Source organism: Helianthus annuus, chromosome 16 (genome assembly GCF_002127325.2).
Source record: "Helianthus annuus cultivar XRQ/B chromosome 16, HanXRQr2.0-SUNRISE, whole genome shotgun sequence".
In the NCBI taxonomy this organism is placed as follows: Eukaryota; Viridiplantae; Streptophyta; class Magnoliopsida; order Asterales; family Asteraceae; genus Helianthus; species Helianthus annuus.
In genome coordinates, this window is record NC_035448.2 from 104227164 (window position 1) to 104299252 (window position 72089).

Sequence of the window (72089 nt, forward strand, 5' to 3'; positions counted from 1 at the left end):
TTATGATTTTGAATTCGATTCGAAATTCGAATTCAATTTATATATAATTTTTTGATATATGTATATACACACACAAACATATATACATACATATAACTTCTAAACTTGGCCAAAATATGAACTACCTCCACAAGTGATAAGTTTATTATTCATAACATTACCAAACCTACTGATAAATAGTCCATGCTACTTATTTCTAAATTTTTACGTCACTTAAATCGCTACCGGTAACCAACCTATCTTCTAATTTTTGGTGTTTTGACATATTGATAGTTAATTACTTTTGCAGATTATTATATTTTATGTTGAAAATAATTAGTTTGTAGTATTTTTAAAAAATGAAAGTAAAATAATTTATTGTTTAGGGTGAATTTGAATTAAATCGAATTTATTCAAATTCGGTTCGAATTCGAATTCGAGTTTCAAATATTAATCGAATCGAATTGAATACAAATTTAGGTAAAAATAATAAAAATTCGAAAAATTCGATTCGAATAATTCAAAAATTTATTATTCGATTCGATGAACACCCCTACCTGTGAATATGTGAGCAGAGTTTGAAGTAGACTACGATCCCAGCACAAGTTGAGAGGGAGTCTGTTAGAGAAAGAGAGTCTGAAGATGCAAAAGCTAGGAATTTGATCCTGAAGATGACAGAGATTGATAGAGCATCATCCAAGGGGGAGATTAGCTGAAGACAGAGTAAGAGTGAGTCAAGAACGAGATAGAAAGACTGATAAAGACCGAAGACGTTAAAGACTCGACACTTAAGACTCGTCAACATCCGAGGGGGAGTTTGTTGGTGCATACGTCTGTCGACTTCGTCTTGTATCGAGTCTAGTATTAGAATTGTTTTATCAGGGCGCGTTGTACGAGAAAATATGAAGTTTTAGGTTGTAATCAATCTGATTCCGCTTGAACATGTAATTCCGCCTGAAAGAACTGTCATATGTTCTTTCAAGCGGAATTTGTTCCTTATAAATACCCTTCAAGCGGATTCAGTTGTAATTTTCTGATTTTCCGGTACCGAAGTGCTGCCGAAGTGCCGTTTGACTATAATAAGTGTGAAATCAATATACAAGGCATTTTAAAGTGAAACAAGCTGTTTTTCTAGTCCGTTTCTTAGTTTCCGCCTCTGAAACGGATACGAGCTCTTCTGATTGACTCGTTTGGGTCACAACACGATCCTACAAGAGGGGTGGAGGAGAGATGTCTGTGTTTTGAGATTAGGAAAGAAGAAGAGATTAGAAGGGTGGGAAGACATTGGACCATGTCTGCGTGGGGAAGAGGACGCGCAGAGGTTTGAAAACATTTTTAATGAAATGTTTTCTAAAAAACAAACAGTCTGCAGAGCTAAACGTCTGCGCGTGGTCTGCGCGGCGCAGACATAAGAGGCCAGAAGAGCTTTTTATGAAAAACAAACACACGGGAGAATTTTATATATCCTACCAAACTTGTAAAATTGCGTATTTTTCCATAAATTTTTTCACAAAAACAAGTTTACAATTCATAAAGTAAAATGCTTTGTAAGCATAACTATTTGAGAAAATATGATGTTTTACAAATTTAAAAGGTAATATGTGAAATTGCCGTGAAATACCGCTTTCCCTGACCTTCGATATGTGTTTTATAAAATTTGAGTATCTCATTATCATAGTCATTTTCTAGTGTTTTTCTTTAAACAGCTCGCCGTCTTGTATATGGGGGACCTTTGGGAATTCTTCACGCTCTAGCAGATGATACCTAAGTACTTTTAAAAACGAATCTTAAAGCAATGATGTTAGCGATTCATTGGTTAAACATGTTTGGCTGACAAATAAAATACATATTTCTTATACCTACAAAAGACTTGGAGGGGAATAGTGTCAGACATTTGCTTGGCACTTTTCCGTTGGTCCATCCAAATTACGATTTTGACTCGTTTAAATTTACAGTTTTGTTATTGGTTTTGTTTTTTTTTTTCTCAGCCAAATTACAATTTCACCCTCAGTTCAAATTACAATTTTGCCATTATTTTTGTTTTTTTCCTTGTCAGATTATGATTTTGCCCCTAGTGTAAAACTATAGTCATTCCATCGTTTTAGTTTTTTTAGAAAAAATATGATAGTGTTTTATTTTAATTGGTTGACTCAATTTTTTTTTAGATTATGTTATCAGTAGTATGTACATACAATCGAAACATAAACGTACATATTATAAGAGAGCAATATTCGGTTTAGTGCCCCGCAACGCAGGCGGGACAAAACTAGTGATCAACAAATCTACACATTTGTTCCGGTTCACTCAAAAGTAGTCCGTTTTCTCTCTCCGGTCCATTAGCTAATAACCAAAAGAAACGACACCATTGATTCCCGGTTTAGCTGAACCGGTCCGTTAATTTAAAGCAAAAGTTCGTTGAATTCCGGTTTAGCTGAAGCGGGTCCGTTAATTTAAAGCAAAAGTTGGTTGAATAGTGTTGACGTGGCATTTCGACATCCACCTACAAGAAAAAGAAAAAGAAAAATCCAAATGATGACGACAATCATCATTCAGAAATGACCGTCGCTACTGCCTCCGTGCTACCCACCGTTTCCGTTAATCCCTCCGTCTACCACAGGTCTTCTGGCACAAACCACATCACCCTCACCACCCACCGCCGCCGTCTTTATCCCGTACGAGGTTCATTTTTTTGCATATTCATTAGTTGCTTTTTGTTCTATGTATTATTTTAATTGCTTGAGATTATCAACTGTAAGTTTTGGTTTTAGTATAACTTTATGAATCACTTTTTGATTAAAGTATTTTATGAGTATACGAAATTAATAATTGGATAAGACAGAAAGCTAGGGCTGGCAATAGATATCTGGATAAGACACGAGACATGTTTACTGTGCGCTTTCGAAAGTTTCAACTTTTCGATCTTTCTTCCCTTAGCGCACAAGCACTAAGCAAGTAAACTACCTTTTCTCTACTCTTTCGTCCCTTTTTTTTTCAATAGATTGGTCGTGTGTCGGAGAATTGGCTTCTGCGTGTCCCTGTTCAAGTAGTCGAGTACGCTCGACTCGCTGCCGTCCAGTCCAAGCCTTCCATTTCCATTATGTCTGCTAGTGTTGCAATCCCGGTAGTACACAATGTGATTTTTTTACTTTTTTAAAAATAAATAAAATTATGAGGTTAGGATCCATCATTTCTTTTTCTTGGTATATTAAACATAAAACTGTGTTATAGACATGACATATCAAGTAGTTAAACGAGTTGTATTCATATTTAATACTTGTGTTATATGCGTCGTCAGAGACGTGTTAAACCCGATAAGACACGATTTGCTAGCCCTACAGAAAGCGTTCCTATGCAAGAACGAGATGTTCTTCTATGTGAAAACAAAGTTGTAAATTCACATTGGGATACGGATACACAACCTTAGAGGTATATCTCATTTGGTCTTCAAGTAAATCCCGATTACCCAAAATAGCTCGATGACACTAAAATCACTAACAATTGCTAGATTAACTTGATTGTGTCAGTTTATTTCAAATTTTCAGTCATAACTTCAGATGTCAAGCGCCTTAGGGTTTGAATTCAAATCGATATCCAATTTGTACTTTTTGATTCAAGATCTTATAACAACTAGATTGAACTGTGTAAATGATGCTGGTGGAAAATGAAAGATGGTAGATTGTTAACAAAGTTCATTTCAATTACAGATGAAATGTTGATTGTTATGTTGAAATTAAAGATCAATTTGTTTGATGACATCTACTGCAGTAGCGAATGACTCTAAAACGACACAAGTATCTCCTCCTGATCTTACCATCGAAAAGTCACAAGGTGACAAGATTGTGGATGGCATGGAATTCGGTGAACTATGCAATGAATTCGAATGCATTAGCAGCCCAGCCGTTGAAGCTACTGCAAGACAACTTGTGCGCGATATTTTAGAGCTTCGGGAGGGCAACCGCGCTCTTGGAACGTATGCTGTTTCAGTTAAATACAAGGTATTTTATATGATACAAATCATAATATTCAATATTGATATTTAAGCTTTTTACAAACCTTTGAGCCAAATCTAAATTTTCATTGTTAATACGATATTTAGAGGGTATTTTGGTAATATGATGCAGGACCCGGTCAGAAGTTTTACGGGCCGTGATAAATACAAGAGACAGTTATGGTCAACTGGTGCACTAAATAAACCTAATGTGGTGAGTATCTTATATTGCTTATATTTAATATTTATCTTTTTTGTTTACATTTTGACCATAACTGATTTTTACATGTTTTCGCAGAGTGTGCAGGACATGGTGATGTTGTCTACAAGTTTGTTGAATATAAAATGGACTTTAAAAGGAACTCCTAAAAATCCATTAGCTAGTGTAGGTGGGCCCGTGATTCTCAAAGTCGACTCGCGGTTTACATTAAACCAAATTAGTGGTCAAGTTATCGAGCAAGAAGAAAGTTGGGATTTATCTTCATCATCAACCATTGCTCAGGCATTTTTTTGGGCATCACGTCGTCTATTTTCTACAACTGAATCTGCAAAAGATTTTTCTGATACCTTCAAGAAATTTTCTAGCCGTTTTTCTACAAAAAAGGAAAATGTGGATTACTATCCGGATCCCTCCGGTGATCCCACTAAGGTAATATGGTAAATTTTATGGTAATTATGCATATGTTTGGTTTTATTAATGTTGATTGATTGTTTTTTTTTTTTTTTCGTTTTTTTTTGGTGTTTATTGTAGTTTTTCCAAGCGGAGGATGACTTTCAAAGGGACGCCATCCAACTCGCATTGTTTCTTGCACTTCTGTACTTTTTAGTGCAGTTTCTGAGGACAACCTTGTAAAATCACACTGTATGTATAATTTCAACTGTGTAAATGTATAAATTCTGCTACCTTATATATGATTATATCTTTCTTGATATATGTATGCATGTGTCTGTTACCTGAAACTTCGTGTGCATATTGACGTACATATAACCGCGCATGCATACTGACGTATATAACGGCGCGTGCATACTCACTTATATAACCATAGATGCATACTGACGTATATAACCGCGTGTGCATACTGATGTATTAACCGTGTGTGCATATTGATGTTTTTAATCGCGTGTGCATACTGACGTATATAACTGTGCGTGCATACTGACTTAAATAACCATGTGTGCATACTGACGTATTTAACCGCGTGTGCAAACTGACGTTTTTAACTGCGTATGCATAGTGACGTATTTAACCGCGTGTGCATACTGACATATATAACCACACGTGCATACTGACGTATTTAACCGCACGTGCATACTGACATATCACGTATATAGCCCCGTGTACTTGCTGACGTATATAACCGCGTGTACATACTAACGTATATAACCACGTGTACATGCTAATGTATTATGTACGCGTGGTTCCTTAGGTTTTTAGCTCTTTATGTTGAATTGTATTTTTTTAACTGTCTTTTCTAGTTAATGCAACTAAAAGGAAGTAGTTAAGCTTTTAACAGGACGTTATGATGACGTTTAGGTTCGGAAGATTTTCTTGTCCGGGTGCGAAGGTTTTTGTTTGCGTACACATACGGTTTCTTATATTTTTGGAAAGTTTTTTTCCAAGGTTAACATGTCAAATAATTAAATTTCGGTTTTTTGTTACTGTACAGTAAAAGATATGTTTTATTTAATTGTATTGTATGCAAAATGTTAGGCAATTAGAAACCTACATGGGGTTGATTTGGTCCTCAAGCTGCATATAATGTAACTATAAGGGTCATGTAGTTGGTTATTATTATCTGTGTATCTGAATTAGGGGTGTAAATGTATGGGTTGGCAGGTTGAGACAAACCCGATTCGACTTGTGTAACTCATTCATCTTTACGACTAGACCATGTTGGCGGGATGTAAATTCGTTGTAATCAAGTTTAAGTGGGCTAAAAGGGTTGGCGGCAGTAGCGGATCCAGAAAATTTTTCCAGGGGTTTCCTTTTGGTAGATTCTCACTAATTTTTCCCAAATCATCCAAGGTTTCCACTATTTTTTTCCAAACCGAGGGGGTTCCTGGGAACCCAGGAACCCCCCTGGATCCATCACTGGTTGGCGGGTTATAAATGGGCTAACCAGGAAGCAGGTTGGTGGGTTGTTCTTGTGTAGAAATATATTGGGTTGATGGGTCGATCGGTTTAATTAAATAGGTTCACATTTTATTATTTATATATCTTGTTATTGGAATAGGTTAGACAAGTTAACATGTTATTATTTATATATCTTGTTATTGGAATATGTATAAATATTGATTAACATGTTATTCTTTATATATGTTTTTCTGGTATATGTAATATAATAATAAGCCATCTTAGCATTTTAAAATTGTGTGGTTAAAAATAGTTGGTAAGTTGAGCTTTTAATAAAAGAAGAATGTTCAAGTGCATTTTAGATGATTTTATGTATTACCATTTTAGCTAAACAAGAAATATTATAGTTCTGTAAAAATTAAATATAACCCAAATCAACTTATTTAAATGAAAAATTGAGACCAAAGTAACCAAACAAAAAGAGAGATTTGATCTTCATATCAAACATATTTATTAAACATTGCCACTGTTTACTCATACATTACTAGTTTAGTAGCTATTATAAACACCAGCAACACAAAAACTGACACATTTGAACGACCCGCACCCGAACGGGTCCATGAAATATCATGCGCACCAACCTCGTACACCATCCCAGACTCTTCATCTTTCACTCTAATGCTCGACGAGCCTGAAAAAAACAAACAAACAAACAAACATCCAAATGACAAATGCAACAATATCTTTTTGATTAAACAGACAAAAAAAGTGTTTGATTTGTAACTTACAATCATAGTCTGTCCATCCAATGGTTTGATCTTCCATGTTATATGTAACCAACCTATCTGTTAGTAGAAGATCTGCATAAAAAATAAATATATAAAAAAACCCACAAAAAATTTATAAAAAATAATTAGCTAAGCTTTAAAAAGATTTGTCATAATATCATCGATTTTTCCTTCTAACCTCCCAATAAGACCGCATTTGATTCCCTCGGTTGCATGCCATTGCTCATAAAACCAATGCACCAATACGGATGCTGAAATCACAATGCAATGCAAGTGTTAATCACAAAAAAAAAATTTTAAATAATAACCAAGCATATACCTGAGTTGTAAAGATATACTGATGGGGATAAACTCTCAACTTAAGAGCATTCGCAAAGTGAAATATAACAATCGGGAAAACGTCATCCACGCTGCAGTATCAAATATAAATGCAACTTGTTTAAAATGTTTGTTACTTTTTTTTAATAATAATAATAATAATGGGGGGGGGGGGGGGTAAAAGAACTCTTACTTCCCGTGGGCCGGGTAACACTTGAACTGGTTATCAACTATCTGCATGTCTGCTTCCGATTGTGAAGCCGCAACCTGGGTCCAATATTCAACAGTGAGAGATATTTTATAAGGAAATGTAATGCGCGAAAATATTAATATTCTAGTTACCTTTTTCATCAACTGGTTATAAACTGGGTCAGGAAAATAAGCCAAAGTTGTACCGCTATCAATCACTGTTCCTCGTTTCGCTGCGGTGTTGAACATTTTTGTTGGAAGAGTTACAAACTCATCACCCACTTGAATTGCTTTCAATTCAATATTGAAATGTGTCCTACAATGTAGATAAAAATGTAATCAATATTTATATAGCATAAAGATAAAGATAATAAAGGTAGAAATGTATGATCTTTTTTGTTAAAAAAAGCTTACATATCAGGCAAAATTGGCGTTGAGTTTACTTCCGGGTGCACAACTTCTCCAATAGCGAAGATCCCGCCTTTAGAACCCGACAAGCAATGAGAAAACATCTTTTTCACCTTTTTAGATGCGGCAAGTTGTGAAATTAACGACGCATTAGATTGCCCGAAACCTAATATTCCATCTAGTGCTTGCTGGGATTTACCTAAACCCCCCGATTGTTTCGATCCACACCTATTTTGGGTCACAAATCATGAATATTAAACTTAGAATCCTAGAATCACATTATAGAAAAAAAGATCAAAGCTTACACATTTTCATAGATTATAAAGTTACTTTTAAATAAATCGATTTATTAATGTACGAGTTAACTCACCCGAACATAATTCTTCCTTGCATATCCGACGTTTGACGATCCCCGGATATTCTATTAAGTTGCACATTATCTCTAACGAAATAACCAGTTGTTGAGCTCCCATCACCATATCTAACAACATATGAACATTGCGACCCTAAAACACACTCGTTATTAGTGGGATCCACCATTGTGGTGCAGAAATCTTGATCACAGGTAACAGTTCCAGAACTCAAGGACTGATCTGGATCGTATAGCGAGAGTGGGACCTGAAAGCAGGAAGCCAAAAAAGTAAATTATTTATATCAAATTAACATATATAAAACAGTGGATGAGTAAGGTAAAATCTTGAAGAAACTTACTCCAAGGTCACTTTTTTGGGGACAGTTTTCACATCCTGCACAATTAACCCACAGGATGTCGCTCCCAGTATCCACTTGCACGTAAAACTCCTTCGCCGGGCTACCAAGCTGAATCTTTGTGTAGTAAAGTCTAGATTGAAAAAAAAATAAAAATAAAGCCAAAATACTTGAGAAAATCATAGTAACAAACTGTTAAGATACAAAGACAACCATCTACTTCTAAATTCATTTTTTATTTTCTTTTTTTAATATCACAAACCACTACAAAACTGAAAAGAACTCTTAAGTGATCTTGTAAGAAACCCAAAACACTTCAAAAAAAATCTTAAGAACATTGTTACTCTTGACCCTTGAATCCCCAAAATAATGTTCTTCCACCCCCACCAAAAAAAGGTTTTTTTAAGGATTAAAATATAAAAAATCATCATAGATTACACCAAAAACAGATAATATTCAGCATTAAAAAACCACATTTTAAAGAATCAAATAAAAAAATTGGGTTTTTTAGGGCTGAAGAATACAAAATCATCACATATTCATTAAAACAAGATAATATTCATCAATAAAAAAAACCACATTTTAAATACCCAAATCAATTTCTACCTACAACAAATGCATAATTCAATTTGTGTGTGTGTGTGAGAGAGAAACATAGAGAGAAAGCTCACGCAGCGGATGTAGGACTACTATCACCACCAATAGGCAGATCAACACCGGCGAGTATTCGCCGGTGCCGATACATATCATGTGCAACATAACCACTCAAAGACTCATTACCAACAACACCAAACTTGTGTTGAACTTCAAACACAACATTCCCAGATACCCCAACACCTCCCAACCGAACAAAACTCACAAGCACAAGCAAAACAAAAACCATAAACCCAACAACAAACACACCCATTTCAAAAACAACAACAAAAACTCTCAGAGATTAATAATATTGGCTCAGTAGTTTAACAAACAACAGTGCATGCAATGTGAAATGAAGTTATGGGTGAGTATACATATATAGGAAAGATGAGGAGGGTACAGTACATACCTGAGGTGGATTGTGATGAAGCAAAAGCCAAAAATAGTGCAAAGGGATAGAGGTTAATTCACGTTTCTTGTGTATGCATGATGCATCACCTCCATTGTTTGCTATATTTAGGTTGGATGGTGCATGCAGCAAGGTATGAAAATGAGAATTCATGTGAATTGCAGGAGGTGGAGTTTGCTAAAAATGGATTTGGTGAACCTTAGTTTTTTCTTTTGTGACGTTGTGTAAGACTATAACGTGTCACCGTTGATTACATAATGAAAATAGTAAATACAAATATACATTTTTAATTTTTTTTTGAAGTTTTAGAGCACATGAAATACACATACTTGAATACTGAAGAATACATGTGACAACTTGTTCATAATGACATTGGATGTGTGTAAAGTGCTAGTTAGATGATGTGGATCCTTAGCTGGAGCAGCGTTGTCTCTGAAAATTTCAAAAATTTAAAGGCTAGGCCGGGTAGAAAAATTAGGCCTTCAAGTATAAACTTCTTTTTTCAAATATATATATATATATATATATATATATATATAAGGTAAGGTTCATTTGAGAACCATCTTTATTGTGAGAACCATGAGAACTAATATGAACACACCAAAAAAAAAACCTTAAAAAATATAAAAAATCCTAACCCTCCAAGCTAAAATGCTAAAAACTAAATCCCAAAAAATCTAAAATAATCAAAAATTTTTTTTTAATATCTTTTAGCTAAAAATCGCTACTTTTAGTAGCGCAAAAAAAATTTGATTTAAAAAAAATGGTAACAAAAATTAGCGGTTTTTAGCTAAAAAATATTAAAAGAAAAAAAATTGTGTGTTTTTTAGCTATTTTTAGGTATTTTTGGTTGTGTTCACATTGGTTCTCGCGGTTCTCGCAATAAAGAGTGGTTCCTAACGGATCTTTCACCTATATATATATAATAAGTTTTAAAATTTCAGGGCCCCAAAAAAGGCGTACCCTGGGCGATTGCTCCCTCTCCTCCCAGCCGGCCATGAGTTGGGACATGTAATACAGATACTTAAAAAAACAAAGAATGCATGTGACAACTTGTCATAATGACAATGCACGGGTGTAAAGCGCTAGTGAGATGATGTAGATCCGTCAGTTGGAGCTAGCGGTGAGCAGAAAACCGAAATAATTGAACAATAATCAAAATAATCGAAAAATCCAAACCGAAACAAAAACCGATGGTTCGGTTTTCGGAACTTAATAACCGAAAATTTTGGTTTGGTTTTCGGATAAGCATTTTCAATAACCGAACCGAAAAGTTATAATAATAGGTCAAATCCATATATTTTTATGTTTAAGTTTAAGTGTTTAACCCATGCTACTAAAAATTATTAATTTTATTCTTGATTGTTAGATATTTATAATAAGAACATTAACATGTTTATTATTCATTGAAATGATTTATGCATTGTTTACAAGAAATAAAAAAATTAACATAAAAGTAAATGATTCTCAAAGTATTATAAAAGAAGGTAGAGGATCTTGTATAATAATTCAGAAGTGTGAGAAGTGTATTATAACATTATATATAACACTATATAACATCATATAAACACCTTATAACACTATGTGAAACCATATAACAACATATAACATTATGTAACACTATATAACACTATATTTTGTCTGATAGTATGTCTATGATAGATGTATAGTGTTATATATTGTTATACAGTGTTATATTGTGTTACATAGTGTTATATGGTGTTACATAGTGTTATACGGTGTTTATATGGTGTTATATAGTATTATATATAGTGTTATAATACACTTCTCACACTTTTGAATTAATGTACACTATCCCTACCCTATAAAAGAAAACATCTTAATAAAAACTTTGAAGAAACATTAATAGATTAGAAGGTTTGGTTTATGTGAACAATATTAATTTAAAAAACTAAATATATTAATGTAAATGTAAACATTTAAGAAAGATTCTTAAAGCATTCACATCCAACCTACTAAAATTTGTGAGTGGAGTTTTTATAATATAAAGAGTATAAAAAGTGATTGTGAGTGAAGGAGAGAGAAAATATTACTGTTCATCTGTATATTTGAGGGAACACTGTTCACACGCTATAATTTTTTAATATATTTTGAAAGTGATTGTGAGTGAAGGAGAGAGAGAAAATGTAATGATAAAGGTATAAAAGAATATTACTTAATTGAAAAGGAGAGATAAGATGTAACGTTTTTTAGTATAATTTAGGGTGAAAATTGATGGAATGGATGTGAATGCTCTTAAACTTTGAATTATACTTTTTTTTGAATCTTACGTAATTTGTTTCAAAATCCGAAACCAAACGACTATAAACAAACGGAACTTTCGGTTACAGTTTCAGTTTTACCTAAAAATCGAACCGTGCACACCCCTAATTGGAGAATCCTTGAAAAGCCGAGGGTCATAGACTAATCGTTTTTTTTTTCAAAAATATATAAAAAAAATTAAAAATATATGTAAATTTTGTTTTTGCAATTTAGGGCCCTTGAGGAAGACGACATCTGGGCGGTCACCTACCCGGCCTCCTCTTAACCTTCCATGAGTTGAAGGGGTAGCATTGGAGGATGGTTCTAGTGAAGAGGGAATCTTTCTAAAGGGTGGGCTCGGCCGATCGAGGGGGGAGGGGGGCATCCTTGAAAAGGATAGAGGGATGTCAACAAGCTCATCTTCCGTTCATGTTAGAGATGATATGTCAATGACAATGGAAATGAATGTTTGAGTTTGTTTAAGAAAATAGACACAACTAGGATAGTAATTTCGTTTAATATAAAATGAACTCATGAAACATTCTTCTCTTTTTTTTTGAATGTCAAGTTTCTTGTATTAAGCTACCACACTTATTAAATTAGAGAGTCTCGTTGTCCCACTCTGACCAGCCTATGTTGTCTTAACCGGACCAACACTGGCTTTAGAGTTTGGCTTGAGCATTCCCCCGGGAAACCATACGACCCGGCTGCCACTTGATAGTCGTTACACCACCATATGACCAGAACTCTTTGGCGTAACACATGGTAGGACGAAAACCCGGGTGGGCTCAGGTTAGAGCCTAGAGTCTGACACCTTTACAAGGAGGCTAGATTCTATCTATCATTACTTAATCTACCAAAGTGACACAAGTAAGGATTAAACTTGGGTCTCCATTAAAGAACCCATGACTCTCTACCACTAGACCAGAACTTATGGATACGAGACATTCTTCTCTGGCTTATGATTTGTTATTTTAATTTTAAAGTGCTCTTAAACTAAATATTATCTTAAAAATTTTATTAGGCAACATTATGAAACATATTTAAATATTATTTGTTTCATTTGTAGTAAGTAACATCTTATTAAATTTTATTAGGTTTCTGTTAAATACATTTACTTATATTATTTATATTATAAACATATCAAATTCTAATAAAACACATCACATTTTATTATTCAAAATTCCAGCAATTTCACATGACATTTTCTTTTTCAAATCATTAATAATAATATTATTTAACTAGTCACTTACCCGCGCGATGCGGCGGGAGTGGTATCACTTAAGTTTGTGAGTTTAGGGCTATCTACGGGGATGTAGTTTCCAATGTGGCTTGTGACGACGATGGTGGTAGTGTAGCAGAATGTGATGGTCGGTTGAGGCCTTCTTCAGCGGCGAGAATCAGCGATTTGCGGCGATTGGTGGTTTCGTGATGGCGTTTGGTGGTTATTGTGCGACTCAGGAGAAAACAAAGAAAATTGTTTGATTCTAGTTATGTTACCTGAAATAGACGGACTACCTAGGCTTTTGTTGGTTCAAATTGTGATACAAATTCACAAATAACTAACATTAACTACTATATTGTAAGATGTACAAAACATAGTCAAAAATTTCCCAAACAGTCTTAGGTTTGTAAGAGTCCTTAATCTTGAATTCCTAAGGTTTGGAACTGAAATTTGTCACAAAATAAAGGATTTCCTTCAATTAGTTTCTTAAGTTCAACCAGCATCATACCTCGAGCAGATTTAGTATCTCCATATTTGGATAATTGTTCATTCTCCCTAAAGTAGTGATCTATAAAAGTCAGTCAGCAAAGGCGCGATAGATGATGCTTAATACAAAAATTAAAGTAAGATAAATAAGTTCGTTTACAGACAAATGGTTACAAACAAATCAATCGAGTCGTTAATCAAACGATTAAACGCATAAACAAAACAATAAATATGAATTTGTACATTCTGATACATATCTACTTAGAGGTGGCAGTTTTTTTATTTTTTTATTAGCCATGCCGCTGCGCTCGTTGCGGCTGCCCTCACCGCGCCGCTGCGGCTGCACTTGTTGCGCTCGCATGCTCACTGCACCGATCAAATTTTAGTAAAGTACACGGATGGTAAGCCAGAGACAACTGAGGTGATGGCACCAAGCAAGAATGACACAGTGCTGAACACTGCTGTTCCCTATTACCCTGCATATACCAAACAAACTTGCGATTAGTTTATGCACAGCTATTCATAATCATTTTATCATGAAATAAGGATACCTGAACAAATGTCTCGCTCGACCAATAGTTTCCCTTGACGCATTATGCAAGGTTCGCTCGGTCCAACAACTCAAGCAAATGTTTTCTATGTTTTTTAGGGGGAAGATGGGTGCTTCTCTCCACAGGGCATACAAGACACAGGTTGTTGGCGGAAGCCCGCCAAATTTAACATATAAAGTTTTTTTATATGTTAAATATGGCGGGTTGCCGCCAATAACCTGTGTTTTGTATGCCCTGTGGAGAGAAGCACCCATGTTCCCCCTAAAATGCAAAGAAGACATTTGCTTGAGTTGTTGGACCGAGCGAACCTTGCACAGGCTCAGTTTTTGCATCACAGCCTCAAACACTTTTAGTTCAGATAGATTACACAGGCTCAGTTTTTGCATCACAGCCTCAAAACACTTTTACTTCAGACAGATTAAGAACACAAGCTCAGCTTATGCATCATAGACTCAACACTTTTAGTTCAGACAGATTAAGAACACAAGCTCAGCTTTCGCATCACAGCCAAACACTTTCAGTTCAGACAGATTAAGAACACAAAATCCGGAGTACACAACAAGAGTAATTTGCCACTAAACTTAAACAACCTTTAAAGCATGATGTACACGTGTTTTAAGCACAAGAAACAAATATGTAACCTGACAGACTCAGCTTATGCATCATAGCCTCAAACACTTTCAGTTCAGACATATTAAGAACACAAGCTCCGTTAGTTCTCGCAAAGTCAACCATCATAAAAAGAAATCAAGTATTAGTAAAGATTTGATATTAGTTATAACCAGTACACTATTAACTTAAAATAAATTTAATATAAATCACATTTTGTCAAGTTGCAAATATAAAAACCTTTATTCTAATGAAGCAGCGTTCAGCGTCACTAAAGCCGATTCCGAGACTCTCCAAGCAGATACACTTTCTCCGGCTGCCAGAAGATCGGAGTGAGCTTGTTCTGTAATAATAGTGATCGTGACAGTCGTTAACCAAAGGTATAACTAATTAAATTCAGTTCAGGAAAAAGCAACACTTTAATTTTGTGTGATCGACAGCTTGCTTGCTGCAGTCTCTATAATATATCAATACTCTTCCATACACTGTTTGAAAGACACCATGCTTGAAAGACAGCATGCTTGCTTCAGTCTCTATAAATAATTCAGAGATATCTACACTCTACTCACACTTTACAAACTCTCAACTACACTCAACTGAAAGACTCAGACATGTAATTGAGAGATGAACACAACTACGGGTAAAGCCATGGCTGCAACACACGGTTGCAAAGTGAGAACTATGCAACCTGGATATTGCCCCGCCAAGATGCTACTCGGATCTTCTATGTACCCTCAAAATACAATCATCATCACAGTCTATTGTGTTATGTAACCCCGCTTTAAAGCATGATGTACAAGAGTAATTTTCCACTAAACTTAAACAACCTTTAAAGCATGATGTACAAGTGTTTTAAGCACAAGAAACACATATGTAACCTCACAGGCTCAGCTTATGCATCATAGCCTTAACAGTTTCAGTTCAGACATATTAAGAACAAAGCTCAGCTTATGCATCATAGAGTCGACAGGCTCAGCTTATGCATCATAGCCTCACAGGCTCAGCTTATGCATCATAGCCTCACAGGCTCAGCTTATGCATCATAGAACACTTGGGAAATGAAAAAGTATATCAAAACATCCCACAGAACAAACTAAAATCAAAAGTACATAACAATCTATCTTTTCACTATTCCATATCTAAAATTGACCTAACTATCATAATTTTCATTGAACTACAACACTTATCATCCCCAAAAATGACCTAAATATCATAATTATCACAAAACCATGACACTTATCAGTCCCAAAATTAAAGGAAAAGATCAAAATATAACAGAACAAAGTAAAATCAAAACTACAAAAACAATTTATCCTTTCACTATGTCATATCTGAAATTAACCTAACTATCATCACCAAAAATACAAATTCAAATATCACAAAACTTTCAACCTAATTTGAAATAACCGCATCTACTAACAAATCCACATCAAGATTAAAGATAAATCAACATTTAGAACCTAACCTGAGTCGATTCATCACAAAACACATGCGAAAATCCTTCGTAAACCTCAGCTTTCGTCCTTTGAACATCCGTCAATAAGGATATGTGAAGGACATGATGGTAATTGAACAAGGTGTTGAAAAAACACTTAATGCACAATGTACAACTGTTAAGGCACAAGAAAACACAAACCCTTTTACCCTTTACAAGGGTATACATCTGCCGTCCAAATGTTTTACTTTCTCACACGGATAAATTGAGAGATGAACACAACTACGGGTAAAGCCATGGCTGCAACACACGGTTGCAAAGTGAGAACTATGCAACCTGGATATTGCCCCGCCAAGATGCTACTCGGATCTTCTATGTACCCTCAACATACAATCATCATCACAGTCTATTATGTTATGTAACCCCGCTTTAAAGCATGATGTACAAGAGTAATTTTCCACTAAACTTAAACAACCTTTAAAGCATGATGTACATCATGCTTTAAAGGTTGTTTAACTTTCTCACACGGATCAACATCGGGACCGTCCATTTGACTTCACACGGATCACCATATGCTTTGTCTCTCAATGCTCACACATCTCACAAAACAACATCAGATCTTCTCCATTGATCATCATCACAGTGAGGAAGAGCTTGACGGATGTTCAATTACCATCTTGTCCTGGATCATCATCACAGTCTATTATGCATCATAGCCTCACAGGCTCAGCTTATGCATCATAGAACACTTGGGAAACATCCAAGTGATATATCGTATAGTACTTTATAGAGACTGCAGCAAGCAAGCTGTCTTTCAGACATGTACTTTTAGATCTGTGAATCTGTGATAAGACTTTTACAACTGGAAGACTCAGACATGTAATTGAGAGATGAACACAACTACGGGTAAAGCCATGGCTGCAACACACGGTTGCAAAGTGAGAACTATGCAACCTGGATATTGCCCCGCCAAGATGCTACTCGGATCTTCTATGTACCCTCAAAATACAATCATCATCACAGTCTATTGTGTTATGTAACCCCGCTTTAAAGCATGATGTACAAGAGTATTTTTCCACTAAACTTAAACAACCTTTAGAGCATGATGTACAAGTGTTTTAAGCACAAGAAACACATATGTAACCTCACAGGCTCAGCTTATGCATCATAGCCTTAAAGATAAATCAACATTTAGAACCTAACCTGAGTCGATTCATCACAAAACACATGCGAAAATCCTTCGTAAACCTCAGATTTTCACAAAACCATGACACTTATCAGTCCCAAAAATGAAGGAAAAGATCAAAATATAACAGAATAAAGTAAAATCAAAACTACAAAAACAATTTATCCTTTCACTATGTCATATCTGAAATTAACCTAACTATCATCACCAAAAATACAAATTCAAATATCACAAAACTTTCAACCTAATTTGAAATAACCGCATCTACTAACAAATCCACATCAAGATTAAAGATAAATCAACATCTGTCTTTCAGACATGTACTTTTAGATCTGTGAATCTGTGATAATACTTTTACAACTGGAAGACTCAGACATGTAATTGAGAGATGAACACAACTACGGGTAAAGCCATGGCTGCAACACACGGTTGCAAAGTGAGAACTATGCAACCTGGATATTGCCCCGCCAAGATGCTACTCGGATCTTCTATGTACCCTCAAAATACAATCATCATCACAGTCTATTGTGTTATGTAACCCCGCAGGCTCAGCTTATGCATCATAGCCTTAACAGTTTCAGTTCAGACATATTAAGAACACAAGCTTAGCTTATGCATCATAGAGTCGACAGGCTCAGCTTATGCATCATAGCCTCATAGGCTCAGCTTATGCATCATACCCTCACAGGCTCAGCTTATCCAAGCCATCTAGGTCGTATAACTTAGGACCTTAGTCCGACAACCATCAAACTCTGCCATCTGTCCGGCCCTTAGAAACACCTTTGTCTTACTAATCTGCATGTGACATATAAACAAACAAGTAAACATAAAAAAAATTAAAAAGGTAAATCCTAACTAAAACATCGGATGTAGGAAATAACCGCATCTACTAACAAATCCACATCAAACGGATCCCTTGTTCAAATCTGTGGATCCCTTGCCAGATAAAGCTCGTGATACATCTCATGAAACCCTAGATCTGCTCATCGAGCATCCCACAGAACAAACTAAAATCAAAAATACATTACAATCTATCTTTTCACTATTCCATATCTAAATGACCTAAATATCATAATTATCACACAACCATGACACTTATCAGTCCCAAAAATGAAGGAAAAGATCAAAATATAACAGAATAAAGTAAAATCAAAACTACAAAAACAATTTATCCTTTCACTATGTCATATCTGAAATTAACCTAACTATCATCACCAAAAATACAAATTCAAATATCACAAAACTTTCAACATAATTTGAAATAACCGCATCTATCTACTAACAAATCCACATCAAGATTAAAGATAAATCAACATTTAGAACCTAACCTGAGTCGATTCATCACAAAACACATGCGAAAATCCTTCGTAAACCTCAGATTTTCACAAAACCATGACACATATCAGTCCCAAAAATGAAGGAAAAGATCAAAATATAACAGAACAAAGTAAAATCAAAACTACAAAAACAATTTATCCTTTCACTATGTCATATCTGAAATTAACCTAACTATCATCACCAAAAATACAAATTCAAATATCACAAAACTTTCAACCTAATTTGAAATAACCGCATCTACTAACAAATCCACATCAAGATTAAAGATAAATCAACATTTAGAACCTAACCTGAGTCGATTCATCACAAAACACATGCGAAAATCCTTCGTAAACCTCAGATTTCGTCGTTCGAACATCCGTCAACCGCTTCACCAGAAAAGTAAGAATCACAAAAGAACATGGTAAGATATATAACACTCATTGCAACAACATCAGAACATCAAACGGATCCCTTGCCAGATAAAGCTTGTGATAGATCTCATGAAACCCTAGATCTGCTCATGAAACGGATCTGGTGATAGATTCAAACGGATCTGGTGATAGATCTCATGAAACCCTAGATCGCCGAGAAGAGAGAGAGAAGAGAGAGAGAAGAAGATCTGATGTTGTTTTGTGAGATGTGTGAGCATTGAGAGAGAAAGCATATGGTGATCCGTGTGAAGTCAAATGGACGGTCCCGATGTTGATCCGTGTGAGAAAGTAAAACATTTGGACGGCAGATGTATACCCTTGTAAAGGGTAAAAGGGTTTGTGTTTTCTTGTGCCTTAACAGTTGTACATTGTGCATTAAGTGTTTTTTCAACACCTTGTTCAATTACCATCTTGTCCTTCACATATCCTTATTAAAGTAGTATAGATATAGATTAATATCTAATTTTACTTAATGATTATTAATAATATTATGCTATTAATATTGATTAAAATTCAAGATTGTTGATTAAAAAACTTAAATTTTTTATTAAAATAGTATTTTAACTTTTTTTCCAACTTTTTTAACGAAAGTTATTTATAATTTTTAAACCTATTATTATAATGTCACATGACATTTTCTTCTTCAAATCATTAATAATATTATGCTATTGATATCAATGTTAATTAAAATTCAAGATTGTTGATTAAAAAAACTTAAAGTTTTTATTAAAAGAATACTTCAACTTTTTTAAACTTTTTTAATAGCATTTATCTATTATTTTAAAACCTATAATTTTAATACTTTTTAAAATGAATAATTATGTTTAAGTGTTTTCACATGATCTTTAATTTTCATATTCCACATTAGTTATGGTTTCCAATTTATTCTTGTATTTCACGATAGTTTATGTTTAAGGGGTCAATCACATATTTGTAATATAATTTTTGTTTTTTTAACGGGAAGTGTTTGAATCTTATTTATCATTCTTATCAGGTTGTAATGGGGTCATGTCAAAACGGGTGATTCTTTTATGGGTCTAAAGAATTCATGTTAGACCAATGTTTCAACACCTTTTGTGCATTCTATTTATATATATATATACACACACACACACACATTTTGTAATGTTTAGATGTATTGTTTATGAGTAACCAAAACATATTATCAAAAGTATGATACAAGATTTCTTTTTAATAAAATGATTAAGAACGTTTAAGCATTCAAATATTTTTGACACATTTGGTCATTTCACTTTATTGTTTTTTTAAAAATTGAAACATGTTACTCAGTTGAATCTTTCCGACAAAATACGACTCTAATTGATCGTTTTCACTATCAAATTTAATTTTAGTCCTATGATGTATTTAGAGATTTATAAATTATATATATATATATATATATATATATATATATATATATATATATATATATATATAGGTAGAGGATCCTGTAAAAACTGCTTAAAGTGTGAGAAGTGTATTATAACACTATATATAATACTATATAACACAATATAAACAACGTATAACAATATGTAACACCATATAATACCATATAACACTATGTAACACTATATATCATTATATAACAAATATAACACTATAGTTTGTCTGATAGCATGTCTATGATAGATGTATAGTGTTATATAATGATATATAGTGTTACATAGTGTTATATGGTATTATATGGTGTTACATATTATTATACGGTGTTTATATGGTGTTATATAGTATTATATATAGTGTTATAATACACTTATGACACTTTAGGCCCTTTTTACACTATCCTTACCCTATATATATATATATATATATATAATGTAAGTATCTATAGAAAACCCACTTTAATTTAGAAAACCTGGGAAACTCAAAGCTCCCGATGTTTTTTTTTAAATTTACACATGTTATATACATGTTTTTAAGGGTTTTGGGCAAAAAAAATCAAAAAAGCATCGAGTAGATATTTAAAAAAAAATAAACAAGTTTTGGTGTAACACATGTTACAAATATGTCAGATGAATGTAACATGTGTTACACCAAAACTTGTTTATTTTTTTTTAAAATATCTACTCGGCGCTTTTTTGTTTTTTTTTTTTTTTGCCCAAAACCCTTAAAAACATGTATATAACATGTGTAATTTTTTTCAAAAAAAAAAATATCGGGAGCTCTGAGTTTCCCGGGTTTTCTAAATTAAAGTGGGTTTTCTATGCATCCTTCCCCTATATATATATATATATAGGGTAGGGTTCATGCGAGAGCCACCTTTATTGTGAGAACCACAAGAACCAATGTGAACACAACAAAATAAACCCAGTACACCACCAAAAACCTAAAAGAACTTAAACCCCCCCCCCCGGCGCCCCAAACCTAAAAAAAACCTGACCCTCCACCCAAGCTGAATGCTAAAAACTAAACCCTCAAAAAAAACTAAAAAAATCTTTAAAAAATCTAAAAAAAATTAATATGTTTTTTAATTAAATCGCTACTTTTAGTAGCCAATTTTTTTTTTTAAATATTTTCTAATAACGAAAATTAGTGATTTTTCATTAAAAATATTAAAAAGATTATGTGTTTTTTAGATTTTTTAGGTATTTTTGGTTGTGTTCACATTGGTTCTCGCAATAAAAGGTGGTTCCTAAATGATCCTTCTCTTATATATATATATATATATATATATATATATATATATAGGGTAAGGTTCATTTGAGAACCACCTTTATTGTGAGAACCAATGTGAACACACCAAAAAAAACTTAAAAAAACCTAAACCCCCCAAACCCCCCCCCCCCACAAGCTAAATGCTAAAAACTAACCCCCCAAACCCCCCCCCCCCAAAAAAAAAAAAAAAAAAAAAAAAAAAAAACTTAAAAAAACCTACACCCCCCCCTTGTCACACCCCAACCGATGGCGGAAACATCGGGGTGATGCACTGAGCGAAAGAGATTGTCCAAGAGAATCCATAGCACTATTAGTGACAATATAATTAACATTCATGTCCCATACCAGAAACTCATAAAGCACAAATAGTTATTACAGACGTTGTTCTCAAAGACAAATATTGTTCCGACAACTCGAATATTATTCGTGGGTTTCTAGACCACCTAACTTGATTCTACAAAAGTCCAGCAATCCTAGCATCCTAAACACCTGTCACATACGTTAAAATAGGTCAATACACATAGTGTAAAGGTGAACATACAAGTTTAGTAGCATATAGTAGCGAAAAGCGATTTACGCATAACCAGCATGTAACATGTTGAAAGTGAAGCTAGCAAGTTATCGACAATGAAATATGCACAGACATGACTGCGAGTTGTAGTATGCGCAACACATATCACCACCGTGACACGTGAAGTAAAACCCTTAACAACCCCTGTCCACGACAGGTGCTGAGTCCAAACTATAATACTATCGTTGCTAAGGTGTCATGCAACAATCACTGTGTAAACATAACATACAAGCATTCATCGAGTAACACGTATAACATGCAGAGCAGTTAGCGTATAAAAGTGTTTGCGTTGTGTGTAGATGTGATTTTGATATAAGTAACGTATGTAACACCCAAAACTGCGTTAAGCAAAAAAGGATCGAGTATACTCACAGATCGTGTTTAATAACTAAACACAGTCTTGGATTGAAGGGAGCCTGATGGCGGAAACATCGGGGCATGGCACGTATACATGCGATAGCGGTTAGCGTTAAAAGTATTGCGTTGTTCACGGGTGACGTCATCACGGGTTAGTATACATCGATTTCACCCACAAATCTCAACTTTTAACCATGAAATCACTTGATTTCGGGTTGTTCAAGGGTGACGTCATCACGGGTTAGTATGAATTCCGGAGAATGACTTCATTCCACCAAGAACAACACGAATCTAACTGATTTCTACATTGTTTAAACACTGATTTCACCCAAATCTAGGCTTAACCGAAGTGTTTCAAACTTTTCTTCAACATTCTTAACTTTTCACATAAAACTAATAGAATCTGAACTCGTTCGAGCCTTCTACTCATTCTCTAGTGTAGTGCTGGTCTGAGAACAGATTACTATAAAAGAGATGACCGACTTAATGGGTTGAGCATGAAGCTCCGTCAAGAACAGTTACTGATTGGACGAGGTGATTCCCATCGGATCGGATGACTTTGACTTGATAGGGTTTCCGTTGTTTGACACGTTTTCATACCGTCTCGGTTCAACCGCAAAACTTTCTAAACTTTACGAATTTTACAACTCTCCAAACGAACAGGTTACCGAACGGATTGCCGTCCGATCGGATTGCCCTCCCATCGAACGCTAATCCGACCGGATGACTTGTGATATTTTCCAACACTTAACCAAATTTTTGCAAACTATCAAAAATAGCAGTTTCCAACGAATAGTCATCCGATCGAATGACTATTCTATCAAGAGACTTAGATCTTTGAAATGTCTCACCTGAACGGATCGCCATCCGAACGAACGGCCCTCCGTCCAGATGACCATTCGACCGGACGACCTGAAAGGTAGAGATACTTCTCTCTTTTTAAAATGCTACAACGAAAACTTCAAAGTCACATCATACACAAACACCTCCATCCCAAACGGATAACCATCCGACCGAATGGTCATCCGTCCGGAAGGTCATCCGATCGGATCACTATCCGTCACTAAGTTCACTCGACACCGTTTAACGCACTGTTTATCGCTTATACTATCGTACTGTGATCAGGCTAACTCTCCAGCACTCCCTTCAATCCAAGACTGTGTTTAGTTATTAAACACGATCTGTGAGTATACTCGATCCCTTTCTGCTTAACGCACTTTTGGGTGTTACATACGTTACTTATATCAAAATCACATCTACACACAATGCAAGCACCTTTATACGCTAACCGCTCTGCGTGTTATGCGTGTTACTCGATGAATCCTTGTATGTTATGTTTACACAATGATTGTTGCCTGACACCTTAACAACGATAGTACTATAGTTTGGACTCAGCACCTGTCGTGGACAGGGGTTGTTAAGGGTTTTACTTCACGTGTCACGGTGGTGATATGTGTTGCACATACTACAACTTGCAGTCATGTCTGTGCATATTTCATTGTCGATAACTTGCTAGCTTCACTTTTCAACATGTTACATGCTGGTTATGCGTAAATCTCTTTTCGCTACTATATGCTATTAAACTTGTATGCTCACCTTTACACTATGTGTATTGACCTATTTTAACGTATGTGACAGGTGTATAGGATGCTAGGATTGCTGGACTTTTATGGAATCAAGTTAGGTGGTCTAGAAACCAACGAATAATATTCGAGTTGTCGGAACAATATTTGTCTTTGAGAACAATGTCTGTAATAACTATTTGTGATTTATGAGTTTATGGTATGGGACATGAATGTTAATTATATTGTCACTAATAGTGTTATGGATTTTCTTGGACAATCTGTTTCGCTCAGTGCCTCACCCCGATGTTTCCACCATCGGTTGGGGTGTGACCGTCACACCCCAACCAATGGCGGAAACATAGGAGTGAGACGAAAACGAGATTGCAAGAGACTTCATAACACTATTTGTGACAATAATTAAATAATGGATTTCATTCCATTTCTACAAGTCAATTACAAAGTTTAAAATCAAATACAACAACATGATATACGATATGTTCAATTCAAGAATACAACAAGTACAAATTGATACAACGAAATAAAGCTTAAGACGTCTTTGTGTGTATCTAAGCATCATCACTACTCGAATTTCAAAGCGTCGTTATCTTCAACCTGTAACATGTTTAAAATAAAGTTCAATTCAAAAGCAAAGGCGAGTATACAGGTTTTCGTACGTAGCGTAAGAATAATAAGTTTCAAACAATTCCATGTGGCAAGCCCTTGATACAAGATAAACAATAAAATCGGCATGTGTTTAACATATCAAACAAATGATGAAACGCATTATGCTCCTGACATAACCACAAGTCTACGGGCGGTGCGTTAATCCTATAGCGCTATATATGTCACGGATAGGCTCGTACGAAGTTAATGATGAGTCTAACACAAGATGTAATTAACCCAAGTTTAAAGTATCAAGTTATCAAATAAGCATGCGTGTATGAGGAATGTTTGTGCAATATGAATGAAGTTTGTGTGATGAATAACATGTTACACCCCAAAAAGTGGTAAACGAAAAAGGGGTTCAAGTATACTCACAGAATTGCTAAGTCTTCCGATTATCCAGTGACGAGCGTAAGAGATTAGGAGGATGGAACACCGAGGTCACCCTATATGGGCAGACGATGGTGCATGAGTAAACGGAATTCCAAGAGAACGAACGAGAGCGATTAACCTAAGTATGAATACCGCACGAGAGGTGATTACTATTAGTTTAATTATCCAAGTATTTTGTGAATTTGATAATGATGATCTACGTACCAATTCGTTTATTATTTATTAGTTTAAAAAAGAGGAATAATCCTAATATTTATGTTTTGCATAATTCGGAATTCGTATATTATATTTTATAAAATTTATTGTTATAAAAAGAATCATTCGTTTATGTTATTAATTTAGAGATTTTATTAATAAAACGAATTTAAAAAGTTAGTAAATTTTAGAGTTTAAAAAAAAAGAGACAAAGGACACTCGTTTTATAATTAAATCACATTTTGTCATACGAATTTTTATGAAAACGGGCAGAGTTTCCTCCGTTTTTGGACGTTCCCGACAATCAAGTTGTCTTTATATTTTAAAAACTCAATAAGTGAATCAACATTATATATAAAATTCACGTCAAATGCTACAATACAATTAAACGTCAAGTGTGCGGTTTGAGCTTGATTAGTATAAAAAATGTATAAACCGAAATACTATAAAAATAATTGTATCGTAAGTGTCATACTAAGACTCATGAGTAACCCGTTATTCCGACCGTCGACCGGCACCAATCAAACCTGACCTTGACCAAGTTTGACCAGGTTTGACCCGGTGTTGACTGGGTTGAACCGAACACCGAACCTGCTGAACCGTGTGCCCGAACAAGCCGAACCCGAACCTTGAAACCAACATGAATCTGAAACTGATCGATTGCCAACTCGATTAGAATGACACTCGAACTTGAGACTTAAATGAATAAAACTCGAACCAAAGTAAACAAAAAAAAGGATCAGGACTGACCCGACACCACTGCCGACACCATTTCCCGTCGATGCGGCTCCAGCTGTCGTCGGTGACCGGGATCGAACAAAATCCTGAAATGAAAGTCGGGACTTAAGTCAAACCAGAAATAGACGCAACCAAAACCGAAACAAAACTAACCGTAACGTGAATCGAGCGAAAACAAAACAAAACCTGGTCTCAAAACTAACCCGAAGGAAGATTCGAACTGGAACTGGAACTGGACTGAAACAACGTCGACCGGAGCTCGAACCAGCTCTGAATCGCTGGAACTGACGCCGTTCGTCACCGAGTATCACCGCCGCCGACGGCGGATCGTCGCCGCCGACATCCTCTTTTATCTTTCTCTCTTTCTCCGCGTCTCTCTCCTCTCCCGTTTGTACACGCGCCGCCGCACACCACCAAGTAATGGTGGTGGCCGACCATTAAATCCAGCAACAGGGGGTGCTGGGTGATGCGAACAGGTGATGAGAGGAGGTTAGGGGTGTTGTGGGTGATTGTCGGAGAACAAGACAACGGCTAGTGGCCGGCCAGAGCTTCTCCGGTCACCAGAGATGCAGAACGAGAGGACAGAGAGATCGTGTATGTGCGGCTGAAGAGGGGATTAGGGCAAGTCCTGTTTATTTTGTTTTAACTGATTTAATAGTTTAAGAATTTGCACATTCAGTCCCTGTGGTTTAATTTAGTTAGGTTAACTTATGTTATATTTTTAAAAAAAGAACACTAACTTTCAACTAACTAACTAAGTTAGTTTGCATTTACTAACTTTAAAAGTTAACGAGACTAACTAGTTTATTATAAAAATTAAACTTTTAAATTGTAAAATTAATTAATTTAATTAGTTAAACAATGAGTAAATAACCCTAATTATAACGAATTAAATTAAGGATAAAGATGTTTCGATGATACAACGGATTGTAATCTTTTAAAGGGACAAGCTTCTAAAAATAGATTTTCTAGGCTCTATTTCTAAGTTAGCAAGTCCTCTAAGGAATCTGAGGAATCTAGGACCGACTCTCCAAAGGGTATTTTCAGCTTCAAGCAGTTTAAGGCCTGTGGCCCAAAATACTTCACAGGCGAAGATGGATCAAGCGCTATGTTTCAATGGTTCGACTCAATTGAAGTCACGCTACGCCAAAGCGGATGTCCCGATCACCTTCGCACTGTTAACGCGACAGGCGTTTTCCAGTCCAGGGCTCTGGATTGGTGGACGGACGAAAGGAACAAGCGAGGGAACGACGCAGCCTATGGGCTTACTTGGGATGAGTTGAAGGAACTTATGATGAAAGAATTCTGCCCTCCCCATGAGCTCCAGAAGCTGGAGAACGAATTTTGGAACATCAAGCAAGAGGGTGGCGATAACGCTGGTCTAACTGCCCCCTTCAAGCAGCTAAGTATCATTTGTCCCAGCTAGGTGGCAACACCTGAAATGACGATCAAGAAATACATCCGTGCTTTACCGGATTATGTCGCTGACTTCGTTCAAGCTGCGAAGACGACAACCATCGAAGAGACATACCTGCTCGCTGTCGAGATTACTGACAAGCGAGTTTTGGCTGGTTACTTCAAGAATACCACCAAAAGTCTCCATCAAGTTACCGTTGCTCCCACCGCTGAAATCGCCACACCGCAAGCTTCCAAGTCTTCACGCCGCAAACGCAACAACAACAACAACAACAAGAACTGTGTAGTAACTGTCGCTCCCCTCCAACTTGTCCCTGCTCAACCGCAACCCCAGAACCGCCAAGTAGCGGCACCAGTGACCAATGCACCGCCGGCTAAGTGTGCATATACTGGTCCACACCCGCTCTGCCCTGATTGTACTTATCATCACCCGGTTGGAATCACGTGTCGATTTTGTGTTCACTGCAACATGTACGGCCATTTCACTGCTAACTGCCGTACTGGTCCCTGTCAAGCTCAAGCTCAAGTTTAAGCTCCTACACTGCCAGCTCCTCTTCCTGCTCCCCAGGGCCAACAAGCAGCTCCTGCCCCCGCTGCTTAAGTAAGAGCCTGCTTTGCATGTGGTGATCCTAACCACTTTGCAAATGTCTGCCCAAACAGAGTGGTGAAGCAAGAGCCACAGCAGCAACCAGCGCAACAACATCAACAGCAGCAGCCTCAGCAGTAGCAGCAGCAGCCAGCAGCCAGCAGCCCGCAGACGTTCCTTGTCAACGGTATATATGTTTCGTGTTTATTTGATACTGGAGCCGACAACTGTTTTGTATCGTTAGAATTTGAAAAGCTCCTAAATCGTAAACGCGCTAACCTCCCTTCGACGTTCGACGTAGAAGTTGCCACTGGAAGAACCGTGTAACATCCGTCAAAAACGGATATCTAAAATCCGACCCTTTTTGAAATTCGCAATCGTCGAAAAATTTTATCCTATATTTTTTTAAATATATTATACTACTACCATAATTATAAAAATTCAAAATCTGTGTTGGATGACATGAGAATTATCATATTTGACTTTGAAAGTTTTTTTTTTTTTTTTTTTTTTTTTACTTTGTAAACTAATATCAACAAATAAAAGACTATATTTTCTTTTGCTTGAAACATAGTTGCCGCCCAAAACAATTGACTTTTTTTTACTTCCTTTTTTTTTGCATGCCAATCATGAACTAATCATGCTTTCTTTTTAAATCTTTGCCGCCCATAATGATCAACGACAAACAAGTATCCGTTTCCCTTTTGTTCGCTAATTCTTCGCTGATTTACCGGGATCGATATTTCGCGTTTCCTTTTTCTTTGTCAATCAAGCATCGTTTCCATATATTGCGAAACCTTCGAACACTATAAAAACCCGAAGACTTCACCTCCATTTTACCCCACACAAATCTGTTTCGACAAGCATACACAACCACTTTTCGTTACACTTCAAGCACTTGCCGGAGAAACTCGTAACATCCCCGGGAAACGAGGAAACAACCGGAGCCGTACGGAGTTCTACGGAACCATCAAAGCAACGTCTCGAGTATAGCACACCGAGCACGCCGTCGGAGAATAACTGAAGCCACCGGAGCCGTACCGGATCGACTGTAACTCGTCCCTTCTTCATTATCGGTATACGATTCTTATTTCTTTTGGTTTCTCTTATTCCTTTCTGAATCTATACCAACATTTCATCATAATAACTAGCCTATATAAACTTTAACAGTGAGGGTTCGTTGGGATTATTAACGAAGATCGGAGCTCGCCAGAAAATATCACGTGTTCCCGACAACTATTCTTGTTCGGTATACCTGTTGGAATTTTGGTGAATGGATATTAAATATATTTATAATTTAATGAAATTATAAATATTAATTAGAATATTCATGTGGTAAATAAAAGAGTAACTCTTGAGTATTTAATTAGTTTTATTAGAGTTTTTAAGTCTCTAATTAAGTGACTAATTAAATGTATAATTAAGTGAATCCTTTCACTAGTCTTGTTCAAATAGTATGCTATGTGTGTTTTTTTTTTTTTTTTTTGTTACAACAAGAATAGGATATTGCTTGATACATGAAGAATACTAGAAGTAGTATGAACACTTGAACACCAACTAGAGAGATGAGTAGTCTCTAATTGTTTCCACCACATGAGTTCAAACATTACAATTACCGAATGTAACCTTGGGCCGGTGAGCCATCTCCGGCAGTACAGACTGCTTCGGCTGTTGTACCCTGGGAGACAGACGCGTCAACTTTAGTAGAGGCGCGAAATCTGTTTTAAGGGAAGCGTGTTGAACACGTGCCTCAACCAAAATCGTCAACGTTTTAGTGTGCTCTTTGTTGCAGTCAAGGAGTATTTTTCAAGACTCAAGATGATGAATACTCGAGTCTAGGATGCTATCAAGTGCGCGAGAAGGACCCACCAGAGATGCGGCTTGAATCAAGATTGGTATATATAATTATATTTATATTCTTTTATTTAGTTATTGCAACCGGTATTGTACAATGATATTTCATACGAATAACGAGAGTCTCGTTATGATATATTTTGTAATTATATTTTACAAAAGGTGAACCTATTTCCTACAAACTTAAAACAGAATTCATGAGATTGTTGCTACAATCTTAAAACCTTATTTATAAGGATTTTGGGTTCACAAAAGGATTTATAATAAAAAAATATATATATTTTAAAGATTATGATCTTGTAAATATTTTCTTTTGGGAAATATGTATGTGGTACAACTTGTTGTGTTTGGATTTCTTGAGATTGAGATACAATCTTAAATCCTATACTGTGGTACAAAACGAATGGTTTTGGTTCAACCGTTTGGTTTTTAAACGATTTTAGGAATAGTTAATTTTTCTAACTTTTGTGTTAGATCGGGTTTATTAGTGTAAACCATACGTTTTTTGTAAACGTTAAATTCTCTAACATGTGTGTTAGACCGGAATTATTGGTGTCAACCATACGTTTTTTGTAAACGTTAAATTCTCTAACATGTGTGTTAGACCGGAATTATTGGTGTAAACCATATGTTTTTTGTAAATGTTAAACTCTCCTAAGTAGAGTTTTTTATTACTTTAAATAAGAGTTTTATGTTACTTGATTAGAGTTTTATGTCTCTAATTAAGTCTCTATTTAAAGTAGACTATTCATCCACTCATGGATTGATATGAACAAATAAGTCTTATAATGATTTTTGTAATCATTTGTCTTCTAACATGTGTGTTAGAAACGTTCATGAAACGCGTTAGTTTGAAGCAATTTTTTAATTGTTTAGTTTCTAACGGTGTATTAGAAATGACTTATTTATTTGAACCATATATGTGTTTTTAGCAAGTCGAATTAACATTTTGTGGAAATGTTAATATTTCTAACGTGCGCGTTAGAATTTCTTTCATTTTAACATGATTGTTAAAAATTGTTAAAATACAAATGCTTTGAAATGTTTTATGTTGACATTTTATATAAGCAATTTGTTATAACATTGTTTTAATGCTTTGTATGATTTAGAAATAAAATGTCATACATTTGTTAATGGTTGATTGGCTTCAAGGAATTAAATCACCATAAAGTGATGGTGTGGTAGTTATATGAATTTAATGAAATTAAAATCATTTACTAGACTCTTCATATGGAAGATAAACTCTTAAGGAGAGTTTCAAGTCAATTTATTAGTTTTTATTAGAGTTTATTCCTCTAATAAAATCTCTAATAAAGTGAGACTTTTAGTAGAGTATTTATGTCAATTTATTAGTTTTTATTAGAGTTTATGTCTCTAATAAAATCTCTAATATGGTGAAACTCTTGAGTAGAGTTTTAATGATGACATTTGATGAGTTTTATTAGAGTTTAAAGTTATAATTATTGAGACTCTTAACTCTTCATATGGTGAAACTCTTGAGTAGAGTTTTAATGATGACATTTGATGAGTTTTATTAGAGTTTAAAGTTATAATTATTGAGACTCTTAACTCTTCATATGGTAAAACTCTTGAGTAGAGTTTTAATGATGACATTTGATGAGTTTTATTAGAGTTTAAGTCTATAATTATTGAGACTCTTAACTCTTCATATGGTGAAACTCTTTAGTAGAGTTTTAATGATGACATTTGATGAATTTTAATGATGTCATGTTTGGTACATATAAAATGACTTAAATTTTCTAACACGTGTGTTAGAAAATGTGTATCAATAATACGAGGTTAGAGATTGTTCATAATGAACAGAAATGTTTTATGTAAACATTTAATTGCCTATGTGAGCATTAAAGATGATGAGAAACGGTTTATTTTATAAACTATATCTTTGGAAAACGTTTTATGTAAACGTTCGATTCTATAATGTGCTTGTTATAACGTTTTTTTTTAACATGCGTGTTAGAAAATGTTATTTGGTGAAAAACAACTTGGTGTTGTTGTGAACAAATTTAATTGTTCAAGTTTACTACGTAAATGTAGTATTTGTAACAACTTGGTGTTGTTTTGAGCATAATTGTCCAAGTTTAAAGTTTAAACATGAAATAGAAAACTTGTACTTACAAGTGCATGGAGTCTTATTGAGGGAGTACCTCAAGACATGCCATGAGACGATATTGTTGAGAAGATTTCGGTCAGATTTTAAAGTGTTGAAAATAAAAGCACTTTATTATTTGATGTCTACAAATTGTCTATGTTCCGTTTAAATTTCAAAAGTGATTGGCACTTATGATTTAGTTTCCAATGTATTTTATTGTTTTGTGTTCAATATCTTCGGATAACACATGCAATTTTTTACAAAGAAATAAATCACTAATGGTTGTGATGTATAAATTATTTTTGTGAAAAATAATTATAACGTCGGTTATATATTGTTTAAAAGAATATGGTTTTAAACGGATAGTACATGAAAATACTTGGACATAAATAACTTGAGAGTTGTTACATTGACTAAAAGTCCAAAACAAAACATCAAATGTATAACCACATCATGAGTGAGTAATGAAAGAACGTAGTGAGTGTATTGAGATGAAATACACTAAGGACATTCATGTCAACATACTTCATTAGAAGTCGTTGGAAAAATCACAAGTGTGAATCCTAACATATGAAAGTAAAGTACTATATGTTATTGTATACCTTTAATAAATCTTGCGAGATTTATAAGTAGATGCGTCTACCACTTGATCATTGTTAGATCCATATGGAGATTTTACCTTCATTTAGGAGAGCATCCTAAACATATATATCTCCTAATGAATAACAATAGATGTGTGCAAATCACTTATGGCAAATTATGAATGCCATGTTGTTGAGTGTCGATCTAGTTGACTCTATCTCATACATAATAGTGATTGTAGACGAGAAACATTCATCTTGTTGGTGATGAATGTGTTCACCAAGTGACTTGGATTAAGACTTATGTTTAAATACTTATGAGTCAATGGTAGATTGTTGGAGATCAAAGGTAATCAAGTTATGTTCCTTAAATGAATGATGAAATTTAGCTATGTGCTATAGATAATAATTTGTGAGACCTTCCTAAATATTGATGTTTTAGGATTATGAATAAGTCTCATTATTTTGTCTTAACAAGGGATGAATGTTGCAAAGTGATATTATGATATCCTTAGGGCTGTGAAGAATCAGAATGATGCATCTTCTGTTCACATGCTAAAGTATTGTAGTCTAAAGCATGCTAGACTAGTACTTGGTTAATTATGGGTCTTGACGGAGACTAATTAACTCTAAACATTCAAATGTGTATGAACATAAAAAGAATTTGTGTAGAGAAAAAGTTGAGAGAGAATTTTCATTCATTATAAGGAAATGACATGTAACTTTTAAGAGTTTGTTCGAAAAGCTAATGAGGAGAACTCATTGTCTAAGCTTATTCTAGATGCTAAATTAGAATTATTCTAAGTTGGTGACAAACTTATGACAATGGCATGTGTTGCTTTGGTCAGCTCGGAAGCTTGTGTAAGCTAATGCAATATGAGTTGAATTCACTGATACAATAATGTTGGTCTTGTTCAATCATATGTGTATAAATGTCGCCATAAGTGGTGTTACGGAAATGTTGATCAAATGGCAAGAAATGTGGGGGAGGAACCATTTAAGAAACAACCCTATAAGGGTATGTAGAAATGGTTCTCATTAACACATCTAAATGTTATCCAATAACACTTAAATGTGGGGGGTGTCTTGCATTTGTTTTTAGCAATAAGGATTTTGTAATCTAATCTAACATTGCAAATAGACGACTAAGTGGAGGACACAAAGGTCGTAGTGTATAATGGAGATGTGTTTGCCTTAAATGATACACGTATCTTACAAAGACATATGTTATAACCAGATTCAGATGGCCACTGAGGTTATAGTCTTAGAAGTTGACAATAGGCAAAATTAACTTACGAGTTAAGAACACATCATGACAACTGATCTCAAATATGCAAAGTTATTTGCTAATGTTATGGATCCAACAACCTAACAACCTGAGGGTTTATTAGAGATCAAGTTGTGGAATGGGACTGAAGCCCTTGAAAAATGAAGTTCATATGATGGAAACCTAACTCAGTAGACTGGAGATCCCAAGAATTGAGTTCAATAGGAAAACCTAATTGTATGAATAAGCGAGGTCACTGTGGGGGAATAACCCTACGCATTTAATAAGGTAGTTTATTATAAAGATTAATAAACTTCCTAGTCCATTCCTAAAAGTGACAAGTGTGAGGCTAAGCATAATATGTGGTAAATGATTTGGATAGATCATGATAACCACAATGCTTTTAATGATCTAAGGAGAATCACCTATGTTAGAGAGAAGTGGGGTCGCTTCGAATGGAATTGAGGGCACAATTCCTAGAGCTCTCGCAGAACCAGGAAAGTGTTCCACGACCATTATTGGACACGACTATGAGGAGATGACCCGGCTAGGGAGAGTCTTGTGTGAAGTGTATTGTCGTCTACACAAACGGCAGACGAGTTCAAAGACATCGAGATCTACTCAGAGCTAGTGGGCTAAGTGCATTTCATGAGCGAAGGTTCAAAGGGTAACACCTACCTATCGTATGCAAAACTCAACTGTCGAGGTTACATTGGAAATTTTAAGTGTTTTGAATGATCTCCATTCATATGGGGGATTGTTGGAATTTTGGTGAATGGATATTAAATATATTTATAATTTAATGAAATTATAAATATTAATTAGAATATTCATGTGGTAAATAAAAAAGTAACTCTTGAGTATTTAATTAGTTTTATTAGAGTTTTTAAGTCTCTAATTAAGTGACTAATTAAATGTATAATTAAGTGAATCCTTTCACTAGTCTTGTTCAAATAGTATGCTATGTGTTTTTTTTTTGTTACAACAAGAATAGGATATTGCTTGATACATGAAGAATACTAGAAGTAGTATGAACACTTGAACACCAACTAGAGAGATGAGTAGTCTCTAATTGTTTCCACCACATGAGTTCAAACACTACAATTACCGAATGTAACCTTGGGCCGGTGAGCCATCTCCGGCAGTACAGACTGCTTCGGCTGTTGTACCCTGGGAGACAGACGCGTCAACTTTAGTAGAGGCGCGAAATCTGTTTTAAGGGAAGCGTGTTGAACACGTGCCTCAACCAAAATCATCAACGTTTTAGTGTGCTCTTTGTTGCAGTCAAGGAGTATTTTTCAAGACTCAAGATGATGAATACTCGAGTCTAGGATGCTATCAAGTGCGCGAGAAGGACCCACCAGAGATGCGGCTTGAATCAAGATTGGTATATATAATTATATTTATATTCTTTTATTTAGTTATTGCAACCGGTATTGTACAATGATATTTCCTACGAATAACGAGAGTCTCGTTATGATATATTTTGTAATTATATTTTACAAAAGGTGAACCTATTTCCTACGATACCTTCGTACTATATCTTGTCCTTTCGTTTAAATGCTCGATGAAACATTATGTCATGCTAAACCAAACTGAATCAAGAAAGAAAAATATATACGAATATACATATACATAATCAGTTCTGTTGTTTTGTTTTTTTTTTTAAGAAAATGACATGTTGAACAAGGTACAAATGAGATAAAAGATCAAATTAAAACACAAATTATGGTCATTGCTTAGCGGTTATGATCTGTAATCAGCAGACAAGGGTCACGGGTTCGAACCCGGCTGCCCCTATCTTTTCGCTGCAAATGCCCTCTTTTTGATTATTAAGTTGATTAACATGAAACCTTCCTAACTTTATCAATTTACTCACTGTTCGTTGATGTCTTTTTACTCCATTCATTTATTTATATATTTTTATTACAATAAAACTTCATAATCCTTTACAACATCAATCGTATAAAATAATAATAATAATAATCATAATCTAACTAAATAGTTAATTCTCAAACCTTTAAATCCAATATTAACGTTAACAACTTGTAGTTTATTCTTTTCTTTTTATAATTTAACCTTAAATCTTTTGTAACACAAATGATGATCTTTTATTATTCATTAAAGTTTGTTCTAAGTTTGTTTTAACATAAGTAATTCTTACAATACGTTATAAAAAAAAAAATTTAAACGATAGTTATAAATATCAAATTTATTTAAATTGCAAACTTTGTATTAGGAAGCATTCCTATATTAACAAGATCGTCTTATTTAGGATAATCGCTTTGCTCATTCTTTTGGATTGTTTCAATCTTGCTCGTACGTTCTTACAAGAAAGCGCAACGCAATCAATGTGAGTATACATGACCCATTTTCGTTTTACACTTTTTGGGTGCAATATGTATTATTTATCAAACTACACCATCACATCAAACATTTTATGCACACTCTATCCATACTCTATGTGATACATTTTAATCATGTTAGACATGTTATGCTACTGTAAACTCTCATGACTCTGTGTTCATTAACTTTGCAAGTCTCCCCTAACAATGGTAGCGCTATAGGTTGAGAAACGCCCCTCTCGTTATATTAACGGGTATTGTTAGGTTAAACTATGTTAAAAACCACCCGTACACTTTTGGGTTGGACACTTTAATTGCGTTAAACTTTAGTTTGGACACATAGAGTAACATCGTTTCGAGTATACTGTTAACATGGTATTGTATTCACATTTGGATATGAGCAACATTTTAAACACGTAATATGCTATGTATGAAAACTTGTATACTCGCCAACATGCTTTTGTTGACTTTATTTTAATACATATTAAAGGTTGATTTATCAAGATACAAGAAAGCAAGCTAGGATGGCCTAGAAACTCATTTTAGAAATAAACTATTGTTTGAATTTATTTTTGGATGTTGAAACTTTGTGTTATCCTTTAAAATCTAATAAAATGATTTAAATTATATTGTCACATTTAGTGTTATGTTGTTTTGAGCAATTTGTTCGTCTCATCCCGATGTTTCCGCCATCGGTTGGGGTGTGACAAACCGTCACTGTTCGTTCTGTTCTCCGTGATTATACGCTTGAACTCAACAATTACGTCTTCCCTATCGACCTTATTCCGTGCTGAAGTCGTTTGTTTTGATAAAATGATTTGTTTCTCGCTCGCTAATGGTGATCAATGTCACACCCCAACCAACGGCGGAATCATCAGGGCGCGACACTGAGCGAAACAGATTGTCCAGAAGTTTCCATAACAACTATAATTACCAATTATTTAAAACAACCCGTCCCATACCATGTCATAAGAGATAATACAATTATTACAGAAAAGATCTAGTCAAATTGTTCTGTTCCGACAACTCAGATTTTTATTACAGACAATTGTTTATTGTTGACCTAGATCTTTCCTAGCCTCGATTTCACAGCAAGCTAAGCAAATAAGCATCCTAAGCACCTGTCACATACGTTAAAGTAAAAGTCAATACACATAGTGTAAAGGTGAGCATACAAGTTTAATAGATATAATAGAGTTTGAATTCGTTACGCATAACCAGCACGTACACAGTGTAAAATGAGGCATGTTAGTTATCGACATGAACCTATCGATACCAATGACTGCGAGTTGACTGCCCAAGGAAGTTCGTAATACACACTCACCCCTATGAGCCATGTAACAAATTGTCCTTAACAACCCCTGAGTGAACAGGTGCTAAGTCCAAACAAATAGTACTATCGTTGCTAAGGCAGGTAGACAGCATTCCATGTGTAAACATAACAAACAAGCATTCATTAAGTCACGTATAACATGCGGTAATCGGTTAGCGTTTAAAGTATTGAGTAGTGTGATTGATATGATTTAGAATAAGTAACGTATGTAACACCTAAAAGTGCGTAAAGCAAAAAGGGATCGAGTATACTCACAACGATTGATGGATTGAAGGGAGCGCTAGAGAGTAGGGTTAGCCTGATCAAAACGATAGCATAACGATAAGCGACGCGTTAAATGATACAAGTGTTAGTGGGTCGAAAGGCAGTTCGATCGGATGATAGTCCGATCGGATAGCTGGTCGTACGGGTGACAGTCCGCTCGGTTGGTCATCCGATCGGGTGACCTTTCGAGTGGATTATTACTTCCTTTGGGAAGGATGTGTTTGTGTATGATGGCTTGTCTTTTGAAGTTTTCGTTGTAGTATGTTGAAAACATAGAAGTATCTCTGCCTTTTAGGTCGGTCGATCGAATGGGCGTTCGATCGGACGACAACCCGATTGGTTAGACACTTTAGTGAGAACAAGTTCACCGCAGTTTGTCATTCGATCGGATAGTAGTCCGATCGGGTGGCAATCCGTTGATATTAAACATGTTGAAAATTTCGTAAGTGTTGAAGTCTGAACATTACATGGTTGAGTGATAGTCCGATCGGGTGGTAATCCGATCGGGCAGCCCTTCGTTCAATGTTTATCCTTCAAAATAAATAAAAATAAAAGTTAATTGTGAGGCCAAGGTGCAAGTTGATCGGGTGACAACCCGATTGGATGACAGTCCGATCGGACGGTAGTCCGATTGGACGACATTCTGTCCTGGTCGTTCTGGTCGTCTTACACTTGGTTGTTATGATAGTTTGTCGATTTATCGAGATGTTTTGATAACGTGTTAAGCAACAGAAACCTCGTCAATACTTGGTACTCCTGATCGCACATGAATTACCCAAATCCGACCAGTTAACTGTTCGATACGGTGTACCATGTTTAACCCGAAATTGGTAGTCTCGTGGATAGAATCCAGATCTTGAACCAACACAACCACAAGAATGAGTAGAAAGTCAGTACAAGCTCCGATTCTATCGTTTTTGAGTGCATTGAGTGTAAAAGAGTTGAAAGAAAGTTGGAAAACCTTCTTTTAATCCTTTTCACCGTGAATATGTTTAGATCTATGAAAGATCCTTGTTTGTTTGTGTGGAAATTGTTCAGATCTAAGTTGTTCTTGGTGGATTGAGGCCAAAACATGAAGTTCTCAAGAACATCATGATGACATCATCCTAGAACACCTCAAATCTAGTGATTTCACGGTTAAAAGTTGAGATTCAAAAGATAGAAGGTGTAGGAGTGCGTGTAGATCAAGAAAGTACAAGATTTAGGTTGAGATCTTACTGGAATTGCGAGAAATCGGAGAAAAAGTGAGGTTGGAGCGCTGGTCGGACAGGAGAGTGCAAAAGTAGTAAGTTGTGATGTTGACAGGGGTATTTATAGGGTTTCCCAAAGTGGAAAGGGCTGGTCGATCAAGTGGCAGCCTGGTCGACTGGCTGATCGATCGAGTGGTAGCTCGATCGAGCGGCTGGTCGATCGGCTGGTCACTTGGTTGATTAGCCACTTGATTCGAGTGTTCGGTGCGACGAGTTTTGCCGTTTCGATTGCGAGCATTGCGATGCGATAGGGTTTCCTATTCAAATTACTTTTAATCCCAACTACTATATCAACATACAATCATCCTTAATTCACTTGCGTTTAGCGTTTGCGATTTGATTGCGATTGAGTTTCGATTGCGTTTCAATCATTCACCACACATAAACATAAATAAACATGCACAAATAACACATAAGGCACACACACACACACGTAACTTTTCTGACGACTCCGAGCTTTCAGCAGATTGTCTCGAATTTGGAGGACTTTGTCAGTCGTTTCTTGCAATAGCTCAGGACCGGTTAATTGCGAGTGACCGATCTCGTGCCATACAATAGGCGATCGACATCTTCTTCCGTATAGAGCCTCAAACGGTGCCATTTGAATGCTAGAATGATAACTGTTATTATACGAGAATTCGACTAGAGGCAGGTAAGCATCCTAATTACCACCGAAATCTATGACACACGAAAGGAGCATGTCTTCAAGGGTTTGAATCGTTCTCTCAGTTTGACCATCGGTTTGAGAGTGGAATGCGGTACTTAGATTAAGCGTAGTACCGAGAGCCACTTGAAACGTTTCCCACAGTCGTGAGGTAAACCGAGCATCACGGTCAGAGATGATGTCGCGAGGCGTCCCATGACGACAAATGATCTCATCGGTGTAGATTCGGGCTTATCGTTCTACCTTGTAGTCTTCCCGTATTAGTAGAAAGTGAGCAGATTTGGTCAAACGGTCAACGACAACCCAGATGCTGTCGTGACCTGATGACGTGCGCGGGAGTTTAGTTATGAAGTCCATGGCGATACTCTCCCACTTCCATATAGGGATCGGGGTTGTTTGAGTAAGCCAGAGGGTCTTTGATGTTCAGCCTTAACCTTCGAGCAAGTCAGGCACTTTCCGACGTAGAGAGCGATATCCCTTTTCATGCCCGGCCACCAGTACTTGTAGCGAAGGTCCTGGTACATTTTATCGGCACCGGGATGAATAGAATACCGAGATTTGTGGGCTTCGTCCATCAGAATCTGTCATAAATTGGTCCGCTTAGGGATCCAAATTCGGTCCAGATAATGAAATATCCCATTCGACTTATTAACAAGATGGGCTCCATCGTGGTGGATTCTTTCTTTCTTCAAAGTGTGTTCGGTAAAACACGCATGCTGGGCTTCGCGAATAAGGGTTTCGAGATGATGCTGGGCTGGAATATTACGAGTGTTATGCAGATAGCTTCGTCGGCTGAGAGCGTCGGCAACGACATTTGCTTTGCCTGGATGGTAACGAATCTCACAGTCGTAATCGTTGAGAAGTTCTACCCATCGGCGTTGACGCATATTAAGTTCTTTCTGATCAAAGATATGTTGTAGGCTCCTATGATTGGTGAAGATCGTACACTTGGTACCATAAAGGTAGTGTCGCCAAATCTTTAACGCAAAAACAATTGCGCCTAGCTCGAGGTCGTGGGTTGTATAGTTCTTCTCGTGGATCTTGAGCTGACGAGATGCGTAGGCGATAACCTTGTCTCGTTGCATAAGAACACAACCAAGACCAAGGTTCGAGGCATCGCAATAGACGACAAAGTCGTCGTTTCCGTCGGGTAAAGTGAGAATAGGAGCGTTGCAAAGCATATGCTTGAGGGTTTGGAAAGCAGAATCTTGTTCAGTTCCCCAAACAAAAGGCTTGTCTTTATGCGTGAGAGCGGTTAGCAGCACAGCGATTTTAGAGAATCCTTCGATAAATCGACGATAATAGCCCGCTAGTCCGAGAAAAGAACGAACTTCAGACGGGTTCTTCGACGTAACCCAACTCTTAACTGCTTCAATCTTCGTGGGATCAACATGAATACCTTGACTATTGACAATGTGACCGAGGAATTGAACCTCCTCTAGCCAAAATTCGCACTTGGAGAACTTGGCATAGAGTCGATTCCCTTGGAGTAGCTCGAGAATCAAACGTAGATGTTGCGCGTGTTCGGCTTTCGACTTGGAATAGATCAGGATATCATCGATGAACATGATGACGAAGCGGTCAAGAAATGGTTTACACACGCGATTCATCAAATGCATGAAAACCGCGGGTGCGTTGGTTAAACCAAAAGGCATAACAACGAACTCATAGTGGCCGTAACGAGTGTGAAAAGCGGTTTTGGGTATATCATCCTCTTGAATGCGCAATTGGTGATAGCCTGAGCGTAGATCGATCTTTGAGAAACACGTAGCACCTTGTAACTGATCAAATGTTTGCAAAGTTCAAACATCCTCTTGTTTCACCACCCTGTTCGAGCACATGTTTGCAAAGTGGTTGGGATCACCACATGTGAAGCAGACTCTGGCGTTGACCGCGGGTGCCTGAGCCGCTTGTTGGCCTTGAGGGGCTGGGAGCAGAGCTTGATGAGCAGTGGCTTGAGCTGGGGCTTGGCAGGGACCGATACGGCAGTTGGCAGTGAACTGGCCGTACATATTGCAGTGTACGCAAAAACGGCAGGCGATACCCACCGGGTGATGATAAGTGCAGGTTGGGCAGGCAGGGTGAGGGCCTGTGTATGCACGCTTTGCAGGCGGTGCATAGGTAACCGGTGCTGGAGCTGATCGGTGATGGGGTTGCTGCTGAGCCGGTACGGCTTGGCGTGTAGCAGCGGTAGTTGTAACAACACAGTTCTTGTTGCTGGAACTGCTGTTGTTGTTCTTCCTCTTGCGGCGAGAGGACTTGGATGACTACGATACGGTGGCGGTGTCAGCGGCTGGTGCGACGGTAGCTTGGTGCAGGTTCTTTGAAGCTTTATCCCAGTAACCAGCTTTTACCCGCTTGTCGTTGATTTCAGCGGCAAGCAAGTAAGTTTCTTCGATCGTTGCTGGTTTTGAAGCTTGCACAAAATCTGCAACACAATCCGGCAGAGCGCGGATGTACTTCTTGATTGTTATGTCAGTGGTCTTCACCTGGTCGGGACAGATAATGCTGAGCTGCTTGAAGCGAGCAGTCAGGGCAGCGTTGTCACCATCTTTCTGCTTGATGTGCTAGAACTCATCCTCCAGCTTTTGGCGCTCATGGGGAGGGCAGAACTCCTCGAGTATAACGTTCTTCAACTCATCCCATGACAGACCATAGGCTGCATCATTTCTGCGCTTGTTCCTTTCGGCCTTCCACCAGTATAGAGCGCGGGACTGGAAAACGCCGGTCGCATTCAGTGTGCGGAGATTATCAGGACATCCACTCTGACGCAAGGTGACTTTGATTTAGTCGAACCATTGAAACAAAGCCGTAGGGCCTTCTTCACCAGTGAACTCTTTCGGTCTGCATGTGTCACGACCCTCGGCCCCGGTTTGACCCGGTCCAGAGCCGCGAGGCAGGAAATCCCGTGGTATTTAATTTAGGCGACAGCGGAAGTCTTTTAATACAGGATCTTTTAATACTCAAATGCCCGTTTACTTTATTATATAAAGTTTAGGGATAAAACCCTGTAATTTACAATAAGGTGATTTCCCGGGGAAACCTTATTTCTCAAAACATGTTTCTTTGTTTATTCACATTGAGCCACTTTTCTAAGCTTGTAGTGCTTTTACGGCACTTTTTCTTGGATCACAACTGATCACCTGAAACATGTTTGAAAAAGGTTTTGTCAGCGGGGAAATACTGAGTGAATCATTCATTTTAAATAAAATGACACGTTGCTATAATTTACAGTATTAAGAGCGATTACAGTGTTTCCATATCAACCAACTACCCGCAGTATTTGTCACTCAACCGGATCTGTGCCTGTGGTCATATCACTGTTGGGTCCGTTCACCCGAAAGTGACGTATATCACTATTTAGGTCCGACTACCTAATAGTGTATATCATAATTTAGGCACGCTCACCTAAAATGATAAAAACAGTAGTAATGTGCACAATACCCTACATACCGGTTGTAATTTGGTGATTACAAAGACTTAATCCCTGTAATTATAACTTTGGAAAATAATTTGGAGTATTGTAAAACAGTTGATAAAAAGAGAATGACTCACATTGCAGATTTAACGAGCAGAGTATAAGCCTACTGATTAGCCTTGATTAACCTAATTTAAATAACAATGCACACACAAACGGGTTAGTAACTAATACAGCAGTTACGACAATTCACGAGATTAAACCCTCACAACGATTTACAAGTCAAATACTTAACAATTCAACGGATTCACAACGAATGACAGAGTATAGTCCGAGTTCGAACAACACTCAAACATTCAAGTCGAAATCACGATGAATAACAAAGTATAAACTCAATTTGAGCAGCACTCAAACAATCGTTGGATAGTTACAATCGATCGGACGTTGAATCGTAATAGCGATCGAGTTATTACCCTGATTGCGGCAGCGTTTCGAGATTAGTGTGTGTTGTGAACTGTTTGCTATAACTTAACGTAGGTTTGGAATTTGATCGTCGAACAAATGTCAGAATTCAAGTCCCAACCCCCTCTATATATACTGGAAATTGGAACCGCCCGCATGTCGCGAAGGGTTTCATGGTCCCTGTCGCGTGTCGCGGGGCACACCCCCTAGCCTAGGGTAGGCTTGTCACCTGGGTAGCTCTGCTGAGTTGACGTGCAATGAAAATTATATTTAGACAACGAATTCGAAGGATAATCGTCAACTAGGGTTTAACCCCCCTTGAGTTTTAGGGGTCCTGATCCTAATTCCGATTGTTCCTGAAATTTTAGGTTTATGCAGAATTACTTGGGTTTCTTAATTAGGGTTTCCTTATTAGATAATTAACATCATAAGTAATGTTTTTAGTGAGAGTTGTTACAGCATGCCTTGAACTGTTTGAAGCTGAAAGCAGCTGAAGGAGTAGCTTTGGGAGTCTCGGTCCTGGACTCTTCAGACGATTTGCTCACAGTCTCGTATAACTCACTCACGATCTTAGGAACAACCTTTGCTACTTGCTTAGCGACGAGAGCAGCAAGGCATTTGTCTCTCTGTTCCTGACGAGTAACTCGTGGGTGACGGGGTCCAGATGATGGTCCAGATGACATTGTCTGCAACAGACATCTTCATAGGTCTCAGACACAACATAGTCGAATCTCACCTCACACGTCTAACACTACTAAAGCTTAGGAACACGTATAATCACGTAAGCACATAGGCACATAATCACATATTCACGTAAGCACAGAAGCACATAAGCACGTAAGGCAAAGAAACACAGAAGCACATACGTATGTAATCACAAGATGTAGTCAGAATACAGAAACCTATCATTCAAAGCCTGCGCGCGTTCAAGAGCAGTGATCGCGAATAACATAGCGGGTAGTATAGTATAATCGAATAACTTAGTAAACAATATGGCGTAAGGTCATTTCTCATGTAGTAGCGATTTGTCAGCGTTTTGAGATAGAGGTGCAATGAGAGTCGTGTGTGTCGATCAAAGCGAAGGGCGAAAAGCGAATAAATCACCAAAAATCATAACATATAAACAGGTAAAATCACATAAAACACATAAATCCATATAAAATAGCAAATATCAGAGTCGGCAGTAGCGATCTCAGAATCGAAACACATAAAAATCGAGTATTAGATTGTCTGCGGCTAGATAGACGTCGACTAACCAAGGCGGTTCGATTATTCACAAGGGCTTTTCATACACACTTTGGCCTTCGGGACTATGCTCTCGCCTCGTATCCGGGCGATCGGCACGCATCCTTCCAGTCATATCGTGACTTCAAGTCCTTGGAGTCCGTCGAGACTTTGGTGAGAGTTTTGTAAAACCAAAAATAGGGGGCGGAACAAGTCGTCAAGGTTCGGGTTTCACCCCTGACTTAACAACTTGGCTCCTGTTTTGATAAAATAGAAGAGAATTATGCGTCAAAGTATGGATTTCACACCTGATTCAACGCAAATTCTCGTGTTTATAGATAAAAATGTGGGTTGAACAAGCAATTTAGTCGAGAGTTTGCGGTTTTCACACCTAATCTCGACCTAATCGCTCGTTCATTTTTGAAAATTTGAAGTGCAGAAATAGTGTAGCATAAGCGAGAAAAGCGAGAATTAGCAAGCATGCTCGTACAATACCCCTAAGGGCACGCACAAGTCGGTCTGTTGGTGCCTAACTATAGACTAGGTCGTTTCTAAGACATCGGCCCGGACTAGGTCGAGTCTTGCCTAATTCCCTATAGTTATGGCTCTGATACCAATTTGTCACACCCCAACCGATGGCGGAATCATCAGGGCGCAGCACTGAGCGAAACAGATTGTCTAGAAGTTTCCATAACAACTATAATTACTAATTATTTAAAACAACACGTCCCATACCATGTCATAAGAGATAATACAATTCTTATAGAAAAGATCTAGTCAAATTGTTCTGTTCCGACAACTCGGATTTTTATTATAGACAATTGTTTATTGTTGACCTAGGTCTTTCCTAGCCTCGATTTCACAGCAAGCTAAGCAAATAAACATCCTAAGCACCTGTCACATACGTTAAAGTAAAAGTCAATACACATAGTGTAAAGGTGAGCATACAAGTTTAATAGATATAACAGAGTTTGAATTCGTTACCCATAACCAGCATGTACACAGTGTAAAATGAGGCATTTAGTTATCGACATGAACCTGTCGATACCAATGACAGCGAGTTGACTGCCCAAGGCAGTTCGTAATATACACTCACCACTGTGAGCCATGTAACAAATTGTCCTTAACAACCCCTGAGTGAACATGTGCTGAGTCCAAACAAATAGTACTATTGTTGCTAAGGCAGGTAGACAACATTCCATGTGTAAACATAACAAACTAGCATTCATTAAGTCACGTATAACATGCGGTAATCGGTTAGCGTTTAAAGTATTGAGTAGTGTGATTGATGTGATTTAGAATAAGTAACGTATGTAACACCCAAAAGTGCGTAAAGAAAAAAGGGATCGAGTATACTCACAGCGATTGATGGATTGAAGGGAGCGCTAGAGAGTAGGGTTAGCCTGATCAGAACGATAGCATAACGATAAGCGACGCGTAAAATGATACAAGTGTTAGTCGGTCGTACGGCAGTTCGATCGGATGATAGTCCGATCGGATAGCCGGTCGTACGGGTGACAGTCCGCCCGGTTGGTCATCCGATCGGGTGACCTTTCGAGTGGATTGTTACTTCCTTTGGGAAGGATGTGTTTGTGTATGATGGCTTGTCTTTTGAAGTTTTCTTTGTAGTATTTTGAAAACATAGAAGTATCTCTGCCTTTTAGGTCGGTCGATCGAACGGGCGTTCGATCTGATAACAACCCGATTGGTTGGACACTTTAGTGAGAACAAGTTCACCGCAGTTTGTCATTCGATCAGATAGTAATCCGATCGGGTGGAAATCCATTGATATTGAACATGTTGAAAATTTTTTAAGTGTTGAAGTCTGAACATTACATGGTTGAGTGATAGTCCGATCGGGTGGTAATCCGATTGGGCAACACTTTGTTCAATGTGTATCCTTCAAAATAAATAAAAATAAAAGTTAATTGTGAGGCCAAGGTGCAAGTCAATCGGGTGACAACCCGATCGGATGACAGTCCGATCGGACGGTAGTCCGATCGGACGACATTCCGTCCTGGTCATTCTGATCGTCTTACACTTGGTTGTTTTGATAGTTTGTCGATTTATCGAGATGTTTTGATAACATGTTAAGCAAAAGAAACCTCGTCAATACTTGGTACTCCTGATCGGACAGGAATCACCTGAATCCGACCAGTTAACTGTTCGAGACGGTGTTCCATGTTAAACCCGAAATCGGTAGTCTCATGGATAGAATCCAGATCTTGAACCAACACAAACACAAGAATGAGTAGAAAGTCAGTACAAGCTCCGATTCTATTGGTTTTGAGTGCATTGAGTGTAAAAGAGTTGAAAGAAAGTTGGAAAACCGTCTTTCAGTCCTTTTCACCGTGAATATGTTTAGATCTATGAAAGATCCTTGTTTATTTGTGTGGAAATCGTTCAGATCTAAGTTGTTCTTGGTGGATTGAGGCCAAAACATGAAGTTCTCAAGAATACCATGATGACATCATCCTAGAACACCTCAAATCTAGTGATTTCACGGTTAAAAGTTGAGATTCAAAAGAAAGAAAGATGTAGGAGTGCGTGTAGATCAAGAAAGTACAAGATTTAGGTTGAGATCTTATCGAAATTGCGAGAAATCAGAGAAAAAGTGAGGTTGGAGCGCTGGTCGGACACGAGAGTGCAAAAGTAGTAAGTTGTGATGTTGACAGGGGTATTTATAGGGTTTCCCAAAGTGGAAAGGGCTGGTCGATCAAGTGGCAGCCTGGTCGACTGGCTGATCGATCGAGTGGTAGCTCGATCGAGCGGCTGGTCGATCGGATGGTCACTTGGTTGATTAGCCACTTGATTCGAGTGTTCGGTGTGACAAGTTTTGCCGTTTCGATTGCGATTGCGAGCGTTGCGATGCGATAGGGTTTCCTATTCAAATTACTTTTAATCCCAACTACTATATCAATATACAATCATCCTTAATTCACTTGCATTTAGCGTTTGCGATTCGATTGCGATTGAGTTTCAATTGTGTTTCGATCATTCACCACACATAAACATAAATAAACATGCACAAATAACACATAAGGCACACACACACGTAAAACAATATCCAGAACGCGTAATTCGGGTTGCCAGCGCGATTGCGATAAGCGATAGCGATCAAATATGCGATAAAATATCGAATAAACCTTGATTATTAATAAGTACACCACATAATACACCTAACGTTAAGCATAAAATAGACTAAGTATAAGTCAAAGAAGTCAAAACAGGAATTGAGCAAGGAGTGACATCGCAATTAGCAATCTTGTCTCCCCTTGACTTCAATCTTGACTTTGACTTTGACTTTCGAAACACGTGGTGTTACAATCACCTCTATGTCTATGGCGAAGTCGCATCGAAGGATCTCAAACTCATATCGTATATCCAAGCGAGCAAGTATCTCCGAAAGGAACAAAAGGCTTTCTTGGCACACATCTTAGTAGCGGAGGAAAAGGAAAAGAAGGCAATGGATAAGGTGCCTATGGTTCGTGATTTTCAGGTTGTATTTCCTGACGATTTACCTGGTTTACCCCCGAGTCGTGATATTAATTTTCGTATAAACCTCATTCCTGGAGCTAACCCTGTTGCTAAAGCTCCCTATCGCCTCGCTCCGTCTGAAATGCGCGAACTCTCGATTTAACTCCAGGAATTGCTTGACAAAGGCTTCATTCGCCCTAGCACCTCTCCTTGGGGCGCACCTGTCCTTTTCATCAAAAAGAAGGACGGATCGTTCCGGATGTGCATCGGTTATAGGGAATTGAATAAGCTGACTATCAAGAATCGCTATCCCCTGCCTCGAATCGATGATTTGTTTGACCAATTACAAGGCGCTACGTGTTTCTCGAAGATCGATTTACGCTCAGGTTACTAGCAGTTACGAATCCAGGAGGAAGATATATCCAAAACCGCTTTCCGAATCCGATACGACCATTACGAATTTGTCGTTATGCCCTTTGGTTTAACCAATACACCCGCGGTTTTTATGGATCTGATGAATCGCGTGTGTAAACCCTTTCTCGACCGTTTCGTCATCGTGTTTATCTATGATATCCTGATCTATTCGAAGTCGAAAGCCGAACACGTGTAGCATCTACGTTTGGTTCTCGAATTACCCCAAGGGAATCGACTCTATGCCAAGTTCTCCAAGTGTGAATTTTGGCTAGAGGATGTTCAATTCCTCGGTCACATCATCAATAGTCAAGGTATTTACATCGACCCCACGAAGATCGAAGCTGTTAAGAGTTGGGTTACACCTAAATCCCCATCTGAAGTTCGTTCATTCCTCGGATTGGCGGGTTACTACGTCGATTCATCGCTGATTTCTCGAAAATTGTTGTGCCGCTTACCTCTCTTACGCACAAAGACAAACCTTTTGTTTGGAGAACCGAACAAGAGACTGCTTTTCAGACCCTAAAGCATATGCCTTGCAATGCTCCCATACTCGCTTTACCCGACGGAAACGATGACTTCGTAGTCTATTGCGATGCCTCGAATCTTGGTCTCGGTTGTGCTCTCATGCAACGGGACAAGGTTATCGCGTACGCCTCTCGATAGCTCAAGATCCACGAGAAGAACTATACAACACACGATCTTGAGCTTGGTGCAGTTGTTTTTGCATTGAAGATTTGGCGACACTACCTTTACGGTACCAAGTGTACGGTCTTCACCGACCATAAGAGCCTGCAACATATCTTGAATCAAAAGGAACTGAATATGCGCCAACGCCGATGGGTTGAACTTCTCAATGATTACGACTGTGAGATTCGTTACCATCTTGGCAAATCAAATGTTGTTGCCGATGCTCTAAGCCGACGAAGCTATTTGCATAGCGTTCGTAATACTCACGCCCAGGACGACCTTGAAGCTTTAATCCGTGACGCTCAGCATACCTGCTTCATTGAGAATACATTGCGAAAGGAAATGAAGAAGTGTGGTGCTGAATCCCAATTTGTCACTAAATCGAACGGTATCTACTACTATCTCGATCGCGTTTGGATTCCAAGTCGCAATAACCTTCGGGAGATATTGTTGACTGAAGCGCACAAATCTCGATATTCCATTCATCCCGGTGCCGATAAGATGTACCATGACCTTCGTCTACGGTATTGGTGGCCTGGAATAAAAAAGGATATCGCTATCTATGTTTCGAAGTGCCTGACTTTTTTGAAAGTTAAGGCCGAGCAACAAAGACCCTCTGGCTTACTCGTGCAACCCGAGATCCCTATGTGGAAATGGGAGAGTATAACCATGGACTTCATAACGAAACTTCCTCGCACGCCATCAGGTCATGATAGCATCTGAGTTATCGTTGATCGCCTTACCAAATCTGCTCATTTTCTGCCGATACGAGAAGAATTTATGGTAGAACGGTTAGCACGGATCTACACCGACGAGATCATCTGTCGACACGGGACGCCTTGTGATATCATCTCTAACCGCGATGGTCGGTTTACTTCATGCCTTTGGGAAACATTTCAATCTTCTCTCGGTACTACTCTTAATCTAAGTACCACTTTCCATCCCCAAACCAACGGTCAGACTGAGCGCACGATACGCACCCTTGAAGACATGCTTCGCTCGTGTGTCATAGATTTCGGTGGTAATTGGGACGCGCACTTACCTTTGATCGAATTCTCGTACAATAACAGTTATCATTCTAGCATTCAAATGGCACGATTTGAGGATTGTATGGAAGAAAATGTTGATCGCCTATTGTATGGCACGAGATCGGAGATGCGCAAATTACCGGTCCTGAGCTGTTGCAAGAAACGACTGACAAGATCCTCCAAATTCGAGACAATATGCTGAAAGCTCGGAGTCGTCAGAAAAGTTACGCCGATAGACGCCGCAAGGCCCTTGAATTTGACGTTAGCGATCACGTACTCCTAAAGGTTTCACCTTGGAAGGGGGTGATCAGATTCGGCAAGAAAGGAAAGCTCGCGCCTCGTTATGTTGGGCCTTTTAAAATTATGGAAAGAATTGCAAGGTGGCCTACAGACTCGAACTATCGAAGGAACTTAGCAACATCCACCCGACTTTCCAGGTTTCGAATCTCAAAAAGTGTCAGGCCGAGCAAAATTTACATGTACCGCTTGAGGATCTACCGTGGAAAAGCCTGTCGAGATCATGGACCAAGAAACCAAGAAGCTCCGACGCTCACGCATTCCCATAGTGAAGGTTCGCTGGGAAGGCAAACGCGGCGCCGAGTTCACCTGGGAACTCGAAAGTGACATGGAGGCTAAGTATCCACAGCTCTTCGTCACGCCTGCGCCTTAATTTCGGGACGAAATTCCTTAAAGTATGGGAGGCTGTAACAACCCGACCTTTTAAAGTCAAAGTACAAGTCAAAGTCAAATTCAAAGTCAAAGGAAGAAAAGATTGCTAATTCGATCTGTCATTCCTTGCTTAATTATTACTTGTACTCCTTGACTTGATAATCGATACTTTAAATTATGTTACTTTAGTTGTATTATGTGGAGTAAATGCAATAATCGCTATTAAATGCTAATCTACTTAATGCTATCACATCGCAACCTGAATCACAGTCTGGATATTGTTTTGCATGTGTGTGCTATTATGTGTTACTTGTGCATGTTTATTATATGTTTTGAGGTGATTAAACGCAAACGCAATCGCAACTCTATCGCAACGAAATCTCATCGCGAACTGGAAACACAAGTTTACTTATGTTGTTGTATGTTAGTTATATTATTGGTGTAACTATTAATTGAAACCATCGCATCGCTTAATCGACACTCGCTTAAACGCATCGCAACGCTCAACGCAAAAAACGAAAAGTTGGAAACTAACTCACTCGAGCCATCCGATTGAAGGTCCATTCGATCGAATGGTCATCCGTCCGGAAGACCATCCGATCGGATGGCCATCCGATCGGATGGCCATCCGATAGAAGGGCCCTCCGACCCAATAACCTACACCGCCTTTCTCCTCTTTCCCCTGTAAATACCACCTGTCACATCACTGTTCACGTGATGTGACAGCTCTCCTCTGACCCTTTACCTTCTCAACCACATTTCTCTCGATTCCTCACGATTCTTGTAAGTTTTCATCTTAAATCTTGTACTTCTTTGATCTACACATACTTCCTCATCGATTTCACCCACAAATCTCAACTTTTAACCATGAAATCACTTGCTTTCGGGCTGTTCAAAGGTGACATCATCACGGGTTAGTATGAACTCCGGAGAATGACTTCATTCCACCAAGAACAACATGAATATAACTAATTTCTACAATGTTTAAACACTAATTTCACCCAAATCTAAGCTTAACCGAAGTGTTTCAAACTTTTCTTCAACATTCTCAACTTTTCACGTAAAACCGATAGAATCTGAACTCGTTCAGGCCTTTAACTCATTCTCTAGTTTAGTGCCGGTCTGAGAACGGATTACTATCAAAGAGATGACCGACTTAACGGGTTGAACATGAAGTTCCGTCAAGAACAGTTACTGATCGGACGGGGTGATTCCCATCCGATTGGATGACTTTGACTTGATAGGGTTTCCGTTGTTTGACATGTTGTCATACCGTCTCGGTTCAACCGCAAAACTTTCTAAACTTAACGAATTTTACAAGTCTCTAAACGAACAGCTTACCGAATGGATTGCCGCCCGATCGGATTGCCCTTCGATCGAACGATAATCCGACCGGATGACTTGTGATATTTTCCAACACTTAACCAAATTTTTGCAAACTATCAAAAATAGCAGTTTCCAATGAATAGTCATCCGATCGGATGACCATCCAATCGAATGGTTATTCTATCAAGAGACTTAGATCTTTGAAATGTCTCACCTGAATGGATCGCCATCCGAATGAACGGCCCTCCGTCCGGATGACCGTTCGACCGGACGACCTGAAAGGTAGAGATACTTCTCTCTTTTTAAAATGCTACAACGAAAACTTCAAAGTCACATCATACACAAACACCTCCATCCCAAACAGACAACCATCCGACCGAATGGTCATCCGTCCGGATGACCATCTGTCCGGAAGGTCATCCGATCAGATCACTATCCATCACTTAGTTCGTTCGACACTGTTTAACGCACTGTTCATCGCTTATACTATCGTACTGTGATCAGGCTAACTCTCCAGTGCTCCCTTCAATCCAAGACTTGTTTATTTATTAAACACGATCTGTGAGTATACTCGATCCCTTTTTGCTTAACGCACTTTTGGGTGTTACATACGTTACTTGTATCAAAATCACATCTACACATAACGCAAACACTTTTATACGCTAACAGCTCTTCATGTTATACGTGTTACTCGCTGAATACTTGTATGTTATGTTTACACAATGATTGTTGTCTGACACCTTAGCAACGATAGTACTATAGTTTGGACTCAGCACCTGTCGTGGACAGGGGTTGTTAAGGGTTTTACTTCACGTGTCACGGTGGTGATATGTGTTGCGCATACTACAACTCGCAGTCATGTCTGTGCATATTTCATTGTCGATAACTTGCTAGCTTCACTTTTCAACATGTTACATGCTGGTTATGCGTAAATCGCTTTTCGCTACTATATGCTATTAAACTTGTATGCTCACCTTTACACTATGTGTATTGACCTATTTTAACGTATGTGACAGGTGTTTAGGATGCTAGGATTGCTGGACTTTTGTGGAATCAAGTTAGGTGGTCTAGAAACCCACGAATAATACTCGAGTTGTCGGAACAATATTTGTCTTTGAGAACAACGTCTGTAATAACTATTTGTGCTTTATGAGTTTCTGGTATGGGACATGAGTGTTAATTATATTGTCACTGATAGTGTTATGGATTCTCTTGGACAATCTGTTTCGCTCAGTGCCTCACCCCGATGTTTCCGCATCGGTTGGGGTGTGACAGATCACACCAAAAAACAAACTACATACTTTACTAAATACCATTCAATTTAAAAACGCCCAAATATTCAAAAACCACAGATTGCAAACGTCATTTCTTGGATATTCAGTTTTGTTCTCAATAAAGTTTCACTGTCTGGGGGTGGACAACATTGTTGGGCAACATTCTTAACTGAGGATTAACAATGTTGTCCATCTCATTCAGGAAAATATTATTGAATTAATCATCACTAAATTAGAGGTTTAAGGTATTTTTATTTACTAAAAGGTATTCTTTTTTGGCGTTTATGTGTATTTCTGATCTTATATTGTTTCTTATGTAACTTCTAAATCACATGTTATGCACAAGAAGTGGAAGAATGTGGGAAAAATAAATAATGTTGTATAAAAAAATATAAAACGCCAAATTCCAATATTTGTGTGGTCTAAAAAAATAAAAAATACAAAAAACGCCTAACTACTCTTCGCTTGCTCTAGAAGACCGTGTCGATTTTCTTTTAGTTACGGGCTTTTTGCATGTCGATGCGTAGTGTCCATACGTGACTATAAGGTCACCTTTAGACCAAGTATTTATCAATTAGCAATTGTTATTAGTAAAACATGCAGTGCATCTATATCTATATATGTATATCTATATAATATAATAAATAAGAAGTGGTTTGGGACACATGTCCTGATTTGGTGGAACAATGATTGTGGTTTGGGCGGGAGTTTACACTCTGCTTTTTTTCGGGTTTTCACTTAATTTGGGTACATCACAACACTTAAACAACACTTATACAGATCTCTTATACTTCTATCTTCTCTAGAACCCTATATTACAAAGCGCGATTCTTCCGACAGTCGCTTTTCTCTAATTCAAGTTTCATAATCGAATGTATGTTGTAGATTCAATCGTTTATGATATTGTGGCGGAAGTCATTTGCAATCATAATTTATATACATTGTTTTTCTCAAGCAACCACGTATTACAGCCTCACTTTTCTCAAACACTAAATCCCAAAATCGCGATTATCCGTCGATCGTTCATGGTCGATCCGTCATAGGTATGTTTTATAGTTCAATCCTTCTATGGTTTTTGTTGTCAATTTAATTATTTTTTTTTGTTAATAATCCAAATCATATCGATATTGTTCATGTATAATAGATTGGTTTGCCAATTTTTATGTTATTATTCTATACTTAATTTTTTGTTTCTTTTTTATGTTTTAATCGAATATATGTTTTGATTTCGACATTGATGTTACAGAGCCATACACCTAAAATCATTTTTCTTCCCAATACATAGACAAAGATAAGATTTTCGATTTTCGTTAGTGTACGGTTGTCGTTGCTTCACCGGCGCAAGGTTCGTCTTTTAACTTTTAAACCCTGAAATGTTAGAACATTGTTGCTATGATTGTTTTGTTGTTAATAAAATATCAAGTTTGTTAATTTTGGATGATCTTTCACAAACTTGAAATATTGCTGAGCAGGCTAGTCACCATCAAATTACCATGCTCTTCTTTGTCTTAGTATTTCAAAAGCGTTTCTTTTTCCATTCAGATTCTAAAACCAGTACCAAAGTTTTTACGGATCATCATATGTTGTTAAAGTTTCGATGTGCAACTCAGAATGTTTGGTGCAAGGTATTGGAGGTATCGTCCTCAATTAATTTTACTTATATCAATTACATTTTTTAATCATTTATTTGCTATGTTCATTTATTTGCGATGTTATCTGAGTTGTTGAATTAATTGGTTGGCTATAAGATGTAAGTTCGATGACTGTATTTCGTTATTTAGTGGATATTTAACGTCCTATATACAAAGAGTTGATACACCTTGCTGGCTTAATAATTCTTTATGATGATTTTAAAGCATGCTCTTTGGGTCAGGTTATTTGGTGCCATTCAGATTCGATCTCTTTGATGGGGTTTTTTCAGTTATATGGTTTTCGCGGTTCAGAGAAGAAAACAAGCGATAAATAGAGAGACAATCCCGTTGGCGGTTGCGTGAACCGGAAGACGGCAACATAGGGTTTCTAGATTAGATGGGAAGTGTAAGAACCTGCACGAAAATGTCCCAAAACACTCCGTAAGTGGAAACCCGGACCCCTAAACCCCTAAATTTCATGAAAAATCAAGTTTCATTAGTCTGTCATGGGCCGCGAAAGAATCAAGGGAAGTCTACGCGGGGCACGACAGCCTTGCAATTCTCCGGATAAGCTTTAGGGCCACGTGTCAGACCTACGCCATGACACGGCAGCCCTAGCCGTAGCTAGTGTGGCCCTCGCGGGGCACGTAAGCCGGCCTTAAGGCCTACGCGGGCCACGACAAACTCCATTTTCAGCTATAAAAAGTACGTGCATGGGCAGTTCACCTGTGCTCGTAAAAATGCTTCAAAAAACGTTCTAAATTGCTCAAAATAGTGTGATTAGGTGTTGAAACACTGCTGCGATCACAGGGTAATAACTCGATCACTGCTACGATACAATGTCCGATCGATTGAAACCGATCCGATGGAAGTTTAAGTACTGCCTTTGTCATTAGTCGTGAGGGTTTTGATTTCGTGAATTTATCGTAAATGTTGTATTAAGTTACTAACCTAGTTTCGTTTGCATTATTTAACTAGGTTACCAGGCTTAATCAGTAGGCAAACTCTATCCAATTAAACTTGCAATGTGAGTCATTCTCTTTTTACCAAATTGTTTCCAAAACCCTATTTATTTTCAAAGTTATAATTACAGGGATTAAGTCTTTGTAATCTTCAATTACTGCCGCTAAGTGGGGTTTTGTATACATTACTTGATAACCGTCACCATTGGACAACGGGTTAGCCAATGGGTGATATGACCAGAGTCACAGATACGGTCGAGTGACAAATACTGATTTGGGTAATTTGTTGATATATATAAACATTGTAATCGCTCTTAATACTGTAAATTATAACAATGTGTTGTTTTGTACAAATTGAATGACTCGCCAGTATTTCCCCGCTGATAAAATCTCTTTAAACATGTTTCAGGTGATTTACTGTGAACAAGGAAAAGTGCCGCGTAGCACTCCAGCTTGAACGATGTGGCTCAGTAAATAAATAAATGTGTTTTTGTAATCAGGGAATTTCCCAGGAAAATTCCTTTATTGTAAATTACGGGGTTTGTCCCAAAACTTGAAATAAAATAAATGGGTGTTTTCAGTTAAACGGTCCTGTTAAAATTTCCGCTGCCAAATTAAACACCAATACCACGGGTTTTTGTCCCGCGGCTTCCGAACCAGGAAACTGGGTCGGGGGCGTTGACAGAAAACGGTGGTATCAGAGCCACTGATTTAAGCCAATTAAGTATTTAGAAATACTTAATTTTTCAGATTGTCATTCTGTGATTCTGTGAAAATTTAATTTACAATAAATAAAATTTGAATTTGAATTTTTTTGTGTGTTTCTTCATGTGTGCTAACAGCATGAATGAACTGTCGGAAGCACTCCGAAACTTTACAATCCATACCACCGATATGGATACAACAGGAACCCAATCCGGCTATCAAGCGGATACCGAGGAGCCACTAGTGCTCCAGGCCCAGCCCCAGGAGAAACCAAAACCCAAAAAGAGAAGAAGGCTCCTGGACTTGAAACGTGGACGAAGGAAGAAGCCAGCTGCCCAAAAGGTGAAAAAGACGGAGGATCCAAAAGGCAAAGGAAAGGAAATAGGGGTGAGCTCTGGTCAAGCCCAAGAGTTGCCACCTTGGGAAGAATTGGATAGAAAACTTGCAAACTGTGACCTCATTGGACCGGCTGACGAAACCCTTTTCAATTTCTCCGCCCCATCAGAACTTCCAATTAATTTGGAACCTGCTATTCCAGACCCTATTGTCAACCCTCAACCTTTTACAGGGCAGTTGGAAGAATGGTGGATGAGCGACTGGCATTTTCAGAACTTCCTGAATAACCCCAATGTTTACTTTCCCCAGTTTGATCCTGAACCTGCACCTTTCCCACCTATGAGCACGGAGAACGTTGCCGAATTACGTCGCTACGGCGAGGAACTGGTGGATGCAGGAAATCGGATTCTGGAAGTGGGGGAAAACATCACGTGGAAGTACGACGAGAGGGAGCGTCGTTTCTGAAAGGCCAGCTAACTGTGGTTGAATGTTTGTATAATAATAATAATAATATGTGAAGAAAAAAAAATATAATAATATAAAATATCTAATAATATAATATTGTATAAATAACTAAAATAAAACATCTATAAATATCGGGCGTGTATGGATGTATAATATTATAAAAATATATGAATGTCGCAAGGTCGACGATTTTTGCTATACGTGTTGACTTAATTGTGTTGTGATTGCCTTATTGTGTTTAATTGCTATCCATTTTGTGACAATAATTTATATATATATTTAATTATTCAGATGGAAAATGCAGTGAACCAACCGGCAACCGAAGTTAACCAATCTGAACAAAATAATAAAGACCATTTTCTCAATAAGCAAGATATAGAAAATATTGTTGCTTAGGGAATAGCCAACGTTATCCCTGCAATCGTCGCTGCTGTTAAGAATCCTGCTGAACCTTCTCAAGCCAACCATAGTAAACGCACTTGCGACAATAATTTCAGTAACAGTGTAAATGGATGCGGCAATAATAATAATAATAATGTGGTTCAAGCCCCAATACTTAAGAAAATGAAAGTGGCAACAACTGGTTGCACTTATAAAGAATTCCTTGCCTGTAAGCCAGTCGAATTTGCAGGCAATGAAGGGGGCAACTGCCATACTGTGTTGGTTAGAAAAGACCGAAGCAGTAATTAAAATAAGCAAATGCGCAGAGGAAGACAAGGTTATGTATGCATCCCACCTTTTCAAGGAAGAGGCGTAAGAATTGTGACAACCGGTAAATTTACGCCCTTAATTACATGATTAACAGGTGATTACGCGATAATAAATAGTGTTTACATCGCGAATAAACTTAAGTAGGCCTTAGAAGTGCTAAGGAACGCCTGGTCGACTTTACAATACGCGCATGACGGTCTACAGAGAGCATGCTAAACGGTAAACGGTGACGATCTGAAACCGTACGAAATACTGACAACACCGACAAAAATGGATGTTACACGAATATTTTTTTTATGCTAATGGAGTTTGGGTCGCGATATCGGGTCTCGTAGGATTTACGGGCCACCTACACATGAGAAGGGCTTGTGGGCCCTGGGCCCAAGCCCAAAACCCACAAGCCTAAACCTACTCATACGATATTAGATCTTATCAAATATTTGAGAGATCTCTGCCAAATCCCAACAAGATATACAAAATCTTTGCAAAATACTCAAAATCTATATAAAAGATTTTAACTCTAAGGATGAAAGATATTACCTGAATGTAAAGTGAATACATGAAAGAAAATAAAACCATTTATCCTTTCCTCACTCTATTTATACACAGGGAACACATACACAAACAAACATCAGAGCATCACTCTTCCTCTCCTCTCTCGATCACACTCACACATACAAGCACAGACTTACAATCTGCCTCTCTCTCTCACTCGAATATTTGTACACACACAAAACAACACAATTATTCTCCTCACAAACAAACCCTCACATATATAAGCTCAATTAAATGCACACAAAACACATTTCACTCATAAAAACAACTGCTACTTGCTCTCTCTCGTGATGCTACTGGTCGACGACAACCGGAGCTTGTTAACCGCCGGCTGTCGGCGGTGTTACCAGCCGACAACACCCTCTCCTCCTCCTGTTGATCTTTTCCGGTGAACAGTGGGCTTCGGCGACAACCACAGAGAACCGGGTGGTGATGATTGGTGGTTCGAGCAGTAGAGAGAGACATCGAGAAAGAGAGGGAGTGGCGGAGGAGAGCCGCCGCCGTGCGGCGGCGTGGCGGTGGAACCAGGTGGAGAACCAGGTGTGGTGGTGAGCTATCGGCGGTCGGAGATACGGACCGGTGGTCGGAGGCACGGACCGGCGGTCGGTTTGTTTACCCAGCGGTCCTCGCCATTATCCGACGGATTTACCGGTAAGTCGTCTCGCCTGATTCTTTTCATTGCATTCTAATGAAGATGATGATGCTTGATGACGATGAACAGTGGATTTGGTCATGTTGGCTCGTTTATATCAAGATCGGTTCAGATTAGATGATGGCTCGGGTCACGTCTCGTGGTTCAAGTTCAGACAACAGTGGTTAATCGGTCAACCCGGTTGACTCGGTCAACTCACCGAGTCAACTCAGTCAACTCGGGTCAACGGTTCAGACCTGTTGTGGTTCGGGCTCAGGTCAGCGGGTTCGAGTAATGCAGTCAAAGAGATTAGACGGTTCAGTTCGGTTGACTCGGTCGAACCGAGTTCAACTCGGTTGCCCCGGTCAACTCAGTCAAGCGGCTCGACGATTCGACGCAAAGACTTGGTAACAATTAACGTCATGTTTATTTTATTATTATTACTCACGTGACAAACGAGCTCGAACCAATTCGATTAGTGATTTATTTATGTTTTGACATTTTGACAAAAACTATATCTTGTCGTTACATTTCATTGAATTGTTGATTGATTGAATTCTAAAATCGACACTTTAGTTGTCAGGATCGTCCAAAAACAGAGGAAACTCTGCCCGTTTTTCGAGAAAACCCGTAAAATAAAACGAGTTTTATTATAAAAACGTGCTTTTCTTGTAAAACGACAACTATTGTTATAAAGCGACTTTTACGAGATACAAATATAAAGTTTCCTTCGACAACGACTTACAACTTACGAGAACAACGCTATGGAATTTATTTCGACAACAAGAATAAATATAGTTATTATTGTATTTATTTCAAACGAACTCGAATCCTTTTATAAATAAATATAGTTATATATTTATTTTCCAATACAAGTCGAATACAAGTCGACGATTCTTTTACAAAATAAATATAACTGTTATATTTATTGTATACGCCTAGACGAAACATACGTATATTTTTTTTGGCAAATATACACAAGACGCAAAATATATAATACGAGTTTATTATATATTACTTTCATACGAATATTCCTTCATATCAACATACAACTTCTTAAAACGAGCTGACCAGTATAACTTCTTCGCTTATTTTAAGTTGACAATTTACCGTCATATCGTTCGGTCAACGATTCGGTAGAGCTCGATTACACGTAGTTAGTTACTGCGTTTATTTAGAGACTTATTAGATATTCCGTGTTAGGAATACTGTAGAATGCACGCTAGCAAGTCGAGCCTTGGAAACGACATCAAGAAGTCGTAAATTAGCTAGCTTTGCACTGGAATATTTAGGTGAGTTCATAACCCCACACTTTTACACTTTTATAAATGTTTTCGGGGTGGAAAGACATGCACTTTTTGCAAAAGCATACAAGAATTATATATTTTTAAACCATGTTACAAAGAACACAAATGGTTTACGAAAAGCTTATGATTTATACCGGTTTTCCAAACAAGCGTATTTTTCTGAAAATACAAATACACGAGTTTAAAAATACATGAGTTATGGTATGAAAATATAAAAATACAAGAAACGCACTTGGTGAGAACGAGAACCAAGTAGGATGCGTTATGAGAAATGATAACAAGAAACACACTTGGTGAGAAACGAGTACCAAGTGTAAAGTGATATAAGAATACGGGAAGCGCGCTTGGTGAGAAACGAGAACCAAGTAGGATGCGCTATGAAAAATGATGCGAGAAATCGTGTCACGAATAGGGTACAGAAGCACCATTAATCAACAATATACCTAGACCGCAGAACAAAAGGTTAGATCTAACGGGTGCCGGGCAGCCACACTCTCGGTGAGGGCGAGTATCGAGTAGTGCTTTTGTGTCTCAGAATATACCAATTAAATGCCTTAGGTTTGGTGACTTCCTATGTCGTGTCACAGGTTAATGGCCTTGCAACCCATTAACAATCCTGAAATTTACAGGAATACTTTAATTACATGAAATTCATACCATACCAAAACTTGATTAATACTTGAAGTACGTGGGGTACTCAAGAAAATTAGAATTATACTTGAAGTACGTGGGGTACTCAAGAAAATTAGAATTATACTTGAGTACGTGGGGTACTCAAGAAAACGGGAACTAACTTAGAGTACGTGGGGTACTCAAGAGAAATGTGAATTATACATAAGTAAGAATACGTGATCTGTACAAGAAAATGATTTTTTTTTAAATTCGTTTTCTCAACAATACTTCAAAAACCGGTTATTCAAAAAGATTTACTTCAAATCTTTTACAACCAAACTATGAACTCGCTCAACTTTATGTTGATTTTTCGCATGTTTCTTTCTCAGTTGCATTTTAAGACAAGGCACGGTTGGAATAGGAAGACCATGAAGAGTCGAGTACTTAGTGGCGTTCATTTTCTAAAATACTTAGATTGTTTGCTTCCGCTGTGCAATGAAGATACCAGTCCAGTCACGCCAATGCTCTGATAATTTCGGGGTGTGACAGATTGGTATCAGAGCTATAGGTTACAACGAATAGGGTTTTCTAAAAAGATACCTAGGCTCTAACCTCATTTTCCTCTGGGAACTTAGAATATTAAAACCTGAATGCATATAGAACGCATAGTACTCGAATATGGTCTCCAACCGTTGCCGAAAAACAAAAAGTCAAAATTTCGTTTTCAAACATACGCTAGAGTGGTGTTTTACACACGGTACACGAAACAGTTACATACAGTACACAAAGCTTTGAGAGTTTAGGAAACATGCATTTAAGACCTTCGGAAACTCATGTTGAAGTTCATTAAAGGTCATCACGTAGGAACCGCGAATATAAAATCGGGCACACACTATTATTCATATTGTCTATGATGTTTTGACTTCCCGAGCAGGCATCCTACGCATAACGAAACGCTAGTGCACATGTATACGTGAAACTTAAGCTATACATCAACGGAGGTTGAAGTACGTCACATACGACTTTCGAGGAAGTGGCGGTTTGGCACGCGGTCCTACAAATGACACAAGTCATGCTAAGGAGGAGACGCATGCCTTTGTATCCCCCTACCGCATTAACGATGAATACGCCATGTTTGACATTCCATGGTAATGTCACCTAACAACCGGTTATCACATGCAACTCCAGGTAAAGTCCTTAAATTTCTTTTATTGAAATTTCGACTTTCGCATTTACTGAGTAGATTTTCGTATCTCTACTCCTCTTGATGGTCATTATGTCACGATCATTTCTTTCAGTATAGTATAGCGAATATTCATTTGCTTCATTTCGTGAAAATTCATATGTTACGCATGCATCGTTTGTTACGCATGTGGTTCCGTTTCGAATAAAGCGTTTCATTGAAGCTCAAATATTGTTTCGCTAAATCTAATTGTTGATTTGTGATTCGAATGACCTGCATTACAGTAATTGTTGGCTTCTTTGTTATCAGGTCAACACATTTTCTTGAAATCCCTTTTTTTTTCAAGTTACATACATGGTTTTCGTTGTGACCATGCTGAAAGTTTTCTTGTCGATACATGCAATCATTGTCGGCTTGCGCCGAAGTAAAATTCAATTGTTTGAACTTGTTCATTACATATTTTCAATTCAAGACATCATATGATGTATTGGAAACATCATATTCGAATTCGTTTTAACAAGCGTTTCATTGTTCTGAGTCGTAGTAGATTTGTTTGGCCTACGACTCCATTAAGTCGTTTGTTGACTTCGACACCTTGTGGTGACATTTTCACTAAATTGAAGCTTGCGCTAATCTCATGCACGGATTTAATTGTCTGTTTATTGATTTAGATTAAATCCGCTTTGATTTATTATTGCGCTTTCATTTGACTTCAAACACATGTGATGCTTGTTTGGTCACCACTATTATTGAATTATTTTTTATCACTACGACACCTTGAGGCGTCGGTATAACTTGCAGCTTGGGCTGATCATGATCGAGCGTTTCATGCAAACTATTACATTTGAGCTTGTTGAATCTAAGTTCATTTATTGGATGCGATCATTTCTAGAATTCATTTGCGTCTTGTGGTATGTCCTTGAATTCACATCATTCGAATAAGTCTTGATTCGATTTCATGATCGTTCACTTTGGTACTATTCGTATTTTCTACGCATAACGTAACTCTAGGGAGTTAACGTAGTCTAAATTTCGAGGACGAAGTTTTATTAACAGGGGGAGACTGTGACAACCGGTAAATTTACGCCCTTAATTACATGATTAACAGGTGATTACGCGATAATAAATAGTGTTTACATCGCGAATAAACTTAAGTAGGCCTTAGAAGTGCTAAGGAACGCCTGATCGACTTTACAATACGCGCATGACGGTCTACAGAGAGCATGCTAAACGGTAAACGGTGACGATCTGAAACCGTACGAAATACTGACAACACCGACAAAAATGGATGTTACACGAATATTTTTTTTATGCTAATGGAGTTTGGGTCGCGATATCGGGTCTCGTAGGATTTACGGGCCACCTACACATGAGAAGGGCTTGTGGGCCCTGGGCCCAAGCCCAAAACCCACAAGCCTAAACCTACTCATACGATATTAGATCTTATCAAATATTTGAGAGATCTCTGCCAAATCCCAACAAGATATACAAAATCTTTGCAAAATACTCAAAATCTATATAAAAGATTTTAACTCTAAGGATGAAAGATATTACCTGAATGTAAAGTGAATACATGAAAGAAAATAAAACCATTTATCCTTTCCTCACTCTATTTATACACATGGAACACATACACAAACAAACATCAGAGCATCACTCTTCCTCTCCTCTCTCGATCACACTCACACATACAAGCACAGACTTACAATCTGCCTCTCTCTCTCACTCGAATATTTGTACACACACAAAACAACACAATTATTCTCGTCACAAACAAACCCTCACATATATAAGCTCAATTAAATGCACACAAAACACATTTCACTCATAAAAACAACTGCTACTTGCTCTCTCTCGTGATGCTACTGGTCGACGACAACCGGAGCTTGTTAACCGCCGGCTGTCGGCGGTGTTACCAGCCGACAACACCCTCTCCTCCTCCTGTTGATCTTTTCCGGTGAACAGTGGGCTTCGGCGACAACCACAGAGAACCGGGTGGTGATGATTGGTGGTTCGAGCAGTAGAGAGAGACATCGAGAAAGAGAGGGAGTGGCGGAGGAGAGCCGCCGCCGTGCGGCGGCGTGGCGGTGGAACCAGGTGGAGAACCAGGTGTGGTGGTGAGCTATCGGCGGTCGGAGATACGGACCGGTGGTCGGAGGCACGGACCGGCGGTCGGTTTGTTTACCCAGCGGTCCTCGCCATTATCCGACGGATTTACCGGTAAGTCGTCTCGCCTGATTCTTTTCATTGCATTCTAATGAAGATGATGATGCTTGATGACGATGAACAGTGGATTTGGTCATGTTGGCTCGTTTATATCAAGATCGGTTCAGATTAGATGATGGCTCGGGTCACGTCTCGTGGTTCAAGTTCAGACAACAGTGGTTAATCGGTCAACCCGGTTGACTCGGTCAACTCACCGAGTCAACTCAGTCAACTCGGGTCAACGGTTCAGACCTGTTGTGGTTCGGGCTCAGGTCAGCGGGTTCGAGTAATGCAGTCAAAGAGATTAGACGGTTCAGTTCGGTTGACTCGGTCGAACCGAGTTCAACTCGGTTGCCCCGGTCAACTCAGTCAAGCGGCTCGACGATTCGACGCAAAGACTTGGTAACAATTAACGTCATGTTTATTTTATTATTATTACTCACGTGACAAACGAGCTCGAACCAATTCGATTAGTGATTTATTTATGTTTTGACATTTTGACAAAAACTATATCTTGTCGTTACATTTCATTGAATTGTTGATTGATTGAATTCTAAAATCGACACTTTAGTTGTCAGGATCGTCCAAAAACAGAGGAAACTCTGCCCGTTTTTCGAGAAAACCCGTAAAATAAAACGAGTTTTATTATAAAAACGTGCTTTTCTTGTAAAACGACAACTATTGTTATAAAGCGACTTTTACGAGATACAAATATAAAGTTTCCTTCGACAACGACTTACAACTTACGAGAACAACGCTATGGAATTTATTTCGACAACAAGAATAAATATAGTTATTATTGTATTTATTTCAAACGAACTCGAATCCTTTTATAAATAAATATAGTTATATATTTATTTTCCAATACAAGTCGACGATTCTTTTACAAAATAAATATAACTGTTATATTTATTGTATACGCCTAGACGAAACATACGTATATTTTTTTTGGCAAATATACACAAGACGCAAAATATATAATACGAGTTTATTATATATTACTTTCATACGAATATTCCTTCATATCAACATACAACTTCTTAAAACGAGCTGACCAGTATAACTTCTTCGCTTATTTTAAGTTGACAATTTACCGTCATATCGTTCGGTCAACGATTCGGTAGAGCTCGATTACACGTAGTTAGTTACTGCGTTTATTTAGAGACTTATTAGATATTCCGTGTTAGGAATACTGTAGAATGCACGCTAGCAAGTCGAGCCTTGGAAACGACATCAAGAAGTCGTAAATTAGCTAGCTTTGCACTGGAATATTCAGGTGAGTTCATAAACCCACACTTTTACACTTTTATAAATGTTTTCGGGGTGGAAAGACATGCACTTTTTGCAAAAGCATACAAGAATTATATATTTTTAAACCATGTTACAAAGAACACAAATGGTTTACGAAAAGCTTATGATTTATACCGGTTTTCCAAACAAGCGTATTTTTCTGAAAATACAAATACACGAGTTTAAAAATACATGAGTTATGGTATGAAAATATAAAAATACAAGAAACGCACTTGGTGAGAACGAGAACCAAGTAGGATGCGTTATGAGAAATGATAACAAGAAACACACTTGGTGAGAAACGAGTACCAAGTGTAAAGTGATATAAGAATACGGGAAGCGCGCTTGGTGAGAAACGAGAACCAAGTAGGATGCGCTATGAAAAATGATGCGAGAAATCGTGTCACGAATAGGGTACAGAAGCACCATTAATCAACAATATACCTAGACCGCAGAACAAAAGGTTAGATCTAACGGGTGCCGGGCAGCCACACTCTCGGTGAGGGCGAGTATCGAGTAGTGCTTTTGTGTCTCAGAATATACCAATTAAATGCCTTAGGTTTGGTGACTTCCTATGTCGTGTCACAGGTTAATGGCCTTGCAACCCATTAACAATCCTGAAATTTACAGGAATACTTTAATTACATGAAATTCATACCATACCAAAACTTGATTAATACTTGAAGTACGTGGGGTACTCAAGAAAATTAGAATTATACTTGAAGTACGTGGGGTACTCAAGAAAATTAGAATTATACTTGAGTACGTGGGGTACTCAAGAAAACGGGAACTAACTTAGAGTACGTGGGGTACTCAAGAGAAATGTGAATTATACATAAGTAAGAATACGTGATCTGTACAAGAAAATGATTTTTTTTAAATTCGTTTTCTCAACAATACTTCAAAAACCGGTTATTCAAAAAGATTTACTTCAAATCTTTTACAACCAAACTATGAACTCGCTCAACTTTATGTTGATTTTTCGCATGTTTCTTTCTCAGGTTGCATTTTAAGACAAGGCACGGTTGGAATAGGAAGACCATGAAGAGTCGAGTACTTAGTGGCGTTCATTTTCTAAAATACTTAGATTGTTTGCTTCCGCTGTGCAATGAAGATACCAGTCCAGTCACGCCAATGCTCTGATAATTTCGGGGTGTGACAAGAATGGTGGAACACGGTGCTACAAGCTAAGGGAAGTGACGTGGCTTATGCCATGAGTTGGGAGGAATTTAAGGAATTAGTGGAAAGAAAGTTTTGTCCCTCCTATGAAAAGGAACAAATGACGAATAATTCCTGAATCACCGGATGGTGGTCGTTGATTGTCGGGGGTATACTTCGAAATTTTTCGAGTATGCTAGAATTGTACCAACTCTGGCCTCGCCAGAACCGATGCTTATTTCTCGCTATATCTGGGGACTAATTAGCAAAATTCGCGACATAGTCAAGGTTGCGAGACCCCGCACGATTGACGATGCGGTTGAATTGGCCAACACCTTGACCGACGGATTGGTGCGTACGCGAGAAGAAAATAGGAAAAAGGAATTGGCCTAGAAAATTACCCAAGGGTTCCGTGGGGGTAATACTAATAGCAACTTCAAGAGGGAACTGGGCAACCTTCCACACCTCCATTCTGCAGAAACTGATGAAAGAAACATTTTGGTAAATGTCAAGAAAACTGTAATTTCTGCAAGGCACCGGGGCACCGAGAGGAGGAGTGCAGGAAGAAATCAAAGATCTGCTACAATTGCGGAGAAGCTGGACATTTTAGACCAGAATGCCCTAAACTGGTCAAGCCAGCTGACAACAAGGCCAAACCTGTTGAAGGAACTAATAAGAAGAACGCAAGAGCCTTTCAGCTGACAACTCAAGAAGCAGATCTGATTCTGGATGTGATACCTGGTACGTTCCTTGTACATGATGTTTACGCAAAAGTATTATTTGACTCTGGTGCAAACCAAAGTTTTATAAATACTTCATTCTACCATGCTCTTAAGCAACCTTTAACCAAACTTAGGCACCTTTATACGGTAGAAACGACAGATGGAAATTCTGTTAATACAGATAAGTTTCTCCAAGAAGGAAAGATAAAACTCTCAGGCCATAAATTTTCTGCAAACCTACTACCTATGAAACTAGCAGGATTTGATGTCGTATTAGGAATAGATTGGTTAGTAGCCAACCATGCCCGAATCCTCTGTGATAAGAATTCCATAGAAATTCATACACCCGCAGGAGAAATAATTTTGATTTCAGGAGATAAGTCGTGTAAACCAATGAAGTTCATATCAGTGATGTAAGTTGCTACTTATGAAAGAAAACAAGGAATAGTGTATATGATTTCGGTAATCATTAACACTAAAAGTAAGGAACTTAAGGAAATTCCAGTAGTATCAGAATACCTGGATGTATTCCCAGAAGAGCTACCTGGATTACCACTAGATAGAGAAGTAGAGTTTAGAATTCATCTAATTCCTGGAACTACACTAATAGCTAAGGCACCCTATCGGTTAGCACCCACAGAAATGTTAGAACTGAAAAAGCAGTTAGATGAATTGCTAGGCAAAGGATTCATACAACCTAGTTCATCCCCTTGGGGAGCACCGGTGTTGTTCGTGAAAAAGAAGGACAGTTCAATGCGGATGTGTATCGATTATAGGGAATTGAATAAAGTTACAATTAAGAATCGATACCTATTACCTAGGATTGATGATCTTTTTGATCAACTTCAGGGAGCTAGATATTTCTCCAAGATAGACTTGCGCTCCGGATATCATCAGCTAAAGGTACAGGAAGAAGACATACCTAAAACTGCTTTCAGGACTAGGTATGGTCACTACGAGTTTACAGTCATGCCATTTGGACTAACGAATGCTCCTGCAGAATTCATGGACATGATGAATAGAATCTGTAAGCCGTATTTGGATAAATTCGTAATTGTCTTCATCAACGATATACTTATTTATTCCAAAAGCCAAGACAAGCATTGCGAGCACCTGCATGCACTTTTAACCTTATTAAGGAAGGAAAAGCTTTACGCCAAATTTTCAAAGTGTGAATTTTGGCTACAAGAAGTGCATTTTTTAGGACACATGGTGAATCACGAAGGCATTCATGTGGATCCCTCTAAGATAGAAGCGATCACAAATTGGAAGGTCCTACAATCAGCAACCGAAGTTAGAAGTTTACTAGGATTAGCTGGATACTATTGGCGCTTCATTAAAGATTTTTCTAAGATAGTTGTTCCATTAACTAAGCTAACCTATAAAACGGTTAAGTTTGAATGGGGACCTAAGCAAGAGAAAGCCTTTAGAATCTTGAAGTAAAGATTAACAAATGCCCCAATTCTTGCCTTACTAGACGGAACGGAAGATTTTGAAGTCTTCTGTGATGCTTCTAAGTTAGGATTAGGATGTGTGCTAATGCAACGCAAAAAAGGTAATTGTGTATGCATCAAGGCAGTTGAAGAAGCATGAGGAAAATTATACGACTCATGACTTAGAATTAGGAGCAATAATTTTTACCCTTAAAATTTGGAGACATTATCTGTACGGAAGTAAGTTTACTGTCTATACAGATCATAAAAGTTTAAGGTACATATTTGGGCAAAAAGAATTAAACATGAGGCAAAGAAGATGGATGGAAATTCTAAGTAACTACGACTGTGATCTTCTATATCACGAAGGAAAGGCAAATGTAGTAGCAGATGCCCTAAGTCGTAAGTACCATGAGAAGCAAAAGCGAGTTCGTGCCCTTAGATTAAACCTCCAATTAGATTTGATGGAACAACTGAAGAACGTTCAGGAATCAGCAATCAAGGATGATGCTGTAGGAATGAAAGGACTGATAAAGGAATTAGAACAAGGAACTGACGGAATTTGGAGGTTCCATAAGAACAGAATTTGGGTACCTAGGCAAGGAGATTTAAGAGATAAAATTTTAGAGGAAGCCCATAAATCTAGGTATACGATGCATCCTGGTAATAACAAGATGTATCAAGATTTAAGAAATAACTTCTGGTGGATAGGAATGAAAAAGGACATAGCTAGATACGTTTCTAAGTGTCTAACTTGTTCGCAAGTTAAGGCAGAACACCAGAAACCCTCAGGTTTACTTTAACAGTTAGAAATACCTGTATGGAAATGGAACTAATAACAATGGACTTTGTTACTAAGTTGCCTAAGACCAAGTTAACGATGCAATTTGGGTCATTGTAGACCGATTAACAAAATCAGCTCATTTCATACCATTGAAGGAAACCTTTAGCATGGAGAGATTGGCTAACCTATACTAGACGAGGTAGTATCCTTACATGGAGTTCCACTCTCCATTGTGTCAGATAGGGATAGTCGTTTCACTTCGCATTTCTGGACAAATTTCCAAGGAGCAGTGGGGACCCGACTAAATTTAAGTACTGTATACCATCCCCAAACAGACGGACAAAGTGAAAGGACGATCCAAACCCTTGAAGACATGCTCAGAGTATGTGTAATCGACTTTGGTGGAAACTGGGATGATCATTTACCCCCAATAGAATTCTCCTATAACAATAGTTATCACACAAGCATCAATGCTGCCCCGTTCGAAGCACTGTATGGACGAAAGTGCCGAACCCCAGTTTGCTGGGCAGAATTTTTTTGTTTTTTTTTTTTTTGTTTTCGGAGGGCACCATATAGGTCAGCGGCATCAACAGTTGAAGAAGTTGACGGCCGGGGGCAGCCCTCGGCCCGATCATCCAGTTCGCTCCAACAGACAGGCATGGTTCTCCTATAACAATAGTTATCACACAAGCATCAATGCTGCCCCGTTCGAAGCACTGTATGGACGAAAGTGCCGAACCCCACTTTGCTGGGCAGAAATAGGAGAAAGTCAATTATCAGGTCTCGAGATTGTACAGGAAACCACCGACAAAATAACTCAAATAAAGGAAAGACTGAAAACGGCTCGAGATCGCCAGAAGAGTTATGCAGATAATCGACGTAAATCGTTAGAATTCCAAGTTGGAGACAAGGTACTCTTGAAAGTTTCTCCTTAGAAAGGGGTAGTTCGGTTCAGTACGAAGGGAAAGCTAAGTCCAAGGTACAAAGGACCATTCACAGTTACCCAACGGACAGGAGCAGTTGCCTATCGCTTACAACTACCAGAAGAATTAGCTGGGATACATGATGTGTTTCATGTATCTAATCTCAAGAAATGTATATCTGATGAATCACTAGTAGTACCTCTTCAAGACATAGAGGTGAATGAAAGATTGAAATTCGTTGAGTGACCTCTTCAAATAGAAGATATAAAGGTTAAATACCTTAAACACAAGAGACTGGTACTGGTCAAAGTAAAGTGAGATTCAAAAAGAGGACCTGAATACACATGGGAACTGGAATCGGAAATGAAGCGAAAATATCCTTACTTATTCCAGTAAATCTCGAGGACGAGATTTTAAAGGTGGGGAGGATGTAAGGACCTGCACGAAAATGTCCCAAAACACTCCGTAAGTGGAAACCCGAACCCCTAAAACCCTAAATTTCATGAAAAATCAAGTTTTATTAGTCTGTCGTGAGCCGCGAAAGACTCAAGGGAAGTCTACGCGGGGCGGGACAGCCTTGCAATTCTCTGGATAAGCTTTAGGGCCACGTGTCAGACACGCGGCAGACCTACGCCATGACACGGCAGCCCTAGCCGTAGCTAGGGTGGCCTTCGCGGGGCGCGTA

At 37.9% G+C, this 72089-nt stretch overlaps 2 protein-coding genes and 2 long non-coding RNA genes across 7 annotated transcripts; 1 reads left to right on the top strand and 3 right to left on the bottom strand.

Moving 5' to 3' along the window:
- The first annotated feature begins 2465 nt into the window (after positions 1-2465).
- Positions 2466-4903, top strand: LOC110912595. The gene is made up of 5 exons (XM_022157365.2): positions 2466-2658; positions 3745-3974; positions 4101-4181; positions 4266-4616; positions 4719-4903. The coding sequence occupies exons 1-5, from the start codon at positions 2535-2537 to the stop codon at positions 4818-4820; spliced, it is 888 nt and encodes a 295-aa protein (XP_022013057.1). The 5' UTR covers positions 2466-2534; the 3' UTR covers positions 4821-4903.
- A 1668-nt stretch (positions 4904-6571) lies between these two features.
- Positions 6572-9359, bottom strand: LOC110910485 (aspartic proteinase-like protein 2). The gene is made up of 10 exons (XM_022155127.2): positions 9124-9359; positions 8456-8585; positions 8115-8362; positions 7751-7972; positions 7490-7652; positions 7341-7414; positions 7149-7239; positions 7008-7080; positions 6830-6901; positions 6572-6732 (listed from the first exon to the last, which is right to left on the bottom strand). Exons 1-10 carry the CDS (start codon positions 9357-9359, stop codon positions 6572-6574), a joined length of 1470 nt encoding a protein of 489 aa, XP_022010819.2.
- A 4298-nt stretch (positions 9360-13657) lies between these two features.
- Positions 13658-14082, bottom strand: LOC118488364. The gene is made up of 2 exons (XR_004884394.1): positions 14022-14082; positions 13658-13946 (listed from the first exon to the last, which is right to left on the bottom strand). It is a non-coding gene; the product is annotated as an uncharacterized LOC118488364 (long non-coding RNA).
- Positions 14083-24384: 10302 nt separating this feature from the next.
- On the bottom strand, positions 24385-26768 carry LOC110912594. 4 transcript variants are annotated; one of them, XR_002578037.2, is made up of 5 exons: positions 26346-26768; positions 26155-26228; positions 25880-26056; positions 25192-25327; positions 24386-24765 (listed from the first exon to the last, which is right to left on the bottom strand). It is a non-coding gene; the product is annotated as an uncharacterized LOC110912594 (long non-coding RNA). The 4 variants fall into 4 exon arrangements; XR_002578038.2 differs by having other exon boundaries at positions 24499-24765; positions 25192-25262; XR_004884395.1 differs by having other exon boundaries at positions 24385-24765; positions 25192-26056.
- Between the last annotated feature and the right edge of the window lie 45321 nt (positions 26769-72089).

Bases quoted from the DNA above. Each gene is read 5' to 3' on its own strand.
- LOC110912595 (XM_022157365.2), top strand. From the start codon at position 2,535: ATGACCGTCGCTACTGCCTCCGTGCTACCCACCGTTTCCGTTAATCCC. The intron at 3,975-4,100 runs GTATTTTATATG...AATATGATGCAG, and splicing joins CTGTTTCAGTTAAATACAAG to GACCCGGTCAGAAGTTTTAC. The intron at 4,617-4,718 runs GTAATATGGTAA...TGTTTATTGTAG, and splicing joins CCTCCGGTGATCCCACTAAG to TTTTTCCAAGCGGAGGATGA.
- LOC110910485 (XM_022155127.2), bottom strand. From the start codon at position 9,359: ATGGGTGTGTTTGTTGTTGGGTTTATGGTTTTTGTTTTGCTTGTGCTT. The intron at 7,415-7,489 runs GTAACTAGAATA...TATTGGACCCAG, and splicing joins ATAACCAGTTGATGAAAAAG to GTTGCGGCTTCACAATCGGA. The intron at 7,240-7,340 runs GTAAGAGTTCTT...TTGATACTGCAG, and splicing joins TGTTACCCGGCCCACGGGAA to CGTGGATGACGTTTTCCCGA.